The sequence below is a fragment of the Hoplias malabaricus genome, chromosome 1 (genome assembly GCF_029633855.1).
Source record: "Hoplias malabaricus isolate fHopMal1 chromosome 1, fHopMal1.hap1, whole genome shotgun sequence".
Lineage (NCBI taxonomy): Eukaryota > Metazoa > Chordata > Actinopteri > Characiformes > Erythrinidae > Hoplias > Hoplias malabaricus.
The window spans coordinates 15332338-15404426 of NC_089800.1; the positions used below are offsets into that span (position 1 = coordinate 15332338).

Sequence of the window (72089 nt, forward strand, 5' to 3'; positions counted from 1 at the left end):
CAACTACTGGGAAATACCATAACAACCACTTTGAAATACCATAGCAATCACCTAGAAATACCATAGAAACCACTGAGAAATACTGCAGCAACAACTCCTCCTGAGTAACTGTTTATGCTGCGATATTACATTACTAGAATAAACAAATTTTAAAAGTCTTTGTTCTTTATTTTGCTCCTCTGCACAGAGCTGTGTGCAGAGATCCATGGGAACAGAGAGATTAACTGTGTGTGTGTGTGTGTGTGTGTGTGTGTGTGTGTGTGAGACTCTCTCAGGGCAGAAACAATAGTGTGAGTCAGGTTACACACTCAGTGCCCTCCCCCTCCCCCTCATGCTGAACCGAGATGACGGAGACAGTGAAATGTGAATATGGATGTTTTGTTCCTGAGAAACTTTTGATATGAAATAAAGTTACAGGCTCTACTCCCCTGTGAAGAGGTTACACTATTTGTAGTGGACCATAGCTGTGAGGATCTGATGGAGTTCAGCTTCATAATCATCAGTGAGGGTCAGGGTTGGGGATTAGTTCTGGATCAAACTTACCACTCCAACTCATCCCAGAGAAACCCCATCACTCCAGAGAACACAGTTCCACTGTTCCACACACCAGAGGAACCCCATCACTCCAGAGAACACAGTTCCACTGTTCCACACACCAGAGGAACCCCATCACTCCAGAGAACACAGTTCCACTGTTCCACACACCAGAGGAACCCCATCACTCCAGAGAAGACAGTTCCACTGTTCCACACACCAGAGGAACCCCATCACTCTAGAGAACACAGTTCCACTGTTCCACACATCACTCCAGAGAACACAGTTCCACTGTTCCACACACCAGAGGAACCCCATCACTCCAGAGAACACAGTTCCACTGTTCCACACACTAGAGGAACCCCATCACTCCAGAGAACACAATTCCACCGCTCCACACACCAGAGGAACCCCTCCACTCCAGAGAACACAATTCCACCGCTCCACACACCAGAGGAACCCCATCACTCCAGAGAACACAATTCCACCGCTCCACACACCAGAGGAACCCCATCACTCCAGAGAACACAATTCCACCGCTCCACACACCAGAGGAACCCCATCACTCCAGAGAACACAGTTCCACTGTTCCACACACCAGAGGAACCCTCCAGACGAAAAAGCAGACAGGTAGAAACAAACCACCTGGAGAAGAGAGAGAGAGAGAGAGAGAGAGAGAGAGAGAGAGTGAAAGAAAAAGCATTATAAATGTATTATTATTAATTGTTAATTTTGCCTCTGGCTTGCTCACCTGTTTTTCATTTCATGTTAAAATTTCTGTCTGTCCTCGAAATGATCAGCTGTAAAAAGTGCTACACAAATAACTGGTTTGATTTGATATTATACTAAATTAATAATAAATTGTTAATATAGAAAGAAAATAAAAAGAACATTTATTGAAATCTGTGATGAACAGTTCAAATTTCTCTTAATTCCTCACAATACAAAGTACTTACTTAGTACTGAAGTATATTATCTTTTTTTATTCTTTTTTTATTAAATGTTCTTCCAGCTCTGGGTAAGCAATGTGTCTATTCTTACATTTAAGGTTAATCTCAGTCTCTAGGTCAAAGGATATATGAGACGCAGCAAAACAATAAACAGAATGGCTGTGGGTGACGCTTGGCTGGTAAAAGTGACAGACTGCACCTTTAAAGCTTCAGAGTAAGGGCAGTGAGGTTCGAGCTGGTGGTCCGGGGGGGGGGGGGGGGGGTAAAATGGAGCAGACAGGGTTTAATTGGAGCTCCAGACTCGAGGAAACAGGACTAAAATATTTGCATAATTTCACAGAAGACTGCGGAAATCACTAAAACATGTGAGAACTGCACAGCGTCAGTGAAGAGCAGCGACCAGACACTCAACACACACCAACATTCAACTCAACAGCGCCACCGTGTGTTACTCAGAGGGGGGGGGGTTAGGAATAGGTGAAGACAAAAAGAAGAAAGGGAAAAAATGAGTGTGTGTGTTTGTGTGTGTGTATGTGTGTGTGTGTGTGAGAGAGAGAGAGAGAGAGAGAGAGAGAGAGAGAGAGAGAGAGAGAGAGACAGGGAGAGAGGGCAAGAAATAGAAATAAGTGAAAAGAAAAAGAAGAAAGGGAAAGAATGAGTGTGTGTGTGTGCATGTGTGTGTGTGTGTGTGAGAGAGAGAGAGAGAGTGTAAGAAAGATAGAGTTTGAGAAACAAGAGAAAGCAATAGAACAAGGTGAAGGGTTGAAGAGAAAAAGGGAGAGAGAGAGAGAGAGAGAGAGAGAGAGAGAGAGAGAGAGATGGAGCAAGGCCAGAGGGACGTCAGAGGTCAGGGGCTGATCTTATCGCAGGACCTCACCTTTTTTTTCCCACAATCCCAGGTGGGTGCATGTGATGGGTGACGGGGCGGGTGCGTGTGACAGGGCGGGATGCGTGTGATGGGCCGGCAGAGGATCAGATGAACTAAAGAAACAGAAACAAGTCCTGGCTTTTCCTTTCTCTTTACACTTCAGCTGCGTTTTTTGTTTTTTTCTGAAATTCAGAACTCTGCACCGGTCACAAACTTCAGTCCCTTTCTCACTCTGCTGCAATTAAAGCAGCAATCAGTCACTCTGCCCCACACACCACCAGACAGCACCGCTGCACTGACCTTGAGATCCAGTAAAATTCCTGGAGTCTCAGTCGAGAGCGCTGTGACCCGGCTGTGTCCAGTGTCTCTCAGCACAGGAACCAAAGAGTGGACCCCTCTGTTCTTCTCTCTCTGGATCATTCTGCTCAGAAATACTCAGAAAATCTGAAAATCCAGAGAGAGTTACTAATAAAGTGGAGCACTGTTTTAATAAATTAGTCAAATAAAGCAATAAATCAGTGCAAAATAAAAAATAACAGATTTAGATTTTATATTTCAATAACTGAAATAAAAATATGACAGTAATTAAAATAAATCTACAACAAAACTTGGTGTAATTTTTGATACCTGAGTGAAATACATGACACGCTGAGAGAATTATGATGAAATAATAAGCCTATTATTCAATATAAAAAATGTATGATTCCTAACAAAATGGTTGAAATCCCGAGTAAACTGAAATAACTGAAAAATAAGTTGACCATAGATTTAAGGAGAATTACCAGCATAGAACCTGAGAGACCAAAAACCGCATAAAGTACGTAATAAACGAAAAATATAATCAGAATTAACTTGAATAAACCAAGTGAAATATCAGATAAGAGTGAAAATATTTACAATAATTACGTGGAAGATGTCGTTCACTGACAGAAATCTCTAAAAACTGAAGTTAAATGTGAAATATATGGGAAATCCGAGTGAAAAAAACCGTTAGCAACAAAAACAACTTAAACGTATTACTTTAAACCAAACACAGGCTTAAACAATCCGCAAAGCAGCAATGTTCTCAGATTAAATGGACACTAAAATATAATTTAAACGAAATAACTTTCATTTTCTAACTTTTTAAAACGTTTTAAAAATAGAGACAACGAGCACTTTTCTGATGCAAACTGACGCTAATCTACATAAAAGTCATGACCTTTATTTATTTTTTTAGTTTTCTCATTTACTTTTTCTCAACATGTTTTATTAATATTTTTTATTAAATTAGGAGCTTTGGGGACTGTTTCTCTTTCGTATTTAAGACTTTGCTAAACGTGGTAACTAACTTCTCTAACGATTTAAAAGCTCCTAAACTGTAGCTCTACACCTCCATAAACCTTTCCTGAGTTGGCATTGTTATATAAATAAGCAACTAGTTCACACCTCCATCTCTACCCACCTCTCCACCGCAGTAGGAAAGCCCCACCCCTGAGTTGAAAGGATTGGTCCCTTAGGAGTGTGAGGTATGAAACCATGTCTGTCTTAATCCGTGTTCCTGTTTGGAACACTGCAAACGCTAACAAGACTAAACACCACCAAGAATGCTATTTTGAAATATAATTCAATATGTAAAAGTAAAAGATGACGTTTAATATTCAGTGGATTTATATGGTATGTTTTCCCATGGAGTATGGGAATACAAAAAGTATTTGTTTTACATATTTATATAAATTCTAATGCACATGATTTTATATAAAGTTTTTTTCTCTTTAGATTTTTTTCCACTTAGAAAATCAATAAAAGAGTGTAATCTGAGAGTGAGGCACTCAAACGTTTTGCACGGAGCTAAACGGCTGGAGGCCCGGTGCAGACACAGCTTCGGTTGTCATAAATATTTGGACGCAGGCGTCCGTGGGTGGACACACAGCTGAGAGAGTAATTAAAGTGTGTGGAGAAATGTGGAAAAACCTATAGACTCTCGTATATATAAACCTGCGGGGACTTTATCCCACACCAGCTGCTCTGAGGACTGCAGGCCTTATCCTCCTCATAAAGAGAGAACAGAGGAGAGAGAGAACAAGGGAAGGAAGGGAGGACGAGAGAAGGCTTCTCCTTCACTGTTGGTGGAACAACACACTCTGTGGTCATTTATAAAACAGCAGAGAACAGGGTCTACAGTAGCTCTGTGTGTGTGTGTGTGTGTGTGTGTGTGTGTGTGTGTGTGTGTGTGTGATGGACAGGAGGCTCCTGACCTCCACTCTGACCCCGGATGCCACACAGATCAAAGGCTGTGGATGAGTGAGCGGAGAGGAGTGTGTTTACCCAGTTAACAGCACCCACTCTCTCTCTCTCTCTCTCACACACACACACACACAGCTCCAGCAGTAACACCAACTTGCAGAAGTCATTAAAACACTGGAGTAACAAGTAAAACAACAGATACTTTCCCATTTCTGCAGTGTAGAGAAATACAGGAACACACAACAACCACGCAACACTTGGCAAAGCAAACTGTCACTCACACACACACACACACACACACACACTGTCTGTAATGAGACTGGATCTGGCGGCAGGTGTTTGATGAAGATTAATGAGTTTATTGACAGAGATTCATCGAGGAGTCGCTTCAGTGATGATGATGAAAGTCCACTTCTCACACACTCACTCTTTCTCACACACACACACACACACACACACACAGACCTACACTCACACGAAGAAACAAACATTCTCACTCTCACAGACACCAACTTTATCTGGATACGGATCCCATTATTTACTACAAAATAATTAACTGTATATTTTCTTGAACAAACAAGTTTAAAACATCTAGAAACATGGGGAGTAATCTTACAAATCTCTTCATGAGAATATGGTCCAAGGTATAAAAAGGTATAAAAATACCAGCTCCAATGTATAAAAAGATTTCACAATTGTTGAAATTCTGAGATAAAATCATTGTCTTATGCTGACAGTGACCTTTGACCTGAGAGAAAGTCAGACAGGATTTCTGACGGAGACATATTCACCGTTAAGGCCCTCGTCCACCTCTGTCCTGTCTCTTTTGATCAGACAAATCACGGGAGTCGTCTGAAACCTGCAGCTCTCCGGAGCCGAGCTGATTCACCTCCGCTTTGTTTAGTTCCTCTGAATCACCAGGAAAGACAAATTCTGAAGGCTTCACAGACCAGAACATTTGGACTGTAACTGTAAATGTATTTTCTCTCTCCAGTCGGTTTGCGCTCATGTGTTTACAAAGCCCTTGTCTGTAAATGGGTAAAAAAACAAAGTGTCTGGGTCCAGTATGCTAGGCTTTCTCTCTCTCTGCTCACGGCAGAGAAACGCCATCTGGAGGTTTTTAAACGACGGAAAGACTCCAAACGCTGAAAAGTACAAACTGAGATGAGGATGTTGCTCTATTCCTGCTCCACAGGGGGGTAACACTGACTTATATTTGCCATTTCAGATCACTTAAGGAGGAGATGTCTCCAAACTCGGAGATAGCTAACTGCATTAGCGACAGAGCTTCAAAACTAAACTACTTGGTTTATAAATTAGTTTCTGTGGGAAATTAAACATTGAATAATAACTTACAGACAAGATACACTCCAACTACGTACAGCAACAACAGTACTTTTCTCCCCCTCAAACACACCATTCCACCTTAAATGTCACTTAGCTTCTGAATGTACAAAACCACAGAGAACTGCATTTATCCAAAATTGCAGATTTTCCCTTTAAGGCTCCGTGTATTCATAAACTTTATTCTCCATTTACCTTTACCATTTTATCTTTATCTTTATCCCTTAGAATTAACGGAGCAATCAGTCTTTAGCTCCACTGACTCTTCTTTACATTATGAAACCACCATTTATTTATGTCTAATTTGTGCATTAGGTTAATCCACCTTAAAAAGGTGTTCCTTAAAATAGTGATTGTCTTTGACGGTGTTTGTCTGACTGGTTATTGATCGACTTATTGAAGACAGTGTTCATGGGAGACGCAGAATCTCACGCTGAAACCGGACACGCATCCAAACCCTCAGAGTGACCTCAGCCTCCCTCGCTCCACTCGTCTATAATTCATCCTCTCATCCTTCATTCACTTTAACTCATTAACTCTCAGGGCGCCATCTTTTATTCAAACACTGTCGTCAGTAACTTTAGACACACACACCCCCACACACACACACACACACACAAAAACACAACAACTTCAAAAACAGGGGGCGCTCTATCCCCATCTTCAGTGTTCCTGTTCCTGTTCGGTGGTTTGAATCTTGTGGCTACAGTAGGGGGCGGTACTGAGGTGGGGGCCATTAGTGGAGAGGGGCTCTCTGAGGAACGTGTGTTTGATGTGGTGGATTTCGCTGGGGGCTCTGACTTTCAGGTGAAGGAAGAGAATGGTTTGATGAGAAGTTGCAGGTGTCTTACTCCTTTGTTTTCGTCTCACTCTTCCTCAGGCTCCAGGACAAAGGAGGTCACTCCCTGAGACGAACTAAAGACAGCAACTCCTCCATTTCTCACTCCACCTAGGACCTTGGGTTTGATGTTGTAAAGGGTTAATCCCACATTGGCCTATGACTACTCAGAGGAAGGTACGATAGCTCAAACACGTCTCGCTGATGTCTCAGGAGACTCCTTGCTAATTCTCCTAAACCTCTGTCAAGGGAAACAGTGTAAGACAGAAAGGAGATGGGAGACAATTTTGCCCAGATCAAAGTGATGAGGTTGCATCCAGCAACAGAACAGAGCGAGCTGTGAGCGCTGGTGAGAAAATGTGGAGCTATGTCTTTAGCTCAGCTGCAAATAAACAGGAGTGAGATTATCTCAGCACTGAGCCCAGCATGAGACATCACTGAGACTTCCACTCAACCTCAAGAGAAGACACAGGGGACACTCTTTTTCTTGGGAGAAACATCTGAGCAGTAGGAGGCACAAGCTCCAGTCTCCAAAATCTCTCCATATGAACTTAGTTCAGGTGTCACTACAAAGATATTAAACAGACACTACCAAGGTATTAATGAGACACTATCGAGATATTAATGAGACACAACTGAGATATTAATGAGACACAACAACAATATTAAGCTGACAATACAGAAATATTCAAGAGACACTACAGAGAATGAGAAGAATTCTTTCTTACGGTAAAGCACACGAGCACACACACACACGCTCACAAAACACAAATAAACACACACACACACACACACACACACACACAGGCAATCTGCAGAATCTTGGGGCTCAGTGATGAATGGTTTAAAGTCGCCCCCAGGAAACACACCAGAACTATTCAGACACAAAAGGCTCAGGGAGGGTTTCAGACTGAGAGAGGAAGACAGAGCAAAGAGCGAGGAGAAAGAAAGAAAGAAAGAAAAAAAGAAAGAAAGAAAGAAAGAAAGAGAGAAGGAAAGAAAGAAAGACTTCCCATTCACTCAAGTAAAATTTTTTAAACAAGTAAAAACATCTGGAAACAGGAGTAAAAACTCACAACACGCTCACAGTGATCTCACAGAGACAGTTGAGAGATCTACTAGATTTCAGACTATTTTCCTAAATTTAATATTTTTTCAGTGTTTGTAAAGCAGTGAGAAATAAAGTGGAACCCGAGACTAACAACAGTTACACAGCATTGAGAACACAACAAACACACAATAACTCCATTGTGTCTCTGAGATAATAACAACAGGGCACTGCCTCCATTCACAAACAAAGAGAACAGGACATACCTGAAAATACACACCTGTGGCCTTCTCAACAACAGGAACTTTAATAAAGACAGAAGAGAAGAGAAGAGAAGAGAACAAAGATAAGAAAAGAGAAGAGACAAGAAGAGAAACAGAAGAGATAATGAGACATGAGACAAGATGAGAAGATATGAGAAGAGAATAAAAGAGATAAGAAGAGAAGTCAAGAGAAATGACTTGAGTGGGTGTTAAACAAATTCAGCATGCCTCTCGTTCTCTGGGAATTGTTGGCTGAAGATTCTGGAATAAACTACAAAGAAACCCTCAGAGAACTCCAGTGTTGGCTTTGGAACGCCATTACTTCCTGTTCCTGGAGAGTTCTTTGTTCCAAGTGTGCTTTTGGTCTGTGAAATTTTTTTTTTAAATGGTTGGATTTAAGAACTAATGTCTGAAAACAACAGAATCATGAAGTACGTTCAACTCAGAAAACGCCTCTTCTGGAATTTCATTAGAAACTGACTGATGGGAAACTGAATCACAAGAGGAGCCATTTCTTTCATACTCACTCACGTTTAATACATGCTCCACAAGGGTGTGCTATTCAGTGTTTCCCATCCAATACACTGTAACTGTGATGGGAAGCCACTGTACACTCATCATCATCATTATCATCATCATCATCTTTTCCACTGTACACTCTGCCACTTGCCACTGTACATTACATTGTGTTTGCTAATGTTTACCACTCCAACTACACTGCTGTGTCTGATCCACTCAGTATTATAAAAGCATCCAACACATGAAAAGAGTTTTCAGTTCATGTTTAAGCTCTAATTCCATGTTCTGTTTCAGTGGAATTTCTCTATGTTATGGTTTACTTGAAAATAACCCAAAATATTAATATATTTCCATCCATCCATTATCTGTAACTGCTTATTCAATTCAGGGTCACGGTGGGTCCAGAGCCTACCTGGAATCATTGGGCGCAAGGCAGGAACACACCCTGAAGGGGGCGCCAGTTCTTCACAGAGAAACACACACAGATTCAGTCACTTTTTGAGTTGCCAATCAACCTACCAACAGAACCTACCAACCAATGTGTTTTTGGACTGTGGGAGGAAACCAGAGCACCCGGAGGAAACCCACGCAGACACAGGGAGAACACACCAACTCCTCACAGACAGTCACCCGGAGGAAACCCACACAGACACAGGGAGAAAACACCACACTCCTCACAGACAGTCACCCGGAGGAAACTCACACAGACACAGGGAGAACACACCAACTCCTCACAGACAGTCACCCAGAGCGGGAATCGAACCCACAACCTCCATTCCTATTCCTCTTCTCATACTGAGTGAATATAAACTAATGTTGTTTCAATGTGAAAATAGATCAGTTACCTGTTATTTCTGAAGTGCACATCACTCCTTGCTAACTCTCCTAGACCTCTGTTTAAATTTAACTCTCAGTTTGATCAAAAACTTTCCTAAAATAAATCAAAAGCAGTTTTGAACAGAGAAACAGAGCAAAGCCCTGGAAGACCCGTCCTTTTTGGTATGTTCTGCCGTGTGTGAACACTGCCACCTACTGGTACCGGCGGGTTAATGCAGTGAGTGACCAACATGTCCAAAATGGCCTTCCCAAAAGTCTCCAGCGCTGCTCGGGTCAGACATAACCTCGTATTTTAATTTTTGTTGTTTTCACTTTGAAACACTAAAACCACCTGCTTAATACAGATCTACTGCTTTTACAACGTGCACTCATGTGCAGCTGCTCCAAAGAATCCCACTTCATTTTCTTGAGGGACACTTTGAAGAAAACACAAACATATATAATATAATATAATATAATATAATATAATATAATATAATATAATATAATATAATATAATATAATAAATCACTCTATTATAAATCACCTTATTATATTTATTATAATAAATTCACATTTTCAAAAGCCTCGGGCTTGAAGACCAAGGCTCGTTAAATTTACGCTAAAGCAACACTGCCCTCTTCTGTCGGGAAAAATAGACACAAAATGATATAAATAAGTAATATATTCTCTGTAAAAGATATATTTCATACTTTATTATTCTCATCATTTGCTTTGTTCTTTTGTTGTTTTCTCTAAATGTTGGAATTGGACTATTTTTTAAATTTTAAAATTGCAGGCCTCTCCCAAATATATAATAAAAGCCCCATGATGGCATTGACACCACAGATAATAATCTCATCTCATCTTCATTTCCGCTTGTCCATTTCAGGGTCGCGGTGACTACAGATAATAATATTAATATTAAAATAAATAACGTGATGTGAAATATAATAATATTGCAATTTTATAAACACGGCCAGCTAATATTTTGTTGGCAAATAAAAAATACTGAGAGCACCTTTGTAATGGATTCTGGTCCAGTCTCACAGACAGGACGTTGTGGTCTGAGGTGCGTGATGTGTGTGTGTGTGTGTGTGTGTGTGAGAGAGAGAGAGAGAGAGAGAGAGAGAGAGAGAGAGAGAGAGGTGGGGACGTGGGGGTGGAGAGACGCTGGAGCGGATCTTGGGAAAAACTCGCGGGATAATTAAAGCGAGAACAGTTTAAAGAGAGGATCCGAGTTTTCATCGCCCCGCTCTGAGACACAGCTGTCCAGCTGCAGCTTTCCCACCGACCCCCGCCCTCCCCAGAGACACACACTCCTCAGAACAAGGACAAGTTACATCTCTCTCTCTCTCTCTCTCTCTCTCTCTCTCTCTCTCTCTCTCTCTCTCTCTCTCTCTCTCTCATCCTGACCCCTACACTGTGCCCAACAGTGTGTATACACCCTTACACTGAGTGAATAAAGCTCTAATATATGATATCTAATGATATCTAATGTTAAACCTTATAAGAGTATAATCTCAACATTGTCTACATTCCCATTTTAAAAAGTCATAGCAACAGATTGTGGAGGAATAGAAATATTTTAATCCACATTAATAGTTTATAAATAAACACAGTTTACAGTGAGGATTCATGCATATTAAACAGGCAGCACTTTAAAAAGAGTAATGTCTATTATTATAAATCATCTATGGCTTTAAAAACAACACAAAGTGAAGGAAGTGAATTGGTTTAATAATAAAGCTCCTGGGTCCTGGAGCTCAGGACACACACCTAGTGTTTATTACACACACAGAGTAACAGGAAATAAACATGAACTTGTTCAAATTCTAATGATATTATTTCATTTAAAACAAATTCCAGCCAGATCTGACTGTTCACGTGAGATTAGCATCTGAGGAAAACCTCAGAAAATCTCCAAAGTGAGCAACAAAAAATGGTCTTGAAAATGAATTAAAGGTGCAGTGTGTGAGACTGAGGGGGAGCTACCAGCAGAAATTGTATCTCAAACTGATGTGTTTCTGTGTGTTTGAATGAGTCCCTCATCTCCACATACGGATCAGGCTGCGCTCACCATGCTACACCCTGTCTACAGAAGCCCAGAATGGACAAACACAGTGCTGGCTCTAGAGAGGTCCGTTCACATTTTTACACAGAAAATGAATACAAATTAAGGAAAGAGGGTTTAGGGAGGGCTGTGGAAGGGGTATTCATTGGGTTGCCATCTGCAACCTCACCACTATATGCCACTGAATATTACACACTGCACCTTTAATGCATTTTTGGAGGCAGAAAAATTCATGAAGGTTGTGACGTTATTAAAGATAAAAGCTACCATTTCAAGTGAGGTAACAATTTAAAAAATAGGAGGAATGAAAGAGTGAGAGATCAAAATAGAAAAGATAGAAAAGAAATAAGGAAAAGAGAGAGAGCAAAATGAAGGAGGGAGAGAGAGAGAGAGAGAGAGAGAGAGAGAGAGGATGGATGAATACAGGTTTATGCTGTAGCTCCACACAGTCTGAGAGCTGTAGAAATCTCTTTGTTTTCATCTGATCTCCCCGACACCATGAACGGCCAACTCTGTAGAAAACAAACAAACAAACAAAGTATATATCACTTCAGCAAACACATATTAAACCTTTCCCCTACCCCACAGCTACATCCAGTAAGTATTTAAACAAAAATACACAAGAGACAAAAATCCGAGACACGATTACAGCTCAGTTCCTTTACTGTGATTTTTGTTAAATTTTAAGGTAAAAAGGACAGAAAAAATGGGCTTGTTCTTTAACATTGTGCGATGTAATATAATCCCATTCTCTGAGGCGCCCCCTGCTGTCCTGTAAAGGCTGGCTGGGTTGTGTCACTGCTGGGTTTCGTGTGTATGTAGCGGAAAAATACTTGAAGAGCCATTAGCAACATTAGATGTAGAAATATTTTAAAGTGTTTTTGTTTTTGTTATTTTATGGGAACTGTTGTGTAGTATTAAAATAACCTAAAAATGAACGCTAATACGCTACTCCACTTCAACTGAATCTACCTCAAACTCAATAATTATATAAACAGTACACATCCAAAAATATTTGGACGCCCCTCTGCACTGAGTCCTTTCAGCTGCCCCCAGAGTGGACACTGTGACAACAACTTGATATTAACTGGGAGGCTCCGGAGCAGCTGCAAATGAGCCTAAGGTCACCATGCTCAATGTCAAGAGTCCACCAGGGGGGTCTAAAGCCCCGCCCCTGCACTGGGCCATGGAGCCACTGCAGCCTTTATCCCACCTAAGTTTCCTTTTAAATGTCTTACTCCAAATCCACTTCCATCGTGCTGGAACATTGCTGTGAGGCTTTGATGGTACTGAGCCTTCACGTACACATCAGTGAGGTCCAGTGCTGATGGAATCTGTCACAGATTTTTTCAAACATATTGGATGGAGCTCCATAACTCCAGAGAGTGCAGTTCCACTGTTCCCCTGCTCCTCAGTTTAACACTGCAGGCTTACACTACTCTGGAGGACTGCTGACACTGAGCACACTTAGGCTCCTGTGTGGAGATGATCCGGGCTGTGTGTGTGCATGTGTGTGTGTGTGTGTGTGTGCGCATGTGTGTGTGTGTGTGTGTGCGTGTGCGTGGCTGTAAGTGCAGTTACTCCTCCTCACCAGAGGGGGGGGCTGCAGCGTGCAGGTGTGTGTGTCCTCCTGCAGGAGCTGTCGCAGGTGTGTGATGTAACTGGTGGCGAGCCTGAGTGTGTCCAGTTTGGACAGTTTGGTGTCGGGTGGGACCCACGGGAGGGTGGTCCGGAGACGCGTGAACGCTCGGCCCAACACTCGCATCCTCGCTCGCTCTCGCGCGTTCGCTGCACTCCTCCGCATGCGCCGCGAACCCTGGCCCCGCCCACTGACTGTGGCACCATCACAGGGAACGATGTCTTCATCCTCTGAGCGTGGGCTTGGGGGACCCTCGGGGTCACTGACTGAACCCGTGGACATTCTCTCTCTTTCTCTCTCTCTCTCTCTCTCTCTCTCTCTCTTTTTTTTTCTCCTTTCTTTTTGTTTTCCTGTCTTTCTCTCTTTTTTTCTCTCAAGTTTTTCTGAAGCTAGTCACTGTTTGTCTCTGTATTTCCCAGATTGTCTCTCCACCTGTTTTTTTATCATTGTTTTCTGTCTCACTCTTCTCTCCCTCTCACTCTGTCTCTCTTTTTCTCACTGTATCTCTCTCTCTCTCTCTCTCTCTCTCTCTCTCTCTCTCTCTCTCTCTGTCGATGAAGATCTTCACAGCTGATGTTTCTACCTGAAAATCAACACAGAAACAAAATGGGACACAGTTACACACCTTCACACAACACACACACAGCATCGACAGACCCTCACACCTCATACACACACACACACACACCACTTACAGTGGGCTGGGTTGAGGTTGGTGGGGTACCTCTGGACAATACGGGGGCTGTTACTGTTTCAGTAGTGAATCTTTATCAACGTACATTCTGTATTCACCCATTCATCCACCCTGCACTGAAGCTAATGATTAAATAAAGGGGTTTAGAGTCAATCTCTCTCTCTCTCTCTCTCTCTCTCTCTCTCTCAGAGGAGACGTATTGGAGTGTGTGCACTTGATGATGAAGGATGAAGCACATGAACATTAGAGAAGACACATGTTTGTAAACGCAGGGTTAATGACAGTAGTACTTATGATTATAACGTGGTGAGGACGAGGAGTTAAGAATATTGTTTATTTTTTAACGCAGTGAACCCAAAGTGAGAAAATCACTAATCAAAATATGCACACACACACACACACACCAACTGACCAGACTGAGACCAACACACACAGCTTTAAACATGAAACACCTGAGAGGTCAGTCACATGACCAGCGATGCCTCACAGGTGAGGGGTGTGGCCAAGGCAGGGAGCATGAGAAGAGGGAAAAAAACAAACACATGGAAAGAAAACAGAGACGAGCAGAGCACTGCAATTGTTAATAACAATGCACTTCAAAACAAACAATAATCAAAATACAGCTAGAAAACATTGATAAGGAAAGAAGTAATAACTAGTAATAACATGCACAGGGTCAGTTTCTCTGATTCTGGCAACATTTCTAATGCTTTTCATTTTCTGGGTAGAAATTTGTTGATTCTGATTCCATTTTTCACCCTCGATACAAACATTTCACCTTCCACACAACACACACATTCTCCACAAGAAACTAAAGAAAATTATCATGAATTAATAAAATAATAAAAGCCACGGACCTGCTCATCCTCTCTTTCTCTCTCTCTCTATCCCTCGTTCCTCTCCTCCTCTTTCTCTCAGGTCGTCCCTGAAAATCCACACAGGAGCAAAAACACATCCAAAAGAGATTATTACTGAATCAGAACAAACTCAGTGAATCTCTATCTCTCTCTGTCTCTCTCTCTCTCTTTTTTTCTGAGGGGTCTTTGCTCGTTCACCCCCTTTTCCCTCTGAGCTCATTTAATTTCAGGGGCCTGGCATCACTGGCATAAAAAACAGGGGGATTTCTCTCTCTCTCTCTCTCTCTCTCTCTGTCTCACACACACACACACACACACACCACCACCACCACAACCACTGCTATAAGTGCAGAGTGGAGAGAGAGAGAGAGAGAGAGAGAGAGAGAGAGAGAGAGAGAGAGAGAGAGAGAGGAGGTTCAGCTGTCTTTTTCACCATTTTTATAAACACTAGTGTATATCTCAGTGTGTGTTTGTGTGTGTGTGTGTGTGTGTGTGTGTGCAGTGGACAGTGTTCTGGTGGTTCTTGTGGTCAGTGGTGGATTATAGACTCAGATTTCTCTCCAATGGAAGTGAATGTAACCAGGCGTCTCTGTGTCTCCAACACACACCCAGTTTCAATTCATTCTTTGTCTGTTACCCATTGGGCGCAAGGCAGGAACACACCCTGAAGGGGGCGCCAGCCCTTCCACACAGTTTTTTTTATTCCTTACTAGATATCGGAACATAGCTGTGAGGATCTGAGGGAGTTCAGCCTCATAATCATCAGTAAGGGTGAGGGGCTGGTGTTGGGGATTAGTTCTGGATTAGACTCATCACTCCAACTCATCCCAGAGGAACCCCATCACTCCAGAGAACACAGTTCTACTCTTCCACACACCAGAGGAACCCCATCACTCCAGAGAACACAGTTCCACTGTTCCACACACTAGAGGAACCCCATCACTCCAGAGAACACAGTTCCACTGTTCCACACACCAGAGGAACCCCATCCCCCCAGAGAACACAGTTCCACTGTTCCACACACTAGAGGAACCCCATCACTCCAGAGAACACAGTTCCACTGTTCCACACACCAGATGAACCCCATCACTCCATAGAACACAGTTCCACTGTTCCACACACCAGAGGAACCCCATCACTCCAGAGAACACAGTTCCACTGTTCCACACACCAGAGGAACCCCATCACTCCAGAGAACACAGTTCCACTGTTCCACACCCCAGAGGAACCCCATCACTCCAGAGAACACAGTTCCACTGTTCCACACACCAGAGGAACCCCATCACTCCAGAGAAGACAGTTCCACTGTTCCACACACCAGAGGAACCCCATCACTCCAGAGAACACAGTTCCACTGTTCCACACACCAGAGGAACCCCATCACTCCAGAGAACACAGTTCCACTGTTCCACACACCAGAGGAACCCCATCCCTCCAGAGAACACAGTTCCACTGTTCCACACCCCAGAGGAACCCCATCACTCCATAGAACACAGTTCCACTGTTCCACACACCAGAGGAACCCCATCCCCCCAGAGAACACAGTTCCACTGTTCCACACACTAGAGGAACCCCATCACTCCAGAGAACACAGTTCCACTGTTCCACACACCAGATGAACCCCATCACTCCATAGAACACAGTTCCACTGTTCCACACACCAGAGGAACCCCATCACTCCAGAGAACACAGTTCCACTGTTCCACACACCAGATGAACCCCATCACTCCATAGAACACAGTTCCACTGTTCCACACACCAGAGGAACCCCATCACTCCAGAGAACACAGTTCCACTGTTCCACACACCAGAGGAACCCCATCACTCCAGAGAACACAGTTCCACTGTTCCACACCCCAGAGGAACCCCATCACTCCAGAGAACACAGTTCCACTGTTCCACACACCAGAGAAACCCCATCCCTCCAGAGAACACAGTTCCACTTTTCAACCCACTAGTGGAACCCCATCACTCCAGAGAACACAGTTCCACTGTTCCACACACCAGATGAACCCCATCACTCCAGAGAACACAGTTCCACTGTTCCACACACTAGAGGAACCCCATCACTCCAGAGAACACAGTTCCACTGTTCCACACACCAGATGGACCCCATCACTCCAGAGAACACAGTTCCACTGTTCCACACACCAGATGAACCCCATCACTCCATAGAACACAGTTCCACTGTTCCACACACCAGAGGAACCCCATCACTCCAGAGAACACAGTTCCACTGTTCCACACACCAGAGGAACCCCATCACTCCAGAGAACACAGTTCCACTGTTCCACACCCCAGAGGAACCCCATCACTCCAGAGAACACAGTTCCACTGTTCCACACACCAGAGGAACCCCATCCCTTCAGAGAACACAGTTCCATTTTTCCACACACTAGAGGAACCCCATCACTCCAGAGAACACAGTTCCACTGTTCCACACACCAGATGAACCCCATCACTCCAGAGAACACAGTTCCACTGTTCCACACACTAGAGGAACCCCATCACTCCAGAGAACACAGTTCCACTGTTCCACACACCAGATGGACCCCATCACTCCAGAGAACACAGTTCCACTGTTCCACACATCAGAGGAACCCCATCACTCCAGAGAACAGAGTTTACACCCCTCTGTTGAACTGTTGGCATTGGACATGATCTTAGTCTTATGTGCAGCTGCTCCAAACAGTAAAATCATCTGAATTTATATTTCTGTTTCTCTCTGAACCAGTTTTGAAAAGTCCCTCTGGTCCAGAACAGGTTCTGCGCTCCACACACACGTTCTACTCTAATAGAAACATCTGAGGAACGTCTGAGATCTCTGTCAGAGGCTCCTAATCCTCTGTTCTGTTCACAGAGCTCTCAGGTTTCTCCGTGTCCAAGAAAACTCTCTCACATCATCCACAGCTGTCTTCACCTCGCTCCACATCTGCGCGGCTTTACCACGGCTTCACACGGGAGCCCTGCCGGAGAACACGGAACCCGAAATATCCAGAACAGAACCAGCACTGGGCGTGTGAAGATCTAATCTCAGCTGTGGAGTTACAGCAGCGTTAGGGAAGTGAGATTCAGTCTGAGAACTGAGGGTTCTCAGAGGGTTCTCTGGAACACAATCACTTAGAGAACCATCTGAGAACATTGACACTCTTGGCTCTGTTTACTAAGAGTTTAGGGGATGGAACTCACAGAAGAATCGCCAAGTAAAGATTTAATTATATTCTAATTTATTCTCCTGAATAAATAATAATAATAACAATAATAATAATTTTGTATATCACCTTTCATACATAAATGCAGCTGAAGGTGCTTTACAGAAACTCTTTAACACAATAATGATAAAATATTAAAGGGAATAAATGTAAGCATAATTAAAAAATAATAATAAAAATAAGAAATTAAAGGGTAAACAATTAAAATCATAATTGAAATGAAAGATAGAATAAATTGTAATTAAACAGGGAAAATATATAAAAGAATTAATAAAAAATAAATACATTACTACAATATTAAAGTGACTAAAATTGTGAACTCTAGCCCCGACCCCATAACAAAACAACACTGCTGATTGTTTGAGGACAGACGACTTTACACTGATGAACTGGACAAACTAAGGGTCAGCAGATCGGACCAAGGTGATGATGATGGTTCCAGCTTTTATTCTTTTGACAGTGTTTATACTTTTTTGTTTGGGGCATAAACACATAAACAAGCATTCATTTGAATATTTAAATTAAGTTTAGAAACAGGGCTAACGCAATTAATCAGGATTTTTAAAAATAAACTGCACCCTGAAACACTCAGAATGACCAGAGCCCTGCTGCTGACATCACTTCATAATAAAAAGTAATGTGTGGGAACAACTTAATAAAGTGTGGGAATGAGATAATATCAGAGAAACACATTCCTACGCTTTAAAGTTACCAGTCTCTGAAACGAACACTCAAAGGGTCAGAACAAACCGAGTACTGGGTCAGCGCTGATCTGGAGTTCTGCTGGATCCAGTGTCTCCTGTTTCTCCCGTTTCTCCCATTTCTCAAGCTCATGTCTCTGGAATGCACCATAATCCAAGGACACATTCCCAGGCAGCACTTAATCCAGCTCCTCTAATGACTCCAAACACACACACACACACACACACACACATAGTAAACTACACATGCTCTGGATGTTTTTGGTCTCAGTCAGGGTTTAAAAACTTCAGCAGCACTGCTGTGTCTGATCCACTCACACCAGCACAACACACACTAACACACCACCACCACATCAGTGTCACTGCAGCTCTGAGAATGATCCACCACCACATCACACCTGCTCCGTGGGGGTCCTGAGCGCTGAAGAAAAGGGGGAAAGGTGGGGGGTAGAGTATGCAGAGCAACAAATGGATAACATTTATTAACTGTACAATTACAGAGTGGCTACAGGGGACAGTGGAGCTGGGAGTGTGTGTGTGTGTGTGTGAGAGAGAGAGAGAGAGAGAGAGAGAGAGAGAGAGAGAGAGAGAAGCAGGTGGATGTTCTGTGTTTATTGAGTGTTCAACTCCAAACACACAGGGTCAGACAGGGGACAGCCCCCATCCCTCTCCCTCAGCTTTCCCTTGCTATTTATTTGTCCCCTGATGTTTATCTCCTTATTTCACTTTCTGTTTATTGTCTCATTCTTCATACACTTTTTTCACCCATCCTCACTCATTTTATCTTTTGGTCCTTTTCATCTGTAACCTTTCCAACTTTCTTCTTCTTCCCTCTCTTCATGTTCTCTCCTTTCTCTCTCTCTCCTGTCTTTACTCCTCCTTCCATCTCTTCCATTTTCAATCTATCTCCTTCTCTTTGTCTTTCTTCTTCTTAAACATAAGTCTGTTCTTTTTTTCCTTTCCCCTCCCTTTCTTCCCTCCTCCTCTTCCCCTCTGACTCTGACCTCTCTCTCTCTCTCTGACAGGTGTGAGTGAGTGAGTGAGTGTATGACATCATGGTGAACTGGTTCCCACGGTGATCCTGCAGCTGCAGCGCGAATAAACTCTTTAAACAGACAAATAAACAGCATCAACGACATACACTCGGACTAAACTGGACACACTTGGACTAAACCACACACACTAGACCAGACTAAACTGGACACACTCAGATTGTTAATAAACTGCTGAAAAATACCTGGATTATTACTGTTCTCAAAAAGTTACATAGTGCAATTTCTCTAGTGCTGAGCACAGAGTATCACAGACAGAGGCTCATATTACAGCTCAGTGGAGCATCACTGTGATTTTGAAGCTGTAGTTTTAAGATAAACTTATTACAGAGTGATCCTTTAAAATACAAAGGTTTTTTGGGACGTACAAAATTGGTTCAGGACTCTGAAATTTCCAGTCGCTTGTCCGACTGTGTAAGTTGACTGGGGTCCGAGGGTGGGTCTGTGGTAGCGCAGGCAGGCCATTTGTCCCCGTGAAAAAAACCCTCTCACGAGAAAGTGAGAATCACTTTAATCAAGTTGGTCACATCTCCTCACGCTCGGGACCTTCACCAGGCCGTTTTACTGCCCTCATCCAGTGCAGGTGCAGATGAGAGCAGACTTTACTGAATCTGTGAAATCAGCTTTTACAGCCAGAATTAAATCAGTGTGTTATTAACACTGCGCTGAATCAGGACATAAATCTGAGCCAGGCTCAGTGCAGAAAAGCTCTTCTAAAACTCTGGGCGTCACAGTAAAATCTCTTTCACATGCTTTAAAACAAGGACAGGAATGAGTTACTAATGCATACAGGAAAATGTAAATCATACAGAATAAAAATGACTGAACAGTAATGAGCAAATAAATCATTTTTAGGTTTAATGCAAATCAGGAAGAAATATATGTAACATACAGAGTGATTGTTTTAAATAAAAGAACTACAGGAAAGAGCAAGGATTTTTTTTATTTATAAAAAAAAAACAGATAAAAGTAGTTAAAGATTAGTTATGAATATTAAATAAGTTTAAATAACCCACCTTTTATGGAGGGTCCAGCTGTTAGATCTAAATCAGGTTAAAGTCCATAGCTGGACAAATTAAAATACCTTTATCCAGGGTTATATGGAATATTTACTAATTGACAGAAATATAAAAGCACCTTAACCACGTTACAGGAACGACAGAGATAATCATAATATTTTACATTTATTTCAGAGACTTTTAAGTTCATGTTTTAGTGAAAATAGAATTGTGATATTTTCACCACAACATGAGTCGTGTCGTTTGGCATCTGATGTGTTTAGTCTTTATTACCTGTGTGTAATAAAACTAACTCTAACCTTAACTCTAATATTGTTAAATTTAGTTGGAAGTAAGTGTTAAAGTCTTGAAATGGCCGAAGAATAACTGTCCCATCAAAACTGTACTCAGTTGTTGCTAGGCGGATTACAGCTAATCTGCTCTCCTATTGGTTAGCAGGCTACATATTAAAATAACCACCAGCGTCATTAGAAAGTGACAGAGGAATCAACGAATCAGGCGTCATCTCAGAACTAACGTATCAACAGACATTCAAGTGGTGTATTAGCAGACAGTTTTGTAGAAGTGGGTCAATTTTGTTAGTTTTTCGATGAAGGTCCAGTTCTGAGAGGCACAGACCGTCTCGGTGTACTTTGTGATGTATTTTGTCCATTATTAACGATTATTGTCTTTTAGAACGAGCGCAAAAGTGAATAAACAATATCAGACACTGACTGTGTCTTAGCACCTAGTGCACATTGTTTAACAATGTCATGGTTTTTTATTCTTTATTTAATGGCATTTAAAAATGTGTATGATGTACAGATATATGATATTCTGTGCACTTTTTAATTTTTTGTCTAATCACTTTGTTTTAATGTGTATTTCCCTTTGCTGATAATAGATGGTGATTAGACAGTTAATACAGTGACTCAGTATTTTGATGGTTGAAGGGAGTAGGGAGCAGGCAAGGGATTTGAACACAGCCCATGTTTGGCTGATTAAGAGTAATCCTGAGTTGTGACATACTACAGCTTTAAGGTCATATTAAAACACTAATGTAAACTAAGGTTAATATGTAATTTATGTTTCTAGAGTCAGGGGTCATTTCTTGACAGTGAGGGCCTGGATGAGCGGGACCCATCTGGACCTGCGTGCGGAGCAGGAAGGGGCCGCTGAGGCGATGGCCCTGAAGTCTTGAGGACCGTCGTTTTCATCCGCCTCCAACACAATCTCCATCTTCTGGATGATCAGTTTCAGCAGAGAGTGCTGCTTCTCCAGCACAGAGGAAATCTCCTTTAACCTTCATTAAATCAAGACAAAATGACACAAATATTAAACCACAAACATCCACACAGACGCCACACACAAATACCTTCAGCTTTACAGAACCTCAAGAGGACAGAGCAAAAACAGTTAAAAAGATCTGTGGGGGTCCTGACCATTGAAAAACAAAGGGTCAAAGCATTTAAATGAAGTATGCAGAGCAACAAACGCACTACAGTCTGCTAGTCGAAGACTACAGAGTGACCGGTGTGGTCAGTGGAGCTGAGAGTGTGGACAGTGAGTGTAAAATAATTTGGGTTTTTGTGTATTTCTCATTTTGAAACAAATTTTTATGTTTGTAATTCAGTGAAAATGCAGTTTTCTTATTTTGTAGTGTTTTCTCCAGTTACACAGGTCATAGAACTTGTGTAATTCTCTTCTGTGACATTAGACGGCGCTCTAACACTATTCTACCCACAGCAGTGTCACACAAATAGGCCCCAGTGTTTATTACCGTCCAAACCATTATGATCATCACAAACTATAATAGTATTATTATATATTATATAGGGTTATAGAGAAATACAGTAATTCTGTAATAACAAGAGTCTGCAGACCCAGCTCTGCTGCGTGGAGTGACGGGGTTCCTCTGGTGTGTGGAACAGTGGAACTGTTCTCTGGAGTGATGGGGTTCCTCTGGTGTGTGGAACAGTGGAACTGTGTTCTCTGGAGTGATGGGGTTCCTCTGGTGTGTGGAACAGTGGAACTGTGTTCTCTGGAGTGATGGGGTTTCTCTGGTGTGTGGAACACTTGAACTGTGTTCTCTGGAGTGATGGGGTTCCTCTGGTGTGTGGAACAGTGGAACTGTGTTCTCTGGAGTGATGGGGTTCCTCTGGTGTGTGGAACAGTGGAACTGTGTTCTCTGGAGTGATGGGGTTCCTCTGGTGTGTGGAACAGTGGAACTGTGTTCTCTGGAGTGATGGGGGTTCCTCTGGTGTGTGGAACTGTGTTCTCTGGAGTGATGGGGTTCCTCTGGGATGAGTTGGAGTGCTGAACTAAGCCTCCAGCTTTAGCCCCTGACCCTCACTGATGATTTTGGCTGTATACCATCAAACTCTGTTTAAACTCTAAACTCTCATGTACCTGGGAGATGAATAAACAACTGAAGAATGGGATGAAGCAGGTGTTTGGAACCTTCTGGTCACCTGTGTCCACTCACCTGTATTTCTGCTTCATGATCTCTCTCTCCAGAGGGCTGTTGTGGTGGGAGGTTGTGTTTAAACGAACCCTAACTTCATTTTCTCCTCCAAAATTCCAGAACTGCTGGATCATCCCCTGAACAACAGCATTAAAGTAGCAATCAGCTGTTTATACATTCACACACACATATATATAAAAACTAGTAAAAATATAAAACAAATAAGAAATATAAGATGATGTTTTTCTATAAAGTAGTAGGTGTAAGTGAGTTTGAAGAACAATGTTTTGTTCAGATTCTCCTTGATTTGCATGAATTTGTTAAATCAACAGCACACTTTATTTAAAATCATAATTTATTATCCGCTAAAACTAGGTACTGGATGATAACCTCAGTATATATATTTATATTTATTATAATAAATTAAATGAATTATATTTTTATTTATTATATTTATTTCATTCGATTTTATTTTTTATATATGTTATGTGTACTGTGTTGGTGTGTATGTAAGCGTCTGAAACGCACTCATTTTCTTGAGGGATGAATAAAGTGTATCTGAATGTTTAAAATGATAAAGGAAGGGGTTTAACTGACGTAAATCCTGGTGCACTTCTTGTTGGGGTAGAAGGTGATGCTGGGCTTGTCGACTCTCTTCATGAACCAGTACGGCAGCTTCTCCTCCAGAGTCGTGTGGAGGTTAATCTGAGAAAGAAGGACATAGAGCCAGAATCCAACATCAAACAGAGTGAAAATGTGGCTAACAGACGCAGGCGCAACCAGTCATTTACTCACCTCCAGAACTTTTTTATTGTTACATTTCTGTTATAATGAGCAGAAATATGTTGTTCCTGGTATAGGTTCTTTATAGGGTGTGGGGTGGCTATGATGAAAATAAGGTTAAGTGCAGAATCTCTGACACATCCAGGACACTAGGTGTCAGTGTAATGGCATAGTTTAGTGCAAAAAGTCCGATTCCACCTTTAAATTTATTTTGGTCACCTGCATCGCGATCCTCTTCAGCGTTGCATTCCTCTGAACTTCAGCAATATCTCCCACTGCTAGACCAATCTAAACACACCCAGAGAGAGAGAGAGATCTAACATATCAAACACTCTGCACAATAATTTTGTATCGTTATATATTTATGGTATTATTATGATTTTAATTAAAATCTTTACCATGAGGTTCATGAGGAGGATGGGCATCAACAGGACGAAGAGAACGAAGACAAAGTACGTGATCTCAGGAAAAGAGAGAAGATCCTGTTCAAACGCCTCCAAGAGAGAGTTCTGATAATTCAGCTCGCCCACTGTCATCACAAACGTCTGAGCCAAGGACAAACTGATGGAGTTAAACTCCACCTGAGGAGGGGACACATAGTAAACATCTCAAGAAATAAACATATCACATCAACGTGTAGTTACAGGCAAAAAATTACAGGGAAATAGATGTGTCTGCATGTGTGTGTATTTGTGTGTGTGTGTGTGTGCACGCGTGTCTCACTCGATGGAGCATCAGGGCGTGGAAGGACAGGCCGAACGCCAGCAGGAGAAAGACGAAGAGGACGATGGTGCTGATCAGCGTTTTGATAATTTCCCCAAACATCACGACGTAAATACCAAAGCGCTCAAATCTGACAAAACACAGGATTAAAATCACATTAAAAGGTGCAATCAGTCAGTTTTTCCTCCAAAAAGTAGCAAACCATATTCACTTTAATATTCTAGAAAGCTCAGCTTTCAGGAGATTAAGAACCAGACTGCTCTGTCAGCCCCGAATGGACCAGCTCATGCTCCAGAATGGCCCCCCCACAAGGGGGTGGCCATGATTTAAAACAGGCTCAGTACAGAACCTCTAACACATACAATCCACTAGGTGTCAGTATAATGACAGTTAAATAAGGTGAGGAAGAAACAGTCAAGCAAAAGTTAAAAGGTGATTGATATGTGGCATGTCCAACCTGGCAACAGTAACTAGGACAGGGCCCATCTGTGGGAGGAGCCTGGAGAAGATGCTTGGTATGTGGCTGTTACATTTGTGTTATTTAATTCCATGATTAATGAAACTGTAATGTAGCTGCACCTCTGGAAGTAGAGCAGGAAGTTGATCCAGGCGAAGAGAATGGCCAGCGCTCCTGCCTCCCAGTGCCATTTATTCTCAAAACCGAATATCATCGGGATAACGAAGACCAGGGAGGACACGGCCGTGGCCCAGTCAGACGGGTTCGACGAGTCCATGAAGTAACTCAGACGCTTTCAGGAGGAAAAGTGGCAGAAACTCAGTCACAGGCAGAGAGCAGAGTCTGAACTTTAAATACACCATATTTATAATTATTGCCATAAATTAATCTAGCATATCATCAACAATAGCAATAATAATATATATTTTTTATTTTCCATTATTAATTACACTCATCAGGAGGTGAAGCATCAAACTGATACATCAGGCATCCCATAATATTCTCAATCACAGCTACAAACTCACATCCCATAATACTCTCAATCTGATACAGCCACAAACACACATCCAATAATAATGATTATCAATCACTCACTTCTAAAAGGTACTTTATATACAGTACAATATTTCATTGACAGTTCAAATAATTAGAATTCACCATTCCACCTTATATGGTCCAGCATTTTCATTGGTTCACTTTGTTTCCACTGCACAGATGCAACAATGAAACTGCTGCACCATTTAAGGTGGAGTGGTAAATTCCAATTATTTGAACTGTCACTGGTTGAAATATTGTACTTTACGTAACCTGCTTTTAGAAGTGTCTTATCATTATGGGATGTGTGATGATGGATGTATCAGACTGAGATTATTATGGGATGTGCACTGATGATGCAGAGCTGGAGGGGTGAGAATATTATGGGAAGTGTCATGGTCACTGAAGGACGATTTATGGGCAAGAGTGGAGAGGATAGAGGAAGTGATGTCACTGTCATTACCTGCTGAGCCATCTGCACCACCTCCTTACAGATCGCATAAACATTCATCACCAGAACCATCACCATGCTCACAGAGAGCAGAGAGTTCTGCTGAGAAAACACAGAGAAACACAGAGTGAAAACCATGAGAAAACAGAAGCAGAGAGAAAACTGTGAGACCATAAAGAAACAGAGAAAACAGAAAAACCAAAACATAAAGAACCCTTGGAGAAAGTGATGTTTCTGAGAAAAGAAAAACACAAAAGTTTAATAAACATCCAACATGAAGGAAAATCTCTTTACCTTACTTTAACTTACTTCTAAAGTTAAGGCCATTTTTGCATTCTCTTGTGACATTAATATTTTGGAGAAACATGTTATGGTTTTTTTGGGCATGAAGCTGAGAGATGAAGACAAGACACCCAGCATCCACCCACAGATATAGACTCCACCCATGAGAACATCCATGGGCCCAGGAGCTGCAGAATACCATTTTTATTGGCTATACAAAATTTAGCATGAATTAGGGCTTAGTTCTTTTAAAGTATATGAAAATGAGGGCAAATTGAGGCGTGTGTTTATGTAAATCTCCTGAAGCAGATTAATGAATTTCACAGACGGCTTGTGATGTCGTATGACAGTTTTAATGAATCAGACTCTTGGAAAGCTGCACAACTCCGATGAATAAAGGCCAGTGTAATTACAGGACGATTAAGAGATTAAGGAGATTAGAAATTGTGTGTAAAGTTTTCGCAGTGCGTATCCTTGAGAGTGAGAGGTGATGGATCATTATGAAAGTGACCGGACGAGGTACTGGGGCAAGGACGAGGCTGTTACCGTGGGAACAGATATGAGACGATGATGATGATGAAGAGCGTAATGAATAACAGCTCGTAAAATGGACTTGTCAAAGCAAAGGCATCAGGGCCACAAGGCCAGGTGAATTATGGGCCGTCAAGTGTGGAAAAGGAGAGACAGGAGAAGGTTAATGTAGGAGAGTTACATCATCGAGACCCTTTTAGAAACACAGGCACTTTACCTTCAGCTGCTCTTTACATTGTGTGGACATTTCAACATTTCAACCAAAACATCACAATTTAACAGTGTCTAGAAACTCTCAGAAAGCACTGACTAAACCCAGTTAAACAAGACCAACTCTGTTCTGCACCCAGTAAAACAGGACTAAATCTTCTATAAACACAGTTAAACAGGGCTAAATCTGCTCTAAACCTTGTTAAACAGGATTAAATCTGCTCTAAACACAGTTAAACAGAGCTAAATCTGCTCTAAACCCAGTTAAACAGAGCTAAATCTGCTCTAAACCTTGTTAAACCGGATTAAATCTGCTCTAAACCTTGTTAAACAGGATTAAATCTGCTCTAAACCTTGTTTAACAGGACTAAATCTGCTCTAAACCTTGTTAAACAGGATTAAATCTGCTCTAAACACAGTTAAACAGAGCTAAATCTGCTCTAAACCTTGTTAAACAGGACTAAATCTGATCTAAACCCAGTAAAACAAGACTAAATCTGCTCTAAACCTTGTTAAACAGGACTAAATCTGCTCTAAACCCAGTTAAACAGAGCTAAATCTGCTCTAAACCTAGTAAAACAGGACTAAATCTGCTCTAAACCTTGTTAAACAGGACTAAATCTGTTCTAAACCCAGTTAAACAGAGCTAAATCTGCTCTAAACCTTGTTAAACAGAGCTAAATCTGCTCTAAACCTTGTTAAACAGGACTAAATCTGATCTAAACCCAGTAAAACAGGACTAAATCTGCTCTAAACACAGTTAAACAGGACTAAATCTGCTCTAAACCTTGTTAAACAGGACTAAGTCTGCTCTAAACCTTGTTAAACAGGACTAAATCTGCTCTAAACCCAGTTAAACAGAGCTAAATCTGCTCTAAACCTTGTTAAACAGGACTAAATCTGATCTAAACCCAGTAAAACAGGACTAAATTTGCTCTAAACCCAGTTAAACAGAGCTAAATCTGCTCTAAACCTTGTTAAACAGGACTAAATCTGCTCTAAACCCAGTAAAACAGGACTAAATCTGATCTAAACCCAGTAAAACAGGACTAAATCTGCTCTAAACCCAGTTAAAGAGAGTTAACTCTTTTCTCTCTGCTGTGAAACCTGGGGGTGGTAGTGCTCTTTAAGGGCTGACCACATTCGCCTGTGAGAGAAGCACACTGTGATGTAATTGATCTTATTAATAATAAAATAGCATTGTGCTAACTGTGAAAGTCAGGGTCTAAACTATATATTTCATTTCAAAGTGAAGCTAAACTCCTTTAAACTCCCAGAAACTGCAGCAGTTCTCCTCCTCCACTCATCCATTTTTCATCAGTAAACATCGGAGGCTGCTATTTCTCAGAAAGTCAGCATCTAAACTGCCTTAAAACAAACAAACAAATTCTGACTCTGTGAATAATGAATGATGCTGAACTTTTTCCTCTCAGCGCCAAAACAGAGTGGTGGAGGAAGCTGTAGAAACCAGGCTAAACCCAGTAAACATCTCTAACTTTCCTCTAATGTTATTATCTTTTATTCCACTATATATATATATATATATACACACCTTCCTCCCTCAGTAGCATTTAGGACGTTTCAGACACCACCTAAAAGTCTACTGATGCTCTGATTCACTGCTCTGAGGGAAGAAGGTGCAGAGTCATGTCTGAGTCAAATGTTTGAATAATATGCTTCCTGCTTTAGTTCTGTTTCCTTTAAATGCTTTACGTCTTTGGATTAAAACATATAAGGGTGTTTGTATCCTGGAAACGCTGTGACGTGTTTCTGCCTTTAAAGCGTGTCTCAGACCTGAAGCGGTAGAGATGCACTTGATGAAATATGAGTGTATCAGAGATCCGTTTTGAAGTGAGGGTGCTGCAGTACCGTTCTGAAGGATGCAGTTGCTGTGGCGATGGGCGTGGTGTTAGCGTAGCCTTTAGCGTAGCTGCTCTGCGCTGGTTTGAGGTTGATGATGAGGAAGGTCAGCGGCAGGAGGCCGAGCAGGTACACAGCCAAATTCACTAAATGCACTTTACTGCCGTACGCTTTCCTGACACAACACACAACACAAACACAACACTACATATTACATCTCTCTCTCTCTACCGCTCTCACTCCCTCTTTCTATATATCACCCCTTCCCTCTCTCTCTTTCTCTTGCTCCCTCTCCCCTTTTCTCTCTTGCTGCCATTCATCTCTCTGTCTTGCTCTCTGTCTCTTCTGCATTTTCTTTCTCTCTGTTTCTCTCCCCTGTTCTCTCTCTCTCCCCTTTTTCCTCTCAATCTCCATCTTTCTTTCTCTCTTCCACCTTCTCTTTTTCTCTCCTGTTCTCTTTCTTTATCATTCTCTCACTGCCTGGCTGTCTCTCCTGCTTTGCTCTCTGACTGTCTGTCTCTCTCTCTATCTATTGATCTCTCTATCTCTCTACCACTACAAGTTGAGTTTACACTCTGAGCGGTCAAACCATTTCAAAATGATAAAACTAACTAAAATCTACCGTGCTTTCATCGTTCTTACCATTTCATCTCGAGGTATTTCTGACAGACTGGGTGTGTGAGGAGGTCCAGGTGATTGTATCGGACCATCGCCTGGAGACAGAAGGTAATTTAATGTATTAATAAATGTACTAATTATTATAAAGCCATTTAAACAATCTACAGGTAGGTTTAAATAATCGAATATATTATCTATAACATATAATCTATAATAATCTAACAACTGTTTCAGAATCAGAATCAGTAAAACAGATGGTTTTAGTTTCGTTCCGTTGTTCTCTTGCAGCAGAGTTCTTTGTTGTTCGGAGGAAAGAGCTGAGTTTTGTTTTTATCCTGAAACTTTTCTCTTTAAAACTCTTTAAAGAAACATTTATAAGGTTCAGTTGGATTTTTCCTTTTATAAAGAAGCCCTGTTTACTGGGGGAGGGGAGTTCAGGGCCAGAGTGAAGACCCTGACTGGATCCAGACCGAGAAATAAATAACATCAAGCTCTAAAGCAATATTCATCTTAAAAAATTTATCTGTTTTTCTACACAATTATTATTAATTAATTTACGTCACAGTCATTTTCTCCAATGATAATTATCCATTTTATCATAAAGACATTACACTGACACCTAGTGGCATGGATGTGTCAGAGATTCTGTACAAGACCCATTATACACATGGTGGGGGCCCTCTCTGAGGAGAATAAACTGGTTCATTCTTCATCTCCTGAGAGCAGCGGAATCAATAAACACATTAATATATAAATAGTTTTCTGACCTTTTGGAGGTAAATTGATTTAAGCCTAATCTTTCTCCTATTTTTCAATAATCAATAATTAATAATCAATAATAATGAATGAACTTCAGGAAAATACAGTAGTAAAATATGTTCTCATTTCTCATTGTTATTTTCCTGTAAATTTGCAGCATGAACAGAGTAAAAACAGAAGTAATTCTCACATTAAGAGCCGCCAGAGGCTGGAAATTCATCGTCTTATCGACTTTAGCGAACTTTTTCAGCTGAATTGGAGCCTGGAGCCACTTAAAATTATAAGTGATCTGTAAAATAACAAAATAAATGTATTTAAAATAAAGAAGGTAAAGTTTTTATTGTCAGAGACAGTAACATCAGAAAACAGAGTTATATTATGTATTGTGTTGATTGTGAAGTGTGTTGGGTCTCTCTAAAGGCGATATGAAAGTGTAACACTAAATAGATGAATAAGTAAATAAATAAATGGCTGTAAAGTTGTATATATCTAATATTACAATTGTATATACAATTATATTACAATTGTATATATCTTATTACAAGATTGTTGTAAGAATATGAGATTATTCAACTAATTTCTAGACATTTTCACTTGTTGTAAGAAAAAATGCCTTTTCCATCTCTATTTACAGGTAAAAAATAAATGATCTGATTTATTTTCCATTATTTATCAACTCAAATAGCTTTCATTGGAATAAGAAAAATTCCCTCTGGATAATATCTCTTAAAACAACTGGAAATATATGGAATTGACTTGAATTATCTTGTAACATACTTAATTTAACGAGGAATGTTCGAAGGTGATTCTCTGCAGGGTACACTGTGTTTGAACTAAAAGCTGTGTTTAAAGGAGGTTTGCTGTAGTTTATTTACGTGGTAGTTGATGTTGTTTGGGTCGTGGTCAGATTCAACCATGCACAGGTCCAGAAGATGCTGCAGGGTAAAAAAAAAAAAAGATTTATTGATCAATGCACAGACTAATAACTGAACCACTGAAACACATCTCATCTTAGAGAAATCATCTTGAATCTAATCATTAATTGTAATATTTCTCAGATTGTTGTTAAACATTTATGGCTCTATTTCAGAACAATTTCAATTGTTTTAAATTATTTTATTTAAAAAAAGAAACTTGAAACAAGCAAAATTACCTAGAAATATGTAAATAATATGTAAATAAATCCATATCATTGAGATTTGAGCTGGTGTCACATACTAGAGATTTATTTTGAATGAATACTTATCAATCAAAAGTGACAGAGAATTTCATTTTATTCAAAATAATAATAATATATTAATGTTCTTACTGAGATGTTGGTTATTTATTGCTGTGCATCTTTAGTGATGGTGTTAATACACAGTGAAATGTGCCGAAGTACCTTAGTGGACTCTGGGAGGAACTCGATTAAGTCCATAACCACACAGCGGAGATTTGAGCCTCGTTTAAACAAAGATAGAGACTCTTCGGATCTGTAAGGGGTCAGTGGATGGGAGGACAGATGGAGGGATAGAAAGATGAGAGAAGAGGAGGAAAGGTGTGTACAGAGGGAGAGAATAAATCATTAACAGACTCAGACGTGTTGAGGAGAGTGAGAGGAGCGCTGCTGATCGGACGCTGTAATGAACCAGTGAAGAACATCACATTGAACAGATTAGACCTCCAGGACTCAGACTTTAAAGGGTTCAGACCCCCATTGTCACACAGTACACACTTTAGAGTCTGAGCAACAAACACAACCTTAGGAAGAACTAATCTAACCTAATAAAATCAGATCAGATCTAATCTAATCTAATCTAATCTAATCTAATCTAATCTAATCTAATCTAATCTAATCTAATCTAATCTAATCTAATCTAATCTAATCTGACCAGGGTGGCACGGTGGCGCAGCAGGTAGTGTTGCAGTCACACAGCTCCAGGGGCCTGGAGGTTGTGGGTTCGATTCCCACTCCGGGTGACTGTCTGTGAGGAGTTGGTGTGTTCTCCGCGTGTCTGCGTGGGTTTCCTCCAGGTGCTCCGGTTTCCTCCACAGTCCAAAAACACACGTTGGTAGGTGGACTGGCGACTCAAAAGTGTCCGTAGGTGTAAGTGTGTGAGTGAATGTGTGTGTGTCTGTGTTGACCTGTGAAGGACTGGCGCCCCCTCCAGGGTGTATTCCTGCCTTGCGCCCAAGGATTCCAGGTAGGCTCTGGACCCACCATGACCCTGAACTGGATAAGCGGTTACAGATAATGAATGAATGAATGAATAATCAGATCTAATCTAATCTAATCTTACCTGATCTAATGTGGAGGTGTGTTTGCGTAGGACTCACCTCTCGTGCTCGATGGTGGCATTAGTGACGTCTTTCTTGCCGTTTCTCACGGCCTCATGGAGAAAGGAGGCGTCGTTGTTGTTGAGGACAATCTGAGCTCCACGGCTCAGCAACAGCTTCACTGCAGCGACGTGACCCTCCCGCGCTGAGACGTGCAGAGCTGTGTTCTGTCTCGCAAACAGGACAATAATCACATTCACACACTCACCAAAATCTCCTTAAATATGGACTCTGCCTCTCACGTCCCTCATCCTGAGATCACTGTCTGATAATCTGATTATTCTTCTTTGTCTACACTGTTTTTCTGGTTTAAAAGAGTTGTGCTTTAGAGAGAAAGGGTCTTATTCCACATCTTGAAACCTCAGACAGAAAAAGGAGAATAATAAGATGCAAGTGAAGTATCTTATCTTATCGTGTATCGTGATGTTGCATTTTTGTGGCATCGGAAGACCTTTGGTAAAATTGTAAGTGCTGTATTTCTAAAACAAATCTGTACACACCATAAAATTAAAAATTAAATTATGTAGTAATTATATTACACTATATATTATATTATGTTATGTTATATTATATTTCCGCACTTCCATCTGGAAGAACACTGACAAAATTCCTATTGATTTTTGGCAGCTGCAGCACTATGTATTGGTAGTGTAGAGTTGTGAGGTGTTTTTAAAGTGTTTTTAAGGTGTTTATTAACCCCATCCTCATCAGTGTTGTCCAGGAGTTTGACATTAGCTGCAAGGAGGATGATCATGGTCTGAGTGAACCCCTCAGCCGCAGCGTGGTGTAAACACGTCCATCCTTTATAATCACTGCAGAAGAAAAAGGAGACACACAAACACATCAATAAATCCAGGATTAAAGGTTTAAACTCATTTTAAAATATAAAATAAGGTTAATGTTATTAGTTATTGAGATGATCAGTCCCCTAACGCTGATGTTTTTTTGTATGAAATCTTATTTTAGGACCTTTTTTTGGGCCAAAATCAAGATTAAATGTGTTGTTCAAGGGTTTGAATTAATTTATAATTTAATGATGATACATTAATATTTATTGTAAAACCCATGAAATCAGTTTCAACCACAAAATTTAATATTTGTCCAATTTTAAAGAATTAATCAGTCATTTGTTCTCATTAGAAAACAGCAGTTACAGCAGATTCGGCGCTGTGCACAACTTTGTGTCTCAGAGTGAATGTAGATCTGAATCTCTCTGTGAGAAAACAGTGCAGAAACAAAAGTCAGACCCTCTCTGAATGTAGAGTGTGCCCTGTCCATTGCATCTCATCCCCAGACCCTACACCCTTCACACTCAGAGTAATGATACTATGAAGAGGAACTGAGACACTTCTGAGATGCCTCTCACTGGTTTCAGTCACTTTCTCTTTCTTCTCCGTTCTTATTTTCTCTGTTTTTACTCAGTGCTCTTACTTCTCCGCACGCATTGTGTCTGTTTTGCTGCGTTTAACCTCGTCTTTGCGCTCTCACATAAACACGGGTCCAGCGCTGTGATTGGACAGACTCAGACGAGGGGGCGGGGTGATCCTAAAGTCTCTGCACATGACGTCAAAAATGGAGCAGACTCGTTTTATCCCATGTTTTGTGACTTAGGCAGCACACAGAAAACTGACTGGGTGGGTCTTGTTTCACGGTGTGTGGGTCATTGGCTAAATAAGTTAATGCACTCAAAAAGTGATTTTTTTCAAACTATGTCTCTTTAAAAAAATGTTAGGCTCAGCTGTGGTGAGAGAAAGTGGACAGAGAAATGTTTGTGGCGATATCAACAACATGAACTCATTAGCGTTGAAATATTTAAAATGTAATTTGGCTTTAGAGGCTGTCTTTCCCACAAAAACCACAAAAAACAAGGATTATTTGCTTTCAGCAGCCTCTGTAATGGACAGAGGAGATGTGGCAGACACTTTCTGAGGCGTCTTTAAAAGCTTTTATCCATTACAGCTGTATGTTGTCCTCCTCCTATTTAAAACCATGGGTTATCCACTCAGCTCATCAATTGCTGCTGCGACCCTTAAACCCTTTTAACTCCTCTGCTTCTGTTTAGATTCCTGAACTCTAAGCTGCATTCTCTTTGTAATTCACAATTTAGACTGTGGAAGACCTCTCCTCAAAACATCAGCGACAGCACAATGCTATCATTATATCATTAATGCTATCATTATCAACAAACCTAAAAAACTTTTTACAGTTACCTTACAACAGACTGATCAAACAGTTCTGCGCAGGAGAGTTAGCTTGTAGCATGTAGCATTATTGATAAAGAAATCCTAGTCAAACCCACAACTCCTTATGGGCATGACACTCAGGACATCAGAGGGGTATAATGATAATGACAGAGTGGTCTTACCTCTGAAACAGCGCCCCCCGGCGGAGGAGCAGATCCACTACTTTAGTGTGCCCTCCTCTGGACGCAAGGTGGAGGGGAGTCAGTCCGTTTTCGTCTCCTTCGTTTAACAAACGAGAATCGCTTATCGTCTCCAGGAGACGGATACAGGTGTTCAGTCGCCCGTATCTGATCATAAACACACAATAAATGATCAGTAATCAATACCTCAATCAATCTGATCTAAAACACAGAGTACACAAAAACACACAACCAATCACAGCATTTCAGGTGTTATATGTAAATATGTTAAATAGATTTTCTTCTATAACATACATTCTTCTTAATTTTAAAATACAATGTTTATTTTTTATTATTATAGATGTATTTCATAAATAAATACATTTCATTATATTACATTTAAACACATTTAATTATATGATTTTATAGAGTTACTGTGCTGTTTATGTCATGTTGTTTAATGCTTTAACAATATTAATGTAATTTTTTTATGCCAATAAAGCTATACTTGAACATGAAGTGCTAGGATGCTAATGCTAGTTAGCTTAGTGCTAATTCAGCGGAGTGAGAAAGTGAAGTCCTCACTCTGCTGCGAAGTGGAGTGCGGATTTCTTCTCCTTGGATTTGCGTCCGAGGCTGATTTTGAAACTGAGCATGTTTTTGACGGAGTCATGAATCCCCAGTTTACAGGCGTAGTGCAGTGGAGTGCAGCCGTCCATGTCCTCATCGCTCAGCAACTTCGTCACCGCCTTACTCTGCACCACACCAACAACACAAACATCCTCCATTAAAGCAGCCATCTGTCATTGTCACTAACACAAAGCAGCACAAAATGTTTCTTATTCATTATTGTTACATTTCTATAAAAAAGAGGTGTTTTTCGTCCCTGGACCACGTAGGATTAGCCATGTACAAAAGAGGGTTTAGTACAGTATCTCTGATACATCCAGGAAATTGTGTCAGTTTAACAGCCGTTTGATATCCAATCCACAGTAGCCAATACACCTACCAACGTGTGTTTTTGGACCGTAGGAGGAATTACATGTGGGAGGAGTTACCTGTAGGAGGAATTACATGTGGGAGGAGTTACCTGTAGGATGTGGTCAGGAAGATTTTTCAGGCCTTTGGGTTGGAAGATGACGAGATGGAGGAAGTTACGTCCAGCTTTGTCTTTGACTCTAAAATCTGCCCCTGGTGAAAAACACAGTGGTAGAATGATATTAATAGATCCTTAAATGACACTACTTTTATAGTTTGCTAATTTAACGGCAGCATCTACATCTCTGGGAAAATACAGTTCTATCTGGTTTGTTTATGTTCAGAAGCTATACATTTTTTAAGGTGGAACGTTGTGTTTGAGGAGAAAAATGTGTTTCTACATGACTGAAGTGTAAATTGTCTTTAAGTTCTTATTCACTGTTTGAATTTCCACAGAAACTCATATGTAACTTGAGTTATTTAGTTTTGTAGCACTTTCAGTAATGCAGTTAGCCATTTCCCATGTTCCTACTTAAATAATGTGAAACTAAGTCAAAACTAAGTCAGTATTATCCACCTATGAAGGTGCAGAAAAGAGAATGCAGAAATAGAAAAATATTCTTAAATTTTTTCATGTTTTTCAACATTTGGAGGACTCTCTCTTTGCCATGACTCTGCTGTGAGAAAAAAAGAACGCCTAGCCTACCGGACTGAGACACTTTGTGTTTTTACCCATTTACAGACAGTGGGGCTTCAAGAAACACATTAGACCAGTTTCCAGCGCAAACCGACAAATGGCGAAGAAACATCCACAGACTTTTTTAAAAAAATGCGTTATTTTATAATTATTTAGTAAAAATGACTGACTGCACCTTTAATGGTAACATACCCTTGGAGAGCAGAAATGAAACAGTTTTCCAGGCACTGCATGTGGTCGCCAGTAGCAACGGGGTCAGACCTTTACAGTCAATACAATCAATATCGGCTCCCTTTCGAAAAGAAAAGCAGATAAGCGTCAGTGAGAGATGAGCTCTGACACTGTTCAGAGTGAAGAGGATCAACCTGACGAACTTTAACCTGAAAAACATTTAAACCTAAAAAAACACTGTTTATAACTTTAGAAAACTGCTCTGAGGAGTTTACCTTCGAGACGAGATACTCCACCAACTCGACATGATCAAATAACGTCGCTCTGCCACCAGGAGAGAAATACAGGAGAAATTAATGAGAAATTAAACACATCAACGAGTAAGTGTGGTTTCTCCTTGTTTAAAAGGTTCTGGAGTGACACGAACTTTTATGAAATAAAAAAATTTAAAAAACAATATAATAAATATATACAAATACTCAACAAATACAGTGGGTCAGAGAAGAGCTAATGATTTTTTGGGATTTACAAATTCATATCTGTATAGATCATTATTTAGATCGGTTTTATTTAAGAATGTATTCATGATTGTTATGATGCATTTAAACTCAAATGAATGTAGTCATATTATTTTAATTTTTTTTAAATAAATGAATACAATTTTGGACGGCACAGTGGCACAGCAGGTAGTTCCGCAGTGAGACAGCTCCAGGGACCAGGATGTTGTGAGTTCGATTCCCGCTCCGGGTGACTGTCTGTGAGGAGTTTGGTGTGCTCTCCCTGTGTCTGCGTGGGTTTCCTCCGGGTGCTCCGGTTTCCTCCCACAGTCCAAAAACACACGTCAGTAGGTTGATTGGCGACTCAAAAAGTGACCGTAGGTGTGAGTGTGTGAGTGAATGTGTGAGTGTGTGTGTTGCCCTGTGAAGGACTGGCGCCCCCTCCAGGGTGTATTCCCACCTTGCGCCCAATGATTCCAGGTGGGCTCTGGACCCACCGTGACCCTGAACTGGGTTACAGATAATGGATGGATGGATGGATGGAATACAATTTTGAAATGGCCAAAAAAAAGCAAAGCAAAGCTTCCCTCCCATTGGTCAGGACTTCAGGAGCTGGACTGAAGGCCGTGGCATTAGAAACAGAAAAAGGTAGGTAGAGAAAATCTAAAGATAATGAGAGTAAAATGAGAGATCACCTACTAATTATTTGTAATAGTACTGCTGTTATTGTTATTATTATAATCAGCCGATTATATCTGTATTTCCCCCTCTTTTGGGGAGTGTTTTTGGTCAAACAGGGCCACCGTAGTCCCTCTGCTGGTCCCTGCTGACCCTGAGCTGACCTGTGGAGAGGCGTCTGATTGGCTCCGTCTCTGATGTTGATGATTTCTTCGAGTCGCTCGAACGGAAGGAGCATGATCTTCACTGCCTCCAGAGCTCCCTGAGTGCAGGCAAAGTGTAGCGCTGTGGAGTTATCACACTGAGAGAGAGAGAGAGCGAGAGAGAGAGAGCATTAATCTGAGATAAGTGAGAGAGGATGGGATCATCTCTCAGCTACTCGCTCGACCTCAAACCATCAGAAACATTAATGTGAAATCTGTAGACGACAAAGAAAGTAAACACTGTGGTCCGTCCAGCTTTAAGAGCCAACAACGTGTGTCTGTCTACAGAGAGTGGGGGTGTGGTTGTATAAAACATGAGAGATGAGGAAAAACAGGTAAAGATAGAAAGAAAAAGAAAGACAGCACAGCAAATATAGACAGTGAGAGAGTGAAAGAAGAGAGGAATGAAAGAGGACAGTGTGTGAAGTTACACACATCATCCTTCAGGACTTTATGGACCAAATCATTTCTTTAAAGCATTGTTTTGTTTATTTGGTCTGAGGGTCACCTGCTGCTGCTGGACTCTCGCCCCTTTCTCGATGCACAGTTTAATCACATCAGTGTTTCCCCCTCGAACGGCCAGGTGCAGAGGACTGCTCTTAGACTTGTCCAGATAATTAACGTGATCAGCCGGGGTACAGATACCCAGCTCCGCACCTGAGAGGGGGGAGAGAGTAAGAGAGAGAGTAGGAGAGAGAGTCAACGTTTAAAGCAAGGGAGGGAAAGAACGGTAGAGAGATAAAAAGAAAGAAATTAAAGAAAGAAATTAAAGAAAGAAAGGATATATGAGGGAGGAGAGAGTGTATAAAAAGTGAAAAGCAAACAATGAATAAAAGTTGATTGAAAGGGAATGAAAGAGAAAAAAGAGAACACAAGGGAAAAAAGTGAGGGAAAATAAAGAGAGAGAGAGTGAGAGAGAAAGAGAAAGAGAGAGAGAGAGAGAGACTGACAGATCCAGTCAGTTCCAATCTGGGTCGCCCACATTTATCATTTGTTTAGCCGCTGACCACAGATTTGCAAATAAAACCTGGGTGGTGTTTTTGACCAGGCGAGTGTGGGTGGCTCATGTCCAGGCAGTTTCAGAGTCGCCTGCATGTGTGGAAATGGAAATCAGGGGTTTTTCCGTCCACATGTGGAGGGACAGGCTGGACATGGACAAATATTTTGTTCTTGGGGCAAATATTTTTGTTGCAGTAAACAACTGCAAAGAGTGAGAGGTATTGAAGGTGCCACCAACAGATTTTCCCACAGAAAAAAGCAATCAGTGTTTATGAAAGTTGTTATTTATTATTTTTACAGCGTTTTCTATGAAGTGCAGTTGTCAGGAGATGAGGAATCGAGCTGCTGTGTCCCTGGATCAACCTGGTTATGCTCCACAGAGCGGGTCTCCCACATGACGGTGGCCATGACTACAATAGGTTTAGTAGTCTACAATGTATCAGACGTTCTGTTACATCCAGGCCACTAGGTGTCAGTGTAATGTCCGTTTCATAACGGATAGCACAATGAGTTGTTTATACTTCTCTCTCTCGTTCTCTCTTTCACTCTTTGTGACTTTAAGGTCACGGTACCTTTCTCCAGGATCACCTCCATGGCCTCTTTGGCTCCGGCGAAGGCCACGGCGTGGATGGGGTAGTGGCCCAGTTTGTTCGGAAGACACAACCTCGCTCCGTATTTAAACTAAACACAGATAAAGATAAAAAGGAGGCGTGGTTAATGCCAAAGGTACAAATCAGTAATTAATATCACTTAATACTGTGTTACTCTGGGTGAGAAATAGTGCCCCCACAAGCCAGATTACTGGTATGACACTGTACTGTATATTATGAAGCCTATTGTTTAACTTATTTTAAAAATCCATTGTTATATGTGACCACAAGATGACACTGTGTGTTTATTTATGAAAACCTCTTTCATCATAACCAAGACCTGGCGTGTTTATTTCTGCTGGACCACCCTCCGCTGCAAAGCCGCAGTCACACTTCTGTAAATGTGAACAGACTTTGACATGGGTCCCAAATACACACTGTTCACATCAAAAGAGCTGGAGAATCTCTGGGAAACACCCAGTGTTTTGAACAATGGCTTAAAATGTGTTCTGGAGGTGGTGACTTTAGTGTGTTTGTGTGCTACGTTTGTCATGTTCCCCTTCTCTTTACTGCGACCTTTACATGGATCTCTGCAGAAGTATTAACCAGCCCGAACCATCAGGAAAATGGCAAAACATTGTGAAAATATATTGTAGGTCAAAAACTGTGATCATTTACCGATTAAAGCAACACAAGGTAGTTTTTCTACTTAAAACTACAGCTTCAAAATCACTCTGATGCTCCACTGAGCTGTAACAGGGAGAATAGAGCCTCTGTCAATGCTACGCCAGGTTCAGCACTGCAGAAACTGCACTATGTGACTTCTGGAGGAGGGTAGGATTCATGTGGTGTGTATTCAGGGCAAACTGTGTAATGTAGGGACTCTGAGGACTAACAAGTGGAAGTCTCATGACTTCAATATTATTTTTTTAAAAACTCTATACTGTGGGCCAGGCATTACATTCTGCAACTGTAGGGGGAGCCCGGGAGCAAAAATACCAAATCTTACCTAGTGTTGCTTTAAGTGTAAATAAATCATAAATACATCTAATTATAAATATAGGGCGGCACGGTGGCGCAGCAGGTAGTGTCGCAGTCATACAGCTTCCGGGGCCTGGAGGTTGTGGGTTCGATTCCCGCTCCGGGTGACTGTCTGTGAGGAGTTGGTGTGTGTTCTCCCCGTGTCTGCATGGGTTTCCTCCGGGTGCTCCGGTTTCCTCCCACAGTCCAAAAACACACGTTGGTAGGTGGATTGGCGACTCAAAAGTGTCCGTAGGTGTCAGTGTGTGAGTGAATGTGTCAGTGTGTGTGTTGCCCAGTGAGGACCCCCTCCAGGGTGTATTCCCTCCTTGCGCCCACCGCAACCCTGAACTGGATAAGCGGTTACAGATAATGAATGAATGTATTATAAATATATCAATTTAAGTATTGAAATAACATCACCTGATAATTTCGTATTGCTGCTGAAATGTGGCTGCAGTTTTATGATGATATCTCATCACGGTCCATGTTTCGTGATGATTGTCGTACTGCGGCTGAAGCGATTATCATATCGTGGCTCAGGAATCGGGATATAAACCTGTGTCTGGAGTATTGTATTAAAATCGTATCATGGCTGATGTGCTGTAGTGTGTGGAACTGTGTTAAATCTGGAGTAATTCCCACACCAAGAGGAAACCTTCAACCTCATGATCCATTACCTCTGTTTGGTATTGATTAGTTAGGTCTGAGAGTAAAGCGAGGCCCGTGTGTGTGTGTGTGTGTCTACTCACAAGTGTGTGTAGAGCTTCGCAGTTATTATTCGAACATGCCACCATCATCGGGGAGTTCCCCAAATCTCCCTCCAAATCCACATTCGCCCGCCCACTGGACAAGAGGAGCTGCAGAACACACACACACACACACACACACACATATAGAGAGACCAACAGGTCCCAGTTAACTCTACTTTCTCTGTTAACTGTTTACGTTCCACAGGGACACCCTCCAATCATCATGCTCCACTAAACCTTCTATTGATTGGTGTAGTGGGTTCCATGCCCAGCTCAGGCAAAATGTAAGACAAAATGAACACAGCCATTCAGCTCACTAGAAAAGCCTTCCATTGCCATGGAGATATAGACAGTGAGTATAACAGTATAAGCACATGGTTCTCTTGAACCAGACACTACTCAGTATTACTCTGTTCAGAGAAACTTGAGCCTGGTGCTGTGTCAGTTAAAGCAGCTGTTCTGGGGCGGAGCCGAGACCGCTGGGCGGAGCCAGGACAGATGGGTGGAGCCAGGACAGCTGAGTGGAGCCAGGACAGCTGGGTGGAGCCCAGACGGCAGATTGGACAGACTGTGGTACTCACGGCAAGGAGGTGGTTGTGCTGGCGGCTGACGGCGAGGTGCAGCGGGGAGCTCAGGGCCGAGTTCAGGACGTTGGGATCAGCACCGAGTTCCAGCAGATAAACACAACTCTGCTCCTGGTTCTGCTCCATGGCCCAGTGCAGAGGAGTCTGGCCGTGGACGTCCTGCACATCCAACTCTACACACAGCAGAATTAATACCCATTAAACTCTACACACAACAGGGTCAATGATCATTAAACCTTACATAAACGACGTAGAATTAAAAATCACAGTTCAGCTCTAAATCCGACTGGACGTGGGCGTGTTTAGTGCAGCGTGTCCCTGAAGGCTGTGGGACGCTGAGGAACATGGCTCTGTGTCTGAGGGACTCTCTGATGTTTATGTGATTACAGACGGCTCTGTTTCTCCAGCGGTCTCACGTTTCTCTTTAATGACTCAGTGGAGTGCAGATGTGCTCTGGGAGTCTCAGCATGAGATGATATTAATGCTGAAGTGCTGTAAATCTCCGGTTTCAGCTCTCCTCGCTCCTCACCCTCTCATCAGCTAAAACACGACATGTCCGTAAGTCTGTGGACACCTGCTCGTCCAACCGTCCCTCTGCACTGAAGGGGTTACTGAGGAGTGTGTTTCTCTTGTCACTGCAAGTACACCGTGCTGCCGGGGGGGCTTTAGGGTGAGCTCACACCAGGGGATACGTACTGTGCTCAAACACGTTTCACCCCCAAAGTGCAGTTCGTTTTACAAGTGTGACGTGACTTGACATTTTGTAATGGGACCCAGGACATTACTTTCCTTTCCCATGTCTAATAAAGGCACAGTGTCTCCGGGCTGGAGCAGGGACAGCGTTTTCAGCTCAGCTCACACCTCTACACACCTCTGGACACAATGTAAGACAGGTAACGTTGCGACTGAGCTCACCCTCTCGGCCCACCGTGTCCACTATGAGCCGAATGACTTCCAGGTTGGAGTTGGCCGCAGCGTGATGGATCAGCCCAGCGCCAAAGTCATCTCTGAACTTCAGCAACTCTGGATCCTTCTGGCTCAGAATCTCCAGAGCAGAGAGATTTCCCTTCACAGCCCACTGCAGGAGAGAGAGAGAGAGAGAGAGAGAGAGAGAGAGAGAGAGAGAGAGAGGGGGGGGGGGGGAGAGAGGGAGAGAGAGAGAGAGAGAAAATAGACACAGAGAGAGACAGAAAGACAGAGGGGGAGTGAGAGAGAGAGAGAGAGAGAGAGAGAGAATAGACACAGAGAGTGACAGAAAGACAGAGAGGAGAGACACAAAGAGAGAGAATAGACAGAGAGAGAGAGAATAGACATGGAGAGAGACAGAAAGACAGAGAGAGGACAGATAGAGGGGGAGAGAGAGAATAGACACAAAGAGAGAGAATAGACACAGAGAGAGACAGAAAGACAGAGAGAGGAGAGAGAGAGAGAGAGAGAGAGAGAGAGAGAGAGAAAATAGACACAGAGAGAGACAGAAAGACAGAGGGGGAGAGAGAGAGAGAGAGAGAGAGAGAGAGAGAGAGAATAGACACAGAGAGTGACAGAAAGACAGAGAGAGGAGAGACACAAAGAGAGAGAATAGACAGAGAGAGAGAGAATAGACATGGAGAGAGACAGAAAGACAGAGAGAGGAGAGATAGAGGGGGAGAGAGAGAATAGACACAGAGAGAGACAGAAAGAGAGAGGAGAGATAGAGAGAGAGAGAGAGAGAGAGAGAGAGAGAGAGAGAGAGAGAATAGACACAGAGAGAGACAGAAAGACAGAGAGAGGAGAGATAGAGGGGGAGAGAGAAAGAGAGAGACAGAAAGACAGGAAGGAGAAGAGAGAGGGAGAAAGAAAGAAAACTTTTAACATTTGTAAAAAGTCATATCAGACACAAGGGATTTGTCTTGGTGTGTGTGTGTGTGTGTGTGTGTGTGTGTGTGTGTGTGTGTATAAAATCAGTAAAAAGAGCCATGTGCAAGTTGCCAAAAAATTTGTAATTATTCAGATAATAAATGTCGTATATAGGTCGGTCTGCACACACACACACACACACACACACAGTATAAAATGTGCAATAAAAGCTGTTATATCTTTGATCGACTTTTATGGAGACTAAATACATAGTGATTTGTTTTTATACTTTGTCAGGACCCACAGACACCACGAGACCAAAGTGATTTTTTTGTTTTAATATAAGTTCAAATTCATCTTCAAACCATCTCTAGTCATCCATTCATCATTACATTAGTCCTGTTTTCCTACAGATGTACTTCTGCCTGGACATGGAAAAGACACAAAACAAACCCCAAACACACAGTGGTTACATCAGCTGTGCTCCTCTGTAAATGTTTGTTTACACTCCACCCCTGACTATTCTCATTTCCTGAAACACACACACACACACACACACACACGCACACACACCTCCAAGACACGAGCACAGTCCAGGGCCATGTCTTCTTCATCGATCACACATCGGTACGAGCTGTGCTCCTTCATTGAATTTAACTGGATTCTACAGGCTCCTGGATGAAGAGGATTCAGAACGTCCACTGAAACCTGCTCAGACACAAACACAGAGAGAATCACTGTGTTTATAAATCATTATTAAACCCTTAATCTTTGAAATTATGGTTCAGTAATGAATCATTTATAAGAATATTACCACACATTTAAATAAAAGACATGTTATCTGTTATCAGTTATAAGACATCCATGAGCATGATGGAGCTCCATCAGTGGGGCATTATTACCCTCTCTAGGCCTGGCGCTGGGCCCTGTGGCCTCATGTCATTGCCTGCACAGTGTCCACAGTGGGACAAAGACCAAAGCAGCTGAACTCTTTATAAAGGCTGTCTAGAAACTTTTGGACACAGTGAAAACCTTATTTAAATCTGTGTCCCCTGGTGCATTGTTGGAGTGTAATAAATGTAAATGTTCTGTTATAAAGAAGCATTATTCAGGTCTGGCGGGTGACGTCTGCTGGGACGGATTCAGAGGTTCTCCACTCCTCCCTGAGCCCCAGGAACCGTAGGAGAGGGCGGTCCATGGTAATGGACAGTGCGCCACAGATGCAGCAGATAGGGACTGATATGAAATGTGCTGAAGTGTCCTTTTAAAGGATGCGCTCCTGCTGCGGGAGCCGATTAAGTCTTTGGGGAACGGGCTGGGTTTGGGGCGGTGGGACGCTGGTGGTCATTTTATTCCAAGGAGAAAAGGACGATGTGGAAGTTGCTGCAGTTTGCACAGAGCTAAATCCCTCTCTCTGTGTCACAAAGGCAATTAAATGAGCCCCAGCAGGGGGGATAACGGGAATTCACCTTCACAGAAAAAGTGGAAAAGGACATACAGAGGGCAAGCCCACCCTAATCCAGAATTCAGTCAGCTGTGCAGACTCAGGACCTCAGTATCCCACTTAAAAATGAGTGAAGTCTTCTTAAATCAACTCAGTATTTATCATTTATACAGTGCTTTCTGACAGAAAGTGCTAAAAGAATAATATTAATGCACTCAGAATATTATTTGAATTTGCTCTGATCATGATTTCCTTTAATGATAATGATACATATTAAGAAAAATAAGACAAGTAAGAATATAATTGTAAATATCAAAGCAAAGGTCATGTCTGAGCACCTCCCTTCAGTTTCCTCTCAGTTAGAAGCAGTCTGAGTGCATTACACCGAGATGTGCTTTATGACTGCATTCATTTTGCTTAGTGATAAATGCACAGTTTCTATTATGTCCACCTCCTAAAGCTGTACAAAAGGCTCCAGCCTTCTACACTGAGCTTATTAAAGTATCAATTAAAGTATCTGCCCTAAAGTTCATTATTCAGAAGAATTACAGGTGGTTCCCCACCTTCAGAACTGGGAAAAATGAAATGATGGAATTAATCAAACACAAGCAGCACTGAAAAATAAAAATGAAAGTCAAATTAAACGCAAGTCAGCGAAGAAGTCCACTTAAAGGTGCAGTCAGTCATTTTCAACCATAAAGTAGCGAAGAATATTTATGAAGGTCAATGACAGGAGAGGAAGAGTTAAACTGCTCTGTCATTCTGAATGAATAGGTTTAGGCTCCACAGAGTGGGTCGCCCACATGGGGTGGGGGGGCCATGTTTAAAGAAGGATTAATAACAGACTGCGTTATGCTTTTCCCACTTTACTCAAGAGGTATTTTTACTAATTCTTATTTTTTTAGTAACATTCCTTTAAAATCTAATGGGACTTTAATCCAAAATTCCCCCAAATGTTTTGGGTTAAAAAATGAGTCTTTAACTGCGCACTTTCAGCAGAAACTGAGAAATACAACACAAACAAAGAGCAGTGTCAGCTAAAATGTGTCATAAAGCCAAGCAGTCGCTGAAGACATTGATTAGAATCAGCTTCAGTTCATTAGAGAACGCCGTTCCTGTGTTAATCAGAATAAAGAGCTCAGCACAGACTTAAATCATCTCTCATTTATCGGGCTTTTAATTAAACAATGCTCCATCTGGACTTCATCTGTCACTGAATCTATCTTCAATCACTGCTTATTTATTTATGTTCAGCATTTTGAGCGGCCACAGGTTTGAATGTGTTCTATAAATAAAGTTTATTAGTAGCAGTAGTAGAGTCAGGTGAGATATCACTCAGATCAATAATTTTATACATTTGGTCTGTAAAATTTACCCAGTTCAAGGCGGAGGTGGGTGTGACAGAGACTTAATTTTATACAGAATATCAATAAACAATATTTATTAAGTGAATTAATCATAAATGTACTGACAATTTCTAATATTTTTAATTCTGAGATTTAATATTTTACAATTTTTGAACCTATTTCTACAATCTGTAGTTATTGCTTTGTTTATCCAGTGAAAACAAAAGTGTTTTTCTTTTTGCAGAACCCTTGTAAAGGATTAAATAATGTTATAATGTTCTTTCCCCAGTCTTCAGAAGATGAGCATTAAAGATCCTGACAGATTTCAGTGCTATAACAGCCTCGGCCTGTGGATCTTTTTTAAATAAAGGTCGGAAGCTGGAGGAACAGGTGAGTGACGGGTTTTATTTTCACCACCTGCCGCTGGACTCTGAGCAAACAGAATTAATGACACAGCAGTGCTCCAGTGATTCCTTATTATAATTTGATCTCTTTATCTTCACTAACGCTGTGTCTTTCTGATGGGAGACGTGAGAGAGAAGCATCTTATTTCATCTCTCAGTGCTTCTTAGAGTTCTTCTGTGTAGAAAATCTTCAGTTTTTACAAATTGAATTCAACTTCTTATCGTTTCATCTCATTAATGCAATGTTTTTCGAAAGTGAAACTGGAAAAGGACCATTTTATTTCTTAGTTCCGTATATAACTCTTTGTAATGAATGACGTATTGAAATATAAATTGTTATGTTTTAATCTCATAAATGGAATGTTTTTTCTGGTGTGAAATTAAAAATGAATCCTCATTTTAATGCCCTGGTTGTTATTTATGTTTTTCTGAGTGTAACTTGATTTTAAGCAGCAGTAACATTTAAAGTAGAGGAATATTAGGAGTCTGTATATTAATAAACATAAATAAATAAATAATAATAAGAAGAACAAAACAATTTTGATTACATTCCTCAGCTTGGTTTATGTACGATTTTGAATCTGTGTTATACAAAGCCTCATGATTTTAAAAATAAATGTGAATTTGTTAATAACATATACTCATTTTATCTCATTAATGTAATGATTTTCTGATCTGTAACTGAAAATATAATCATCTTATTTAAGCACTGAGCTGGTTCTATTGCATCCTTTAAAGACTCACTCTATAAACTCTAATAACATACAACATAATGAATATATGATATAAAAAATAATCTAATTTAAATAGTCACGTAGTTATTAGTGATTTCCTGCACGGCATTCACCAATTTTATCTCATTAATGCAGACAAAGCAGCTGCAGAACAAAGTGTAAAAAGTAAAGGAGAACTGATGGAAAGTGCTCAGGATCAAAAGATCAATCATAAATAACAGTAAATATTGTTCTTTCATGTCTTTGTCATGAAATAAAAAGCATTAAAAGTGTGTGGCGAAAGAGAGAGGTGATACGTACCTGTCCGAGGTCCAGATGTTGAGCAGTGGTCTCCCTCTCTGTCTTTCTGCATGTGTTTGTAGCGTGTTTGTTGTGTCTGTGTGTGTCTGTGTGTGTGTGTGTGTGTGTGTGTGTGAGAGAGGTTTATACAGAGCTCAGTGTCAGGTTACACTCTCTGTGAAGCTGGAGCTAATTTCCTGAGATGCGATCATAAACCTCTCGCTGATACGACCCGAGTCCAGTTTAAAACCTTCTGTAACTCTAATGGCGCCAGTTAATGTAAAATATAAAATTAACGTTAGATTCAATGTAATGTAGTTAAGTTTTATGTGGAGAGGATGGACATGTTTACATCCCTTCAGTTATTGGTTCATTTATATGTTTTATGCATTTTTGTGTTCTGTGACACAATAAAAATACTTAATTTAAAATATGGCTAGAAAGTCTTACATTTGGGGGCAGCTTTGGCCTAATGGTTCGAGGACAAGGCTTGGTATTGAAGTACCAAGGTGAAGTGCCCATTGAGCAAGGCCCCAAACCCCCAAAAATGCTCTCCCTGGACGGCGGGTGTGTTCACTGGCTCCTTCTATAACGGCCAGTGGAGCCAATCAGACACAAGCTCCTGATTTAGGAATTGCCCAATGGCTACTCCCATATTGTCCAGCGGAGCCAATTAGTTACTAGGTCCCGATTTAGCAACCACCCACTGACTCCTCCCATCACGCCCAAGAGTTTCTAAACTATAACCTATACAGATTGATCCACACAAACCTTCCTGTGTTTATGTAGTAGAGTGTGTGCATCAGCGCCCCCTAGAGTTCCACTGTGTGCTCTGTCTCCCCCTGTTGGAGAAACGGGTGGAGACAATGGGTTTAGTGAGGTATGATGCGTTAATCGTGTCTTTGCATTGAACGCCACCTGAGGATTTGATGGCACTCAGCCCCATGAGAGAATTAGTGAGGTCAGGTTCTGATTCGCCCACGCTTGGCACTGGGTGTTATAGTCTTAGGGTAATGTACAACTGCTCCAGAATGTACCACTGATGTTATGTTTCTACTGAGGTCATACACACTGTCTCCATAGCGAACACTCACCTGAGGATGAGAGAGAGAGAGAGAGAGAGAGAGATGTTCCTGAGGACTCTGAGGTAAAATCATTGGACTTTAAGTTTAACAGTAACAATTTATTTAGCTTAGCAGTGAGTGTTTCCCCCGATATTAAACACATTGGAATATTATTTAAAACACACACTGACCTTAATTTTATTTTATAATTTTTACTGGAAGGCAGCAATTCTTAATCCTGACTAGCTCCACAGTTAGCATTTGCTAACTGCTACTGGTATGGAGGTACATTTCAGGGCAAAACCCCTGAGCACCTGTGACAGTAAGATTTGTAGTTGTAGAAAATAGTCACACGTGTATCAGTAAATTTGAAGTCACAGAAAAAATGCCGTGGCCCTAAAACTCTGTCGTAGGTGTCAGCAGCAATGCCGAATGATTTTTCCCCCTCTATTTGGCGCCAAGGGACATGCGCACAAACGAACTCCTCTGATTGGTCAGAAGGGTTAATCTCCGAACAGGGCGCGCCTCCCAGTTCTACAGGTACAGATTAGCTCTGCACCACGCTCCATCTGATATATTTGGTGTAAATGTGAGCGCGCGCGGAAGTAGTGACGTGAGAGCGAAGAAGACAGAATTAGAGTCTCGTGGCCGCAGATTCGAGCAGGTGCAGTCACTGACTTGTGTTTGTGCAAGAGAAATATCACCCCCCAAAAAGCTAAAAAATATGTATATTTCTGAGGAGACTTTCTACAGGTGTGTAACTCGCACGGCACAGATTCACATGTTGGTGTGCGAATGTGCAAGTTTTATATAAGTGTGCGAATGTGTTATGCACCATATTTACCGCTACAAATGGAGCAAAACTGTGAGCGTATGATAGTTTTGTACTTGTGTGTGTAGAACTGGATTTGTGCAGCTGCAGTGAAGAGTTTGTGAAGGTGGAACTGTTAAGCTGTATTTGTGGGAGAGGAACAATATCTACAGGTTTGTAACTCCTGACGTGATTTTCTCTGTGACTTCAAATTTACTGATACACACGTGACTATTTTCTACAAATTACAAATCTCACTGTCACAAGTGCTCGGGGGTTTTGACCCTAATGCACTTTCTCTCTCTGTGTGTGTGTGTGTGTGTGTGTGTGTGTGTGTTCATTGTCCCTAGTGCACTTATGTGTGTGTGTGTGTGTGTGTGTATGGATTACAGAATATTCCTTGGGGCTGGTATTAAAGGAAGAGACAGTGTTTATGAGAAGGGATTAACAGATAAGGTATATCATTAACTTGGGATTAAGCTTCAGGATTAAGTCAGGTTTTCATCAGGGGACACACTGTGTCACATTGCATAACTCAAACAATAATCTCAGCGTTTTAAACTAATAATGGCAGTGTTTCTAATGTTCTCACTAAAACTGCCATGTCTTTGCCCTGGCTTCGGGCCTGGAGCCGCTAATGCAAAATAATAACAGCATCAACCACAACAAAAATTATTTATGGGTGGTGTTCCCTTGCTCCCTATTCCCTACATAGGCAGCTGTGTAGGTAGCACTAGGCAATTACAACAAGCAGGTGCTATGAAAATGCTTTTTAGGTGCATTAAGTCACTTATTCCAAAACATATAGACTGATCATCCACAAGATTAAAAACAGAAGCAGGTGGCACTATAAGAAACCCCATAGGAGGCGCTAGCAGAGGTAGGCATTAACCTACAGTGTTTTGACATTGACAGCCCAGACTGAAGGCTTAGCTTTACCACTCAGTGTAAACAGGGATGTAGAGGAGGATGAACACAGTTTAGTTATATTTTTAAATATCAATCAAGGTTTACTCAGCTTTTTTAGTTTAGGGTTTGCCCAGTTTTTACCGCTGCAGCAGTGAACACAGTACAGACCATAACACACCGTTCAGACCTTAACTAAACAGAGCTGGGCCAGGAGGAGCCTGTTTGTACTCGGCATGCTGTTCATCGCCTTTATCATGCTGCACGCTACTTTAAACATTGATTCAGCTCCAACACGCCCTCAGCAGATAAACCCCACCCTTCTGATCTGGGATCTGACTTTAGACTAGCGTTTCTCAGTTCTGTTTATATTTTAGCTGGTGAAAATCATCTCAATCAAAATTTTAATCTGTGTTTCTCATTCTGAGATTGTTGATAGTATTGTATTATATTATTCACCTGTTTTTACACTGCTAGACTTTCACCACATTTCACCTGGAAAAGAGTTTGCTCTGTAAAAATATAACATATATTCATATCATTTCTAATAAGAAGCAGTTGGAAGAGGCTCATGACCAATTATTTCTTTTTTAACGGTTTATTTGATGCATTTTTGCACAAATATGTGGACAATTAAAAAAATAAAATTAGCCATGAAAAAAGCTTCAGATATTGTTGGTGTCTGTGGTGAAAAACAGCGAAACACATATGGCATTCCCCACAGGAAAACATTTGCCTGAAATTCTTTAGGAGAAAAGAATGAGACAGTAAAGAGACATGACACGGGAGATAGATAAAGAGATAGGGTTTATTTTGTGGCTTTACTGAGATCTCCACTAAAACTCAAGTAGAGACATTACATAGGGAGTTTGTTTCTCTCATGCTTCCTGGTGTTTTGATGTCTCTCTTTAAGAGGTGCTATAGCCCCCTACTGGACTGGCGTGATAATGTAGCTGTTTTCATATTGTCTGGACGGGGATATGTTAAAAACAGACAGAAGGAAAATCTCAGTTTTCAAAACTTTGTCTGGACAAAACTTTGCCCCGCCCCAGTGTTGACGGGATTGGTTCATTAGGCGTGTGAGGTATAAAACCCTGGCTGTCTGTGTCTGTGCAGAGAGAAGACGAATTCAGACGAAAGGATCAGGTTTAATGCGAAGCGCTGGCTGCTGTAACAGCGAGGAGGCGTCGACAGACGAAATAGAAACAGCTTCCTTTGCATCAATCAGTTGGAGCATCCTCTGCCAAACAAAACAACACACACAGGTAAACATCTGGAAACGGGAGCACACACCTGGATGTAAATATCTAAAAGCGTCTGGACATTTGCAGGTGAGAGTCAATCGTTAGTATTCAGTGTTAATTAATTAAAATAAACATTAATGAATATTCATTCAAATCACTCACTGTTCACACATTTATACAGCTATATTCATGCACTGGACACTTTACTGGAAACAACCCCCCCCCCACCCCCACCAACGGCACACGTGCACACACACACACACACACACACACACAACACACACCAACATTTCGAATCATACTGAACCACAGTCTGATTCAGGCGCAGTGTGAAAACACTTTTTTGGATGTTTTGGCCTTTCATACCAGTCACAGACAGCTTTTCTCAGTGTTTCTGTGTTTTAACGATGTTCAGAGTTGTTCACCTGAGGCACAATAAAATAAAAATATAATCCCTCTCTCCAGTCTCACACACAGACTGTCCTGGGTTTATCTGAGGAACACCAGAGCAAACTGATAATGAGCACATCTCTACCTAGTGGACTGTAACAAAATAACACACACACACACTCACACACTCACCCAGTCACTCACACACACTCCCCCAGTCACTCTCACACACTCCCCCAGTCACTCTCACACACTCCCCCAGTCACTCACACACACTCCCCCAGTCACTCACACACACTCCCCCAGTCACTCACACACACTCCCCCAGTCACTCACACACACTCCCCCAGTCACTCACACACCCCCCCCAGTCACTCACACACACTCCCCCAGTCACTCACACACACTCCCCCAGTCACTCACACACACTCCCCCAGTCACTCACACACCCCCCCCAGTCACTCACACACACTCCCCCAGTCACTTGTATTTAGAAGGTTGTAGGACACTGCACTCTTCCACTGAGACACATCATCGTTTGTGAATAAAGAAGCACTGATACATTTACTGAGCCACTGACAGTGGAAGAGAGGATGAACACCTGGAGAAAGAGCAAAGGAGTCGAATTTATGACACTATTTATAACTCCATAAACATCAGACTGGAGTTGTTTGGGAATAAATAATCCTAAAGCACACGTCTTCCACAGGCTGTTAATAACGATACAGCATTCAATCCCCGTCCTTCTGCTTTAGTCAGGAATATTTTGGGGAATATTTACAGTTTTCTCCTGAGTCTCTGCTTCATCACATCATCGCATCATCATTAAGTTCATCAGTGTCCGACTCAGAGGGAACAGCAGGAGAAGGACAGAAAAGGAGAGGGCGGGAGATAGAGAAGGGGAAAGAATAAGAGAGAGAGAAGAAAATAAGGTACAGAAAATGAGAGACAGAGATAGGGAGCGAGAACAAGAGGGAGTGAGACAAAAAGGAGAGAGAGAGAGAGATCCACTGTAGACAGGAATTAGTGATAATAAAGAAAAAAACAAAGCAAAGGAGAGACAGGAGAAGTAAGAGTTAATGCAAATAAGGTCACTATGCCCAATGCCATGTGTCCACCAGAGGGGTGTAGAGGACTGTGAGGTAGCTAGACTTTATTGACCCTGAAGCAAACGACTGTGTTCTCTGGAGTGACTTTGGGACGAGTTGCAGCTGTGTTCTGATCTCGAGCATCAGCCCCTGACCACGTTCATGTTTATATGAAGGCTGAATGCCATTTAATCCTCACTGCAAGTTCTGATGGAGTGTAAATCCAGAAGAGTAGTGTGTGAAACTGCAGTGAAGAGGAACACACTCCTGATTAGAGTCCAAAGAAATGTTGGAGGACCAGGTGTCTGCGATACTTTTGGCCACACACTGAGCTCCGCAGCCAGAGGCCAGCATCATTATCCAGCTCTGAAGAGGATCTGTGTGTGTGGTTGGGGGGGGGGACGCAGTTCCAGTGAGCTCTCCATTTGACCTTGAAATAAAATAGGAAACAAAAAGCAGTAATTAACTCCTGCTTATCTTTGGGTGCCTGAGCTCTTTCGGAGCGCTGGTTCCGATCCATTCTCATCGTTATTCTCAGCATGATCTCGGCACTTTGGCTTTGGTACCGGCGCTGATCACGACCTATCGATTTCTCTCTCACATCTCTGGCTGAGATTAAGATCTGATCTTCTGTTGTTGCTGCTATTGTTGTTGTTTCCGATGCCTTTTACTGAACCTAATTCAGCTGCTTTAAAGGTGCCATACTCTCCCTCTTCTCCACAGTGGAACTCAGTTCTGCACTTGAAACCCTACAAGCCCCACAGCAGGGATCTCCCCGTCTAAACAGCCCTGCTCAGAACGCCCGCTTTCAGCACCTGTTCCTTTAAATGACAATGAGCCACTCGCTGTTCACCCCGACCCCGACCCCGAACGCACAGCAGTGAGGAGCGAGGAGCTGAAGCTCTGGTTATTAACTGGTTTTATCTCTGTTCTCTTTCTTCTCTATTCTTGTTTTCTCTGCTTTTACTCGGTGCTCTTATTTCTCTGCGCTCATTGTGTCTGTCTCACATTAACGCGGGTCCAGCGCTGTGATTGGACAGACTCAAAAGAGGGGGGTGGGGCAATCCTAAAGCCTCTGCACTTGACGTCAGAAGCGGAGCAGACTCAGAACGACTCGTTTTATCACATGTTTACTGACTTTGGGAGTGCACAGAAAACTGACTGGATGGCCTTGTTTCACAGTGTGTGGGCTGGTGGGCTCCAGATCCACACAGTATTGGGAAAATGCATCAAACAAGGTTATAGTATGCAGTATTAACCTTTGTCTCTGTGTGTGTGTGTGTGTGTGAGGATTAAACCCTTTGTCCCTTGTATTTACATATCATGGAAATCGTCTTTGTCATAAAACAACAACAACCCAGCGTCTGAAGATAGATGGAGCAGGAAAATGAAGTGGAAGGATTCATTTTCTTACTAATATAAAAGTCTCTGTCTGTCTCACATGTCTCTGTCTGTCTCACATGTCTCTGTCTCTCTGGCACATGTCTGTCTGCCCTGTTGGTAGCTGCTCCTGCAGTATTCCTGCTGTTTTACATCTCAGCCATCACTCTAATGGCTCCCTCTTGAGGCCAGTGCGGCTGTAGCTATTGTTTCAGAAGAGAATCGGCCACAGAATGAATAAATAAATCACAGAATTAAGAAATAAACACATGGAAGCTCACCCCTGAACATGGGTTTAATTACACATCGGGAGCATACTCTCCGCGATTAAACGCTCTCAGGTTAATTACCTCTGCCCCAGAGAGTGTAATTAAGGTCCGAGATCAGGGTGCCTGACAGGTGTGGATTACCTGTGGAGGTTTGGTTACCATTACAGATCCTCTGAGGGGTTTTATTCTGTCGCTCTGTCGTTCTTTTATTACGGAGGGATTCAAAGTAAAGCCTCTGTGTGATTGGAGGGTTTGTTTTATTTAACCCCACTGCAGCTCCGTTACCACTTCAGAGAAATGAGGGCGTCCTGTCCTTACCCTTCAGATCCGCCCCTTGTCCACCACGCTGAGCACGTTCCACACCGTTAGTTACAATCTGCACAGTTTTCAGTTTCAGAAAGTGACTCAGAAAAAAAACTAAATATGAAGCCGTGTGAAAACGGTGAGTGAAGTGTTTATTGGGCGCTGCATTCGTTATGAGCTCCATCAGGAAAAAGAGCTGCAGAAGAGTGTGATGGATTTGTTCTGTTCCTGGGGACAATATTGTATTCACAAGTACATGTGGGTTTTGGTTTAGATGATTTACAGATGGAGATTTCAGTGTTAGAGATTATGAACATAGCAAATAAAGACTTTAGTTTTAGTTTTTTTCTTAAAAATGACAATTGTGGTTTTATGGTAAGTTTTTTATTGTGATTTAGAAGACAAAAGAGTGGAGAATGTTTGAATTTTCAATTAGATTCATTCATTCATTCATTCATTTATTGTCTGTAACCCATATCCAGTTCAGGGTCATGGTGGGTCCGGAGCCTACCCGCAATCATTGGGCACAAAGCAGGAACACACCCTGGAGGTGGAGCCAGTCCTTCACAGGGCGACACACACTCACACACATACACTCATACCTAAGGACACTTTTGAGACACCGGTCCACCTACCAACGTGTGTTTTTGGAGCATGGGAGGAAACCAGAGCGCTCGGAGGAAATCCACGCAGACACAGGGAGAACACACCACACTCCTCACAGACAGTCACCTAGAGAAAACCCACGCAGACACAGAGAGAAAACACCACACTCCTCACAGACAGTCACCCGGAGGAAACCCACGCAGACACAGGGAGAACACACCACACTCCTCACAGACAGTGAGACAGTGGGCAGTGGGCGGCACGGTGGCTTGGTGGTTAGCACGTTCGCCTCCCAGCGCTGGGATCTTGGGTTCAAGTCCCATCTGGGTGGAGTTTCCATGTTCTCCCCTGGGTTTACTCCGGGGGCTCCGGTTTCCTCCCACAGTCCAAAAACATGGAGGGTAGGTGAATTGTCTTCTCTAATACCTGTCCTGGTGTGTGAATGAATGTCTGTATGTGTGAGCCCAGATATGGATTGGCGCTCTGTCCTGGGTTAAACCCTAGTGCCCGATGCAGTCCTCCAGGTGGACGGTCGTTTCTGGTTGAGAGTACGCTGTGCGCGTTTGGCTGCCGCTTCTCGCCAGTGTGTGTGAATTGAGCGTTCTGAGCAGTGTGGATTGTAAAGCGTCCTTGGGTGTCTAGAAAGGCGCTATATAAGTGTAACGATAATAATAATAATAATAACACTCCTCACAGACAGTCACCCAGAGGAAACCCATGCAGACACAGGGAGAACACAACACACTCCTCACAGACAGTCACCCGGAGGAAACCCACGCGGACACAGAGAGAACACACCACACTCCTCACAGACAGTCAACCGGAGAAAACCCACGCGGACACAGGGAGAACACACCACACTCCTCATAGACAGTCACCCGGAACGGGACTTGAACCCACAACCTCCAGGTCCCTGGAGCTGTGTGACTGCAACACTACCTGCTGCACCACCGTGACACCCGATTTATAATTATATGTTACCCAAAACGTATGTGTACATATAACCTTCTGCTTCGCCACAACTTAAATCTGGTCCTGATTTAGTGGCTGTTCTCTCATGGTTCAGAGCAAGCCGAGTAGGGACTAAACCTTGCAGAGCGCTGATTGTCCAGAGAGAGATTGTCCAAACTTTGCTCACTGTAGGTGTCCTTAAGCTTTCATACCGTCTACGTAACCCTTTCAGGACCTGAGCCTGTATAAACCTCTGTAAACACAGCTGCAGCAGGAAGACGTTCAGTGTGATGCTGACTACATCATCTTCACTGATGTGTGTGTGTGTGTGTGTGTGTGTGTAGGATGAGGTCAGTGTCCTGTAGCGCTATAAACACTGCAGCGGTGGGCCATAATGACCGGTGTGATACAGAGCCATCAGATCAGGAACAGTTTGAGTCATTTACTCCGACAGCTGTTCTCATAATGTCTGTATGTTTAAACATTTCCTCCGTAGCTGCTAACGTCTGGGATAAATGACTTGTAAAGTGGTGTTTTGACTCCTCTGAGACGTTCTGAGTGAAGACCCTGGAGTCGGAGCCCATAGTGAGACGAAGAGAGTGACCAAAGCTGCCAGGTTTGGAGAAAACTGGAGGATAGATGAGCGTAGAGGAATGGACTGTCAGGAAAAATGTAGTTGGGGGGGGGGCACTGTCTTTTTCCCTCAACATTCACAGGCTGAGGGGACTTTGAGGAATGTACCTAACCTCCACCTGCTCCCTGCCACTGTGCGTTCACTGCACTGATCACTTGTGTGTGTGTGTGTATGATTGCCCTGAATCAGTACTGTGTGACTAGTCTGTGTTTGTGTGTTTATATATATTTGTGAGGACCCGTTGTCCTCAAAAGTATGGACGATGTCACACTGTGTTCTATTGCTAGGACATTTTGTTTGTCCTCACACATATGCTGTCCTGAACAGCTGGTGTTTTGTTGGTAAAAACTTAAACTGGAAATATTTACTTTTGGTTACTGACGTTATGCTTACAGTTAGGTGCAGCATTAATTAGCTATAGTAATCATGTCTGTAGAAGGTCTTTACAAGTATAGCAAAACCAGTGTGTGTGTGTGTTCACTGCCCCTAATCACTAGTGTATGACGAGAGAGAGAGAGAGATATCTATCACATAAGGGTTAAATGCAGAGGTCAAATTCCCTTGTCCTACTTCCTCAGAAGCGCCTGCACTTCAGAAAGACGCGACAGTGCAGAAGTCTCTGTGCGTGTTTTGATCATATTTATAAATATATTTAATGAAGATAATTGTTTGCTAGTTGTAGGTGGTGAGAAGGTGTGAATGCTCCTTTAAGTCCTCCCCTTCTGTGTCAGTACCCCGTGTTGTCCAGCTGGGGGCGAGTTTTGGGCTCCCTGCCTCTCCTCTGAGCTCAGAGAGGCTCTTCAGCGCTGTGTGGGAGGAAGCTGGAGAAACTGGAGGAGATGGGAGTGATGTGTTGATTGGCTTGGTGTGTTTTGGCCTGCTATCTCTCTCAGATCTGCAGCAGTTATATAACAGTGAGGCTCCACCGTTGGAGGAACATCGGCTACAAACACAACCAGGTTTAAAATTATACCCACAGAGTGTCTGTAAGTCTACAGCTGCCCCTTTGAGTTCTGGGTCTAAGCTGCAGTTGTTGTGGACACAGTGTCACCACGATTAAAGCAACACTATGTAATATTTTTACATTAAAATTCCAGTGTCAATATCACTGTGATGCTCCACTGAGAATAGTAGTAATAGTAATAAGGAGAATAGAGCCTCTGTCGTCGCTACTCTGGGCTCAGCACCTCAGAAACTACACTATGTAGTTTTCAGAGGAGGGTAGGAACACATTACTGATTAACCCATTGAGTTCAGGAGAAAAGTTGGACAAATATTTTTGGGGCACTTTCACTTTCCTATGGTTTCTCTGGGTTTTTTCCATCTCTCTCTCTCTCTCTCTCTCTCTCTCTCTCTCTCTCTCTCTCTCTCTCTCTGTGTGTGTGTGTGAGGGAATCCTCTGGCCTGGAGTTAATATCTCTGACCTTTTCCTGTGGTCTGTAGGGCGCAGTGTTGGGTTTCAGTCGCAGTAAAACACGCTGTTCGGACGTCTGTCGAGATACTGATCCCAACAGGTAAATAACCCCAGCTCCTGTGGAGAAACAGTAAACCGGCGCAGAACAGCGTTCCCCCGTTCCCGAACCTGACCCCTGCATTTGTAATTCAGTCTGAAATCCTGAAGTGAAACTCCTGAACTGAGACTCCAGCTGAATGCACAATTCAAATCAGACGAGCAGAAATATATAAAATAATTTAGTCAGGAGGGAGACCGAGGGGGTCTGAGCAAATCAGATTACAGCTGTGCCTTTAAAGGATATATATATATATATATGTATGTATGTATGTATGTATGTATGTATGTGTGTGTGTGTGTTCATGGGTTTCTTTCTCACGGGGTTGTCCATGTTGGAAACCGGGTTAGCTCCCCCTAGGGTTAGGGTTAGTGCATCTGTTGCCTTTGAAGAGGACTCAGTGGAGGAATCACCAGACTGCACTTTTAAAGCTGGACAGTGAACAGTGTAAACTCTGCAGATGTCATCCATTTGTGTGTCCACTGATTTGATTGGACATTGAGGAAAGATGAAGACAATTGAGAGTGACGTTACTATTATATTCATTTCCTGTTAGCACTACTCTGCTGCCCCCTAGTGTCCTGGAGATCAGTGTAATAACTGTCAACAAATCCTTCATTAAAATGAGCCAGTCTAAATATATTAAGGAGGTAAATGACCCTCTAAACCTCTAAAATATTACTACAATAATGTTATATACAGTAAGTAGACATGTCTCTTAACACTCAGGATAGAACTGTACTTAATTAACTGTAACTCATTCCTCTGCCCTCAGCTGGAATCAGTTAAACTTCATAAACCCACTCTGAGCAGCCCGTGTCTTCAGGATAAATACGGCGTGTTGTGAATCGTACAGAATTCCTGTCGTGTTTGACGTCCTGGTTTAAGGGCTATATGTAATATTGAGTTTGAAGGATTCGAGGAAAGATGAGAGCGATAATTGCAGCCCAAACTCTACGCCAAGGTCCTGAAACTGAAAATATAATTCAGCATTCATAACTGGACAGAAGTAGATTTCCATTCGCTGTAATGCATTCTGCCCTTTGGCTCTGTGAGTGTATGCTCTGAAATATTAATTCTTCACATTATTTCACAGGCATCATTACACCAGCTCCATTCATCTCCTCTCTGCTCCGTAATTAGGAGACGGCAGCGGTGGGGAGGTGGCTGACAGATTCTTTTTTTTTTTTTTTTCTCTGTGTGTGTGTGTGTGTAGGTTTGGTTGGGTAGTTTGTAATTGGAATAAAGATTCAGAACCTGGAGCGATAAAGTTCACTCAAATGAAATGAACCATGGATTGAATTTCTTTCAAACCTTTGCTTGGAGCAATGGGAAATAATAACAAAACAATAACAGAAAAAACTGTGTGTGTGTGTTTGTTTCCTACAGGTCCCTTTATAAGTTGTTTTAATAAAATATATCTAAATTAGTTGTTTAATCTGCTGTTTTCCTGTTGCAGTGTGATTTCTTAAAGCTGTTGTCAGTTTTCTTCACATATTAAAATAAATATATCTAAAATTTTTATTTATTTTATGTCACAATCACCCTTTAAATGTCTATGGTTTTTGAAAATGCGATCTTCTAAAATCTCCTATGAGTGTGATGGTCTAGTGTCCACATACCTGAGGCCAACAGAGACTCTTATTTTGTAATGCTGGAGCCCTAACAGCAGCCACAGCTGCTCAAAGCCCCTATTTAAGCTCTTTTATAAAAATCAATATCAGTGCATCCAACAAAACACGCAGTGATTAGCTTCTTTTACACAGTGATAGACAACTCCAGTCGCTCTTGCTGATCTTCTTTACTCTCACCAGCTCAGACTTTATTGAGCTGAAAAGGACAAATGCATAAACTGATGAACGGCTCTCCTTCCGTACCTCAGCTAAGGCGGCTTAAACCCCTGCGGCCTTGGAGTGATACGTGCTAAAAGCTAGCGTGCTAATAATGCCCTGGACATCAGTTGTTGTGGACATTGGCTGCATAACTGAAGCATGACCACGGCAGCGTTCCCAAAATGTTGATGACATGATCAGAAAGGGCAGGTGTGTGAATGAGAAGACGGGTGGGGACGCTGCTAAAGGCTAAAGGACAACAGCAGTGTCCACAGCAGGAGATAAAAATAAACCAGTGGGCAAATGTACCGGAGTCAGACTGTGTCCTATTGACCACAAGCCTCTCTCTCTCTCTCTCTCTCTCTCTCTCTCTCTCTCTCTCTCTCTCTCTCTCTCTCTCTGTCTCTCCAGACCGGTCCGTCTCTCTGTCAATAACCTATCAATGATGGACTGAACTCAACCCATCCTCCAGTAAAATCCAGTTATTCTGGTAAAATATTGACAGCAGTATAGTCTCAGTGTAGATTAGTTTGGAGAACTACTGCTTTCACAGCAAAACAATTTTGTGATACAGTGCTGCAGTAAAACACGGGGACGGTTCCTTTAATTCAAAACTACAGTGCCTTGTTTGAAACAGATTTCCTTCTTTTCAAAGCCAGAAGCAATGTACTTTTGCGCTTTCGGGTCAGTTCAGGAGCGTGATCTGTTCAGACTGATGTCAGATGTACAGTACGGTTTTAGGCACCCTATATTCTGTTATAGATATTTATTTTATGAATTCTGCATTATTGAGTCAGTACAATAACATTTTAGATTTACTTTACGAATAATAATAATAATGTTACAAAATATAATAGTTGTATGTCTTCTTGTAAAGAAAGCAACTTATTAAAAAAGATTACGTTAAAAAAAAAACAAAAAAAAAAAAAACATAATGAAGGCTCCAAAGTCTTTTGACTGGAAAAAGAAGTGTGATAATCCAACTTCTTAAAAGAACTGTGGCACATTCTCCAAGACACTCAGTAAAACTACCATCTAATTTCTTTATGAAACTGTATAAACATATTTAAGTTAAAAAAATGGTCGTCACATATAATACTGACTTTCTTTTCTTTATTAATATTTACTGCACATTGTTGTCTTTTTCTTTCAAGTAACAAAGATTTAGTTCCATAATTATTGAAGTCATCTTTACTTCATTTTTTGCGTGAGCCTAAAACTTTTGCACAGTACGGTAGGTCACATTATATAGACTGTGTGAACAAAAGCAGAAAAAAAAATCATGGATGAATTTGTGCTTCACGTAAATTATATGTAAAGGAGGTTCAGGTGGGTGGAGCTTCATTTTAGCCACTGAAGCTGATTCTTCAACTGCGCTCAGATCTCTACTTGTTTCCATGCTCTAAGAGAACATCAGGATTCAGACGATGAAGAGTTTGCTCTCGCTTTGACCCTGCTCTGACCAATAGGGGGCAGTGTACTGAACTGTATTCCCAGCTTTGCCAAAAGTTGATGGATATTTGGTGTAAAGGTCCAGATGTGTGTTTACACGCCCCCACCCCCCTCCCCCCAACCTCAGCTCACACACACTCCTCCATGGCCACCCGTCCAGAGCTGTGTCTATTTTTAGCGAAGAGCTCGACATCGATTGAACTCATTATTATAATTTAACCAAACTGCTCCTCGCTAAAATTATAGCCTTGGCTCACTCCATCCCATAATGCCCTGCCACGGCTAATAAACATTGCTGATGTCTGATGGTCTAAACCCTGCCATAGAGCCACAAATCCATGGAGACACTGTCATATTTACCAACTCCATTAGCATCATTACCATATACACCTCTACACACAATATTTATACAACACTGTGCAAGAAGAATTGATTTAATTCCCAGTCAAAACTGTTAAGACTGATGTCCATTTTTCAATGTCAGGGGAAAAAGAAAACACATTCCTGGCAATGAGCACAGTGCCACGAGAAGGTGGACTCACGCTGTTTATCACAAATCATAAACCTGATTAACTCAAACTGGACAGACTTTCAGTTCGGAACAAAACTCTCTCAGGACATTGTTCTTAGAATCACAACCAGCTTCATTTTCCTGTAAAAAAAAAAAAGGAAGGAAGGAAGTTAGGATTTTTGATAGCTGTGGTATCCCAGGTGGTTGCTAAGCTGTGGCTGTGGTATCACAGGTGGATGCTAGGATATTGCTACAATGTGGCTGTGGTGTCAGTGGTGCTTGTTAGGGTATTGCTTGGTTATGACTGAGGTATCACAAGTAGTTGCTAGGATGTGGTTGTAGTATACAAGGTGGTTGTTAGGGTGTTGCTAGGGTGTGGCTGTGGTATCCCAAGTGGTTACTAGGGTGTTGCTAGTGTGTGGCTGTGGTATCCCAAGTGGTTGCTAGGGTGTTACTAGGGAGTGGATGTGGTATACCAGGGGGTTGCTAGGGTATGTTAAGGCTATTGCTAAATGATTACTATGGTATTCCATTATTGCTTTGGTTGTTGCTACAGTGTGGCTATGGCATCTCAGGTAGTTGCTATAGTGTGTTGCTAGATGATGCTATGGTGTCCCAGGTGGTTGCTGTGTGATCAAATTTGCCACATGAAAAAATCCTACTCTCTTCTTTATCTCCTTTGTTTCTCTCGTATCTCATGTCTCATATTTTTTCCTATGTATGTACTCTTATGTATTCTGAGTCATTACAGAGAAACATACGAGCAATAAAATTTTCTACTGCATTGTCTTCCTGGTTCTGTCAGAGGTCCAGTATGTCCTTCTCAGATCAGAGTCGGATCAGGATGGATGTCTCTGACAAAAATTCAGCAGAAATGCAGACAGAGTGAGAAATTCTAAGAGAGTCGGACAGGAATAGCTCTGTACACTGCTCTGTAAACCCTGCAGTCCGGGTGATGTGTGTGGAAGCTGCACTGGAACTGAAGATGCTAAAGGCATTCTCTTGAGGGTTCCACCCGAGTGAGAGTTTAGTACATTTATGGGGTTTTTTTCAGAGCGTGTGTGCAGTGTTCAGAGAGGAAGGAGAGTGGTTGCGGAGAGTTAGAGGAGGGACAAGTGGAACATTTAGTTTGGACACGAGAGAAAAATAAACCCAAGGCATAAAGTGCAGCAAACACTCGCTCTGCTGTTCGACTGAGATGAATCCTCTCACACTGCTGCCACTTTAGAAATCCACCCACACACACACACATACACACAGACACACTAGCATGTGGATGCATACTGTACATGCACTGCACACACAAAACAAACACTAACTTTAAGGTGTGCATGTACTAATGCATGCATTCAGAATGCATGCATAGGGGAAAATAATTGCACACACACACACATTCCCAGAAGTGTCTAATCACTCCTATTAATAATATTGTGTAATATTGGCTCCCAGAGTTCTGCTGAGCCAAAACATTATTGGTGCAGATATGCGTTTCCATGGTAACTGCCCACACATACACACACACACACACACACATGCCTACATAATACTCAGTATTAAATAAATACCTTCTCAAACTGTTTTTGTAGTCCTGGAAACGCAGGGTGTTCTGCCACAAAATTATAATTTAAGCTCTCTTATCTCGCATAATTAAAGTTCACCGATCCAGTTATCATTCACACACCGGCCCTTTAAATACACAACAAATACACACTTCTCTGTATACACACTAAATACACAGTATGTACAGAATAAATACACAAAAGATTCAGGCAAAATAAACACTAAATGCACAGAATACACTCTAAACACACTGCTAACACTCTAAACACACCGAAAACACACTGAAACTCTAAACACAGTGAAAACACCTGGCACTACTCACTGTAAACAGGATTAATAAATGTGGCACATGAGTGAAAATCGATGTCTGACGGGAGTGTGGTTTATTTTCTGCTTGTTATTTGTGTTCATGTCCACACACACACACACACACAGTGTAATTTACACACTACACGTTAAAGGGCCCATGTGCTCTATTTCCTTAAAGCATTATTAACTGCAGTACAAATCTCAGTCCAAACATATGAGCTCTTATAGTTGATTCAGGCTGTGGTCAGGGGACAGTCTCAGAACGTCCAGCGTCTCTCAAAACAGGAAGTTAGTAGTGGACCCCTCTGTCCTTCTGTCTCTGAATCAGCACCAGAACTACACACACAGGGAAGAGGAACAGAGACGGACCATGGACAGAGGACACGGAGCTCAGTGATGATGCTGACCTGGTTCTGCGGCGCTGACCTGTGGCCAGACACTGTTTGTGTATTTACTCTGGGAATGATGGGTAATGTAATGAGTCTTAAAGCTGCTGTAAGTCCTCAGTTGTTGTTTGTAAATGAGACAGAAATCGTCTTTATTGCAGTTTAATTCCTTTACAAAGCCCCACCTCCGCTGCGTCTCCCGGCTCCGGCTCCAGCTCCGGAGGAAGATTTGCTAATTACGCCTCATCCAGACTTTCAGACACCAACGGGAGTAAAACATACACACCACAGAGCACAGGAACACGGCTCACACACACACAACATCACTCATCGATCAGAGCGGTCTACCTCCTTAAATCATCCAGCCAAGAGCTCCTCAACACGCTCAGAGGAGAACACTAACCACTGATTCTGTTACAATAGCTCCTTTGCTGGCTCTCTGAGGGAGAGGAGAGAGTTGGCTTGTTCAGAGACTAATTAACCCTAACTCATTAACCCTTAGCCTCCCAAACTCTCTGACCAGCACTGTTTCCTCAAAACCAAATTATTAAACAATGCCAAACCACTTCCCTGGAACACTGTACAAACCCCAGACTGACCTGCTTCCTGACCCTAAACCACAATACACACTGGCCCAGTATCTCCTTACTGTCCAAGCTACCAGCTGGAGGTCTTCACCAATGCTGCTATGTAGGTGTGAGTGTGTGTTGCCCTGTGAAAGACTGGCGTCCCCTCCAGGGTGTGTTCCTGCCTTGTGCCCAGTGATTCCGGGTAGGCTTCGGACCCATCGTGACCCTGAACTGGATAAGGGTTACAGACAATGACTGAATGAATGTGCTAACTCCCACCATCTGCACTGCCATCCACACATTTCCTGACGCATAGACCCTGGTCTGTCAGGACTGGAAACTGCCCCCATTCCCCTTGTCTCCCAAAATAGGGAGATGAAAAAAATCCTGAGAGAGAGAGAGGGAGAGGGAGAGTGACACAGAGAACCTCTCATATACTTTCACTATAACATTATCCTCACTGTTATAGAGGCATCACATTACACCTGAGGAGCAGATGTGTTACCTCTAACTCAGGTGAGACTCTATCCTCCTCATCTTCATCCTTCACTCAACAATCCAATTAGGCTTTCGCTTCTGAGATGTAGCTCCTCCCCCTCTCTCTCTCTCTCTCACACACACACACACACACTGCCGCTCTCTCTCTCTCTCTCTCTCACACACACACACACTGCCGCTCTCTCTCTCTCTCTCTCTCTCACACACACACACACACTGTCTCTCTCTTACACTCTCTCTCCCTCTCTCACACACACACACACACTTTCTCACAAACACTCTCTCTCTCTCACACACACACACACTCATACGCTCCCTATCTCTAACTCTTCCCTCTCACACGCACTCTCTCTCTCAGTTCGGTTCGGTTCTGTTTTAGATAGATAGATAGATACTTTATTTAATAAAGTTTGTTTCAGTTCAGTGGTGGAGTATTGTGAAGATACTCTGTTGTCAAAGCAATAAACTATGAAAAAAATGAACAGTGCATAGAAATGATGAAAAAAATCATAATTAAATACGTAAATAAAACAGATTTAAATAATATTATTTATAATATCGTTATAATGTAATAAAACTAACTACTATCAGTAATAATCAGTGGGTGGCCTCTCTCTCTCTCTCTCTCTCTCTCTCTCTCTCTCTCTCTCTGGGGGCGGGGCTTAGTCGGTGCTGGTGAGACTGTGAGGAGCTGCTGATGAGAATGTGGGACGCGGTGGAGAGGACGGAGTGTGAGGTAAGGGGGAATTTAAGGTGGAATATAAAGTGAATATTTACCCATTCTAGAATAAACAGTACAGCAGTGGCGGCAGAACGCAACTGCTGCAGTATTTAAGGTGGAAACGGGGAGATAGGATAGGGATGGGATCGTTAGGGAAAGAGAGAGAGAGAACGCGCAACAGTTCAGTGGAAGTTCTCTGGGCTCCTGCAGTCACTAAACCGTGTATAGCCTCGGTGTTATAGCCTCGGTAATATATATCCTGAATGTTCTAGCCTCGGTATTAGCGGTGTGTGTTGTGTTGTGCCCGGTTTTAAAGGCTCTGGAGGCTCGTACGCTGTGTGTAACCCCCCCGCGGCGATAAGGTGCCGGAGCCGGGCTCTGGGTTCTGGTTCGGGTCGGTGTTGGAGGCTCTGCGCTACTCTCTGAGGGCAGGGAGAGTGCTGTGGAGGGTGTGTTGGGATTATTTGGGTTTGGGTTCTGGTTTATTTTAGATCAGCTCGGGTTTATTCCGGATTGTGTTGGCACGCGCTGATAGAACAGCACCGAACCGACCCTCAGAACCGAGCCGCGGGTCAGGCTTAGTTTAGATTAGATTCAGTTTGGTCTCTTTTAGTTTAGTCTTAGATTAGTTTAGTTAATATTAATCTATTTCAGCTAGGGTTTGGTTTGTTGAATTTAGGTTTAGTTAAGGTTCGATTAGTTTAGGAAAGGTTGGTTTGGTTTGGTTTGGTTTAGACCAGGTTTTATAGTTTGGTCTGTGGTTTAGGTTTGGTTTGATTTGGTTGGTTTAGACTTGGTTTAGTTTTGGATTTGTTTAAGCTTGGTTTGGATTGGTCTAAGGTTCTTTTAGGACCCTAAAAGGACCTTAGTTCTAGAACGTTAGTGTGTGTTGTGTTTGTTTTAATTTGGTGTAGATTAGGTTTACATCTGTTTATGGATTTTCAGAGATAAATTCAGATCAGTGTGGGTAATTTTAGGTTTGGTTAGGTTTACATGTGGTGGGTTATGGGTCTGATGTGGTTAAGTTGGGGTTTGATATGGTTTGCTTTGGTTTGATGTGGTTTGTTTGGGTTTGATGAGGTTTGATGTGGATTGTGGGTTTTTTGAGGAGTTGTGGGATGTGTTTTTTGGGTTTGATGTGCTTAGTTGTGGTTGGATGTGGTTTGTTCGGGTTTGATGTGGTTTGTTTGAGTTTGATGTTGGGGTTTGTTTGGGTTTGATGTTGGGGTTTGTTTGGGTTTGATGTGGTTTGTTTGAGTTTGATGTTGGGGTTTGTTTGGGTTTGATGTTGGGGTTTGTTTGAGTTTGATGTTGGGGTTTGTTTGGGTTTGATGTGGTTTGATCAGGTTTGATGTGGTTTGTTGGGGTTTGTTGGGTTTGATGTTGGGGTTTGTTTGAGTTTGATGTAGGGGTTTGTTTGAGTTTGATGTTGGGGTTTGTTTGGGTTTGATGTGGTTTGTTTGAGTTTGATGTTGGGGTTTGTTTGAGTTTGATGTTGGGGTTTGTTTGAGTTTGATGTTGGGGTTTGTTTGAGTTTGATGTTGGGGTTTGTTTGAGTTTGATGTTGGGGTTTGTTTGGGTTTGATGTGGTTTGTTCAGGTTTGATGTGGTTTGTTTGAGTTTGATGTGATTAGTTGTGGTTTGTTTGGGTTTTGGTGTTGGATGTGAGCAATAGTTGACTGAATTTGATTTGTGGGAAAATGTGATGTAAACACTTGGATTTTAAAAAATCAGATGCAACATTTTGTTCTGAGGGCTGTGATGTTTCTTACGTAATTTCACTGTGATCGTCAGCGGCAGGTTTTACAGCGAGAGGCAGATGGAGCAGAGAAATAAACACAGCAGTTCCAGGATCAGACTTAAAATAAGATCAGGAGGAACTCTCTGTGCCGTCCAGAGGAGAATCACAGCAGAACTGCACTCACAGGACGAAGAGAAACACTCTCAGGTCTCAGGATAATCTCCCTGTCTCTTCCCCGGGGAGAGTCTGGAGTCCTGTTTAAAATGGGCTTTAAAATGTTTGGACAAGGCTTCATTAGGTTCTCACTGTATTTACAATAATGAGCTTTACATATTTATGTCTGATATTTAACAGCTGTATACCATTAGAAACCCCCCTGAATCTCTCAGATCATAAATGCAATATTAATATTGAGATATGTTAAATATTAAAATCAGTAAAAACAAAAAAAGAAGAAGAGGTGTTATGTGTTGTTCTTTTATATTAGAAAAATAAAATGACTGCACCAAAAGTCTTTAAAAGTTTTAAGGGTTAAATCAGGACTGGGAAATGTGGAATTACTCTGATATTTATTATTTATAATGTATACATTTGTGGTGACGTAGAACTATTTATAAAATTTGTGTCATTTTTAACAATTGAAATATAAAAATGAGAAGATTAATGATATGGAAAGATGAGGAACCGTGGTCTAAAGTTTAGGGAAGAAAGCATGGGACTGGAATGCCACTGGTTTAATCAACTTGGGGTGTGTATGTGTGTGTGTGTGTTTATGCGTTAAATGTGGAGGCACAATTTAATTTTATGTTGTGTAACATGTTTATGTTAACTGCAAGTAATAACAACAATATTCACCTGTAATACACACACACACACATATATATATGTATATGTGTGTGTGTGTGTGTGTTTGTGTGCATATGGATAAATAGATTAAATTAATAATGGAATGGGGTAATGGAATAATGGAAATATAGGTTATATATTAAATATATAATTTGACCTGGCAGGTCAATAACAACATTATCTCATTTACAGCAGCAGCTTAGGAACAATACAGATGTTTATTATTAATGACTTCTAACATCTCCCACTCTCTCTCTCTCTCTCTCCTTCTCCCTCTCTCCTCTCATCTGCAGCCATGGAGGGATTTGTCTAAAGAGGATCCGACATAATTCTCTCTCATCATCTTCATCATCATCATCATTTATTAGGTATTCCTGCTCGTTATATTTATTGCCTATCCCTGAGTAGAAGATGTCGGACAAGGCCAGTCTGGGCGGTCTGGGCGTCCCCAAGTCCAGTGCTCACTCCAGCTCGTCCCTTCCTCCGGAGCCGATCGAAATAATCCGGACGAAGGCGCGCTCGAGGCGGGTGCGGATAAACGTGGGTGGGCTGAACCACGAGGTTCTGTGGCGGACGCTGGACCGTCTGCCGAGGACGCGGCTGGGGAAGCTGCGCGACTGCAACACGCACGAGTCGCTGATGGAGGTGTGTGATGACTACAGCCTCCACGAGAATGAGTTTTTCTTCGACCGCCACCCGGGTGCCTTCACCTCCATCCTCAACTTCTACCGGACGGGGAAGCTGCACATGATGGAGGAGATGTGTGCCCTCTCCTTTGGCCAGGAGCTCGACTACTGGGGCATAGACGAGATCTACCTGGAGTCCTGCTGCCAGGCGCGCTACCACCAGAAGAAGGAGCAGATGAACGAGGAGCTGCGGCGTGAGGCAGAGACGCTGCGGGAGAGGGACGGGGACGGGGAGTTTGACAACACCTGCTGCTCCGAGAAGAGGAAGAAGCTCTGGGACTTGCTGGAGAAACCCAACTCCTCCGTTGCTGCTAAGGTAAGGAGCTGGCTCTCGGTCGGGAACGGGAACACTCCGGCTCGGTGCCTCTCTCCGCTGCAGATCTTGGGTTTGGGGTGCACTCGGACAGAACATCCTCGGTCTCGTGTCCAGGTTCAGACCTCGGTTCTGATCCGGACTTGGAAGGTTGTGTTTTGGCAACAGTTCTTGATTGTTTTTGTATTTGGATCAGAGTCTGCACCACAGCGAGACCTCTACTGCTTTAAAAGCAGTGTAAATGATTCTGGGGAACTATTGTTTTCATAGCAAAACAAACTCGCTCCTCTGTCTGTGTTCATTAAGTAGCTCTGCATCATTTAATGTGGAAGGGTGTGTGTGAGTGAAAAGTAACTGTGTCTTGTTGGTGTCTAAAGTGTAACTTGTCTGAAGTGTAAGTTTTTATTCACTGTTTGAATTCCCACAGAAACTCGTGTAACTCGAGCTGTTTAGTTTTGTAGCACTTTCGCTCTGTGTTTACTTTCATGCAGTTGGCACTCTCCTGAATTTAGAGTCAGTTCCACTTTGAGAGATAGAGAGAGAACGAAACACTTTATTTTCCATTTACGGAGCTAGGGCTGTGTACAAACACTGGAGCTTATTCCAGCACAAACAGAGAGAAAGCAGCAAATGGTGAGGAAAATTTCTCTGAATTTTATGAAACATGTTTTAATGTAAAATCAGGAACATTACCTTTAAAGGAGCAGATTCTTCTAAATCAGCTGTTATACACTGACACCTAGTGGCCTGGAGGAGTCAGAGATTCTGCACTTAACCATGTTATAAATCAGACTGCCCCAGTGTAGGAGACCCGCTCTGTGGAGCATAAACAGATACATTCAGGGACAACAAAGCAGCTTGATTCTTCACCTTCATTACATTACTGACAGACAGTGAAAAGGATAAATAATCACCTTCTTAAATGTCTGATACGTCTCTGAGATGCAATGTACTCATCGCTGCTTTAACGTGTGTGTTCCTCGTGTGCTGGGTGAAGTCGACTGTTAGCGACTGGCGGTTAATGACAAAATTCACTCAGTGCAAATTTACGAGGAGCCTTCGAGGATCGTATTTCACGTCTGAGTGAGAGCTTCATAAACCCATCCTCAGAAAGACTGACGGGGTCCAAGGCCGAGAGAGAGAGAGAGAGAGATATTGATATACAGCCACTAGCGTTAGCATGTTAGCGCTGTGTTATTGTGATTCTCTCTTTTCCATAAGTGCAGCATCATCGGTTTCACTGGACGTTTCCTCAGTCGATAGAGAAATCAGACCTTATTCAATTTCTGCCTCCCTCTCTCTCTTTCCCTCTC

At 42.1% G+C, this 72089-nt stretch overlaps 3 protein-coding genes across 6 annotated transcripts in view; 1 reads left to right on the plus strand and 2 right to left on the minus strand.

The window, feature by feature from the left end:
- Window positions 1–3359, minus strand: part of eya1 (EYA transcriptional coactivator and phosphatase 1) — an 81964-nt gene extending 78605 nt beyond the window's left edge. For all 3 annotated transcript variants that reach the window (XM_066673445.1, XM_066673121.1, XM_066672333.1), the window contains exons 1-2: window positions 3250–3359; window positions 2653–2796 (exon numbers count right to left, since the gene is read on the minus strand). The gene's annotated coding sequence lies outside the window, so the exon portion shown is untranslated. The remainder of the gene's footprint in view (window positions 1–2652; window positions 2797–3249) is intronic.
- A 17148-nt stretch (window positions 3360–20507) lies between these two features.
- trpa1b (transient receptor potential cation channel, subfamily A, member 1b) lies at window positions 20508–49517 on the minus strand. 2 transcript variants are annotated; one of them, XM_066667702.1, is made up of 28 exons: window positions 49451–49517; window positions 44562–44696; window positions 43068–43230; window positions 42150–42325; window positions 41569–41676; window positions 39779–39887; window positions 38716–38864; window positions 38169–38305; window positions 37105–37153; window positions 36851–36950; window positions 36074–36174; window positions 35569–35738; window positions 34987–35151; window positions 33319–33433; window positions 32622–32788; window positions 31687–31777; window positions 31181–31240; window positions 30496–30594; window positions 29571–29641; window positions 28938–29103; window positions 26058–26144; window positions 25183–25352; window positions 24604–24733; window positions 24279–24461; window positions 24100–24168; window positions 23695–23802; window positions 23119–23234; window positions 20508–21936 (listed from the first exon to the last, which is right to left on the minus strand). In XM_066667702.1, the coding sequence occupies exons 2-28, from the start codon at window positions 44634–44636 to the stop codon at window positions 21738–21740; spliced, it is 3333 nt and encodes a 1110-aa protein (XP_066523799.1). In that variant the 5' UTR covers window positions 44637–44696; window positions 49451–49517; the 3' UTR covers window positions 20508–21737. The 2 variants fall into 2 exon arrangements, with proteins under 2 accessions (XP_066523799.1, XP_066523072.1); XM_066666975.1 differs by having other exon boundaries at window positions 26058–26147.
- A 17661-nt stretch (window positions 49518–67178) lies between these two features.
- kcnb2b (potassium voltage-gated channel subfamily B member 2b) overlaps window positions 67179–72089 on the plus strand; it is a 77190-nt gene continuing 72279 nt past the window's right edge. The window contains exons 1-2 of the mRNA XM_066668850.1: window positions 67179–67205; window positions 70071–70779. Coding sequence (XP_066524947.1) covers window positions 70189–70779 — 591 coding nt within the window. The 5' untranslated portion in view covers window positions 67179–67205; window positions 70071–70188. The remainder of the gene's footprint in view (window positions 67206–70070; window positions 70780–72089) is intronic.

Bases quoted from the DNA above. Each gene is read 5' to 3' on its own strand.
- trpa1b (XM_066666975.1), bottom strand. From the start codon at position 44,636: ATGAAGGAGCACAGCTCGTACCGATGTGTGATCGATGAAGAAGACATG. The intron at 43,231-44,561 runs GTGTGTGTGCGT...TCTCTCCTGCAG, and splicing joins ACTGTGCTCGTGTCTTGGAG to TGGGCTGTGAAGGGAAATCT. The intron at 35,152-35,568 runs GTGAGGACTTCA...GTTTATGATCAG, and splicing joins GCACTCCACTTCGCAGCAGA to ATACGGGCGACTGAACACCT.